At 40.0% G+C, this 72,089-nt stretch overlaps 1 protein-coding gene across 4 annotated transcripts; it reads left to right on the forward strand.

Annotated features, from left to right (window-relative positions):
• Window positions 1-11,331: 11,331 nt before the first annotated feature.
• Window positions 11,332-49,937, forward strand: LOC148016393 (uncharacterized). 4 transcript variants are annotated; one of them, XM_087664748.1, is made up of 9 exons: window positions 11,332-11,966; window positions 12,386-12,460; window positions 12,556-14,070; window positions 14,282-14,400; window positions 14,734-15,015; window positions 48,396-48,690; window positions 48,787-48,952; window positions 49,100-49,199; window positions 49,323-49,937. In XM_087664748.1, the coding sequence occupies exons 3-9, from the start codon at window positions 12,574-12,576 to the stop codon at window positions 49,438-49,440; spliced, it is 2,577 nt and encodes an 858-aa protein (XP_087520874.1). In that variant the 5' UTR covers window positions 11,332-11,966; window positions 12,386-12,460; window positions 12,556-12,573; the 3' UTR covers window positions 49,441-49,937. The 4 variants fall into 4 exon arrangements, with proteins under 4 accessions (XP_087520874.1, XP_087520873.1, XP_087520875.1 ...); XM_087664747.1 differs by having other exon boundaries at window positions 12,398-12,460; XM_087664749.1 differs by lacking the exon at window positions 12,386-12,460.
• The last annotated feature ends 22,152 nt before the right edge of the window (window positions 49,938-72,089 follow it).

The following is a 72,089-nucleotide window of genomic DNA, read 5'->3' on the forward strand; positions in this document are numbered from 1 at the left end:
ATTAATGTCACATGATTGTCTACTATTTTTTGGTTAACTTGTAGATAGTGCATGTTGTGTTGTTCCCAATGTATTAATCATGAGGCTGATGTTTCTATGCTCTTGCAAATGAGACCCAATTCCAAAGGTGTCAAGCTCATGAAATTTCTAAGTTCAAGCAATTCTTTGTAGGACTAGGATGTAATTTGCATTTGTTTCAATGCTCATTTGGCATGAGTTCCTAAGGGGCATGTAGCTTGTTTAGTACAAGTGCATGGTAGTGGCACATAGTCCCTATGCATGCATATGATTATAGTCTATTGATATAGCTTTTGATGTGGCTTCATCCACTATGTGTTACTGATCTTATATGCCTTCCTACTTGGGTCAGTTGACTCTACATGAACCAAAATTTGAAGCTGTCATGCATCTGTGCTTGCCCTATTATCATTAGGTACTCTAGGTTGGAGTAAGATTCTCTCTATTCAAGGCGACTTTGTAGCAAATGCTATTCAAGATAATGATAGGTCCAATACTTGTATAGTCTATGTGATTTGTTTAGTTTACATCAATTAGTTTCTACAAATATATTAATCATTTATCCTAGTTTAGGGTGCCATTGTTGACATTTTGCATAACTTTTAATGAGACCCCCTTTATTTGAGCTCTTGAATTGCCTCTTGGCTTGGCCTTTATGGCACTGCTAGGTATTACAATAGGAGGTAAATTGTTGGTTTAGTTACTTAATGTGGCCTCCTCCTCATTTTGGGCTGTATTTAAAAGAATGTGAGCATCTACTCTAAATAATAAATTTGAAAAGTTGATTGCTCACACTTGAGTAATATAGCTTGAGCAATTGATATATGTAGCATATAAAGATTCTAATTATTGATTATGGTAACTGGAAGGAACATAATCTGAGCTTCTATTGCTACATGCATTTCAGGGACCTTACTTATCTCGAGGGTGAACTTGCAAGAGGCTTTTGAAGACTCATCCTACATGTTTTTTGGGATCTTTACTTGATACAAACCTTAGTCAATTCACACTACTAGTTGGCCTAGCTAGCATGGTTTTCGCACAATTGGCATTGTTGCAAATCTTTCAAGGCTATACCTCACTCACTTCATGTTGGCTTCCCTTTGATCACAAAAAATAAAACAAAAAATATGCTTCATGTGCAACAAATGACATGCTTCACATGTAATGATGCATTTTTTAAAGTTAATTAAATGTATGAGATAAATTATTGGATACAAAACGTAGGTTTTATGTGAGTCAAACAATTTGTACTTCCATATCTTCCTTTTCATAAAACCTTCAAATGATGCATCCTTTAGTGTCCAAATCCTTAATTGTATTTACATCTTACATCTTAGAAACATTCCTTGATCCTAACCTATGATGTCTAATGTTACATACTATGATAAAATAGTTTGCATCTAGAACTCATCTAGAAGAACTTGTTGAGCTCTCTCTCTCTCTCTCTCTCTCTCTCTCTCCCCTAAAAATGCAAGTCTATTTGAATAAAATTTGTATGTCTCTCTCTCCCCTAAAAATGAAAGTCTATTTGAATAAAAATATGCCACATACAATACCCAATATCTAAAGACTCTAATCTACCAAGCATGTCTACTCTATGTGCATGTGTGTGACTACTCCACAAGAAGAGGAATAAGGGAATCATTGATCATCTCAACATATCTAAATCATACCTAGTTGTATATTATTGATGGCAATTGATTAATAGCAACATCATGAATGCCATACTTGACAACTGAGGTAGTAGCTACAATGTCTTTGCCATTAGATTTAAAAAAGGGGGTGTAACCTCAATGAGAAAGAAATCATCATTTATAAACCATAACAACCTTAAAATATAGTAGTCCTTTGCCCCTTAGATTGATCAATGAGACAAATCATGGGTAATGCAAATTCCTTCCCAATAAAGAAGGCATGGTCATGTCCTCACCAGCTACATGATATGTGGATGTGCCATCTAGATTCTAGAATTTTTAATTTGGGCTATGAGATATGTATGTTCTGTTTTTCCTGGTTTTATTGGTCTCGAAGAAAAGGAATCTTCATAGTTCATTTCATCTAGGTAAAAGTGGATAGAAACAAAAACTTCTACGACCAACTTTAAGGGTGCTTTCATGGCCCTTAGGTTGAAAGATAGGCTTCACTATCATCCCAACTAGGGTCAATTGTTGTCCAAGTCAATGCCCTTTAGCACAAAACAACAAAACACAACCTCTACCATATATTAAATGAACATTTTGGTGGGATGCCATCTAGCAATTGCTCACTTGCCCTGCCCCCCCAAAACCACCTCTTTTTTCTAGCTTTTTAATTTAAGACTTCTATTTAGATCTCTCTCTCTCTCTCTCTCTCTCTCTCTCTCTCTCTCTCTCTCTCTCTCTCTCTCTCTCTCTCTCTCTCTCTCTCTCTCTCTCTCTCTCTCTCTCTCTCTCTCTCTCTCTCTCTCTCTCTCTCTCTCTCAAATAAGCACAAGCACATAGAAGGTCACGAGCTTTCAATTTCAACATTGTAATTAGTTTATATGAGTTAAGCAAAGCTATGATTGGCCTACATTATCATTAGTTTCATAGCTATCGTACTATTACAAGTTCTGTTTGGACTAGGAGATGACATTGCATTGGATATCATTGATATAGGTGATGGTACCAGTACTCCTTTTATGCTTCACGATGTACATCATATCCCGACTTTGACTAAAAGACTTGTTTCAATTGGATAATTTGACAATGATAGGTACCATGTATCTTTTGGTGATTCTTCATGGAAGATCACCCATGGCAGTCTTCTTTTGCTAGAGGTGCCAAGGTTGGCATCCTCTATTCTTTGCTAGTCTCTAGGTCTATTGACCATGTTTTGGCCACCGTTACCAATCTTCCACATGTATCTCTCTGGCATCGTCATCTTGGGCACATGTCTTTGAAAGGAATGAAAGTATTAACCCATTTGTAGTATCTTTTGCCTCTTGATTATTCTTGTTTTGAGTCGTGTGATCATTGTTTGTATGGCAGGCATACTCGTAACTCACATAAGAAGTCTAGCTCTACACATATGGGTGAGCCTTTGGCTCTTGTGCATTCAAATGTTTGTGATCTCATGCCCTATTAATAATTGGGTGGTGCAAAGTACTTTGTTACATTCATACATAATTATTCGTATAAGGTTTGGGCTTATCCTATTAAGTAGAAATTAGATATTTTGCCTACATTTTAGTACTTTCTTTCCATGATTGAGAACCAATTTGGATACAGTCTAATATATATATATATATACGATCTAACTCTGTTGAGCCACTTACATACGAGGAGGCTAAGCTCAAAGGCGATTCTCATTCTTGGGAGAGGGTTGTGCAATTTGAGTTTAATTCGTTGCAGAATAATGATGCATGGAATTTAGTTTTCTTGCTTGATGTAAAGGGTGCATTGCCATGCAAGTGAATGTACAAGCTGAAGAGTACCCCTAGTTGCCCTAAGTCAACTTATGAGATCCGATTGGTTTTTCTAAGGGTTTTAAGTAAGAAAAGGGAATTGATTTTAATGAGACATGCTTTCCTATGGTCAAGATGACTACCTTATGCTCGATCTTGGCCTTGGTTGCTTAGTTGGTTTTGGATCCGTATTAGATGGATGTTAAGAAGGCCTTTTGACATGGGGACCTGCATGCGGATATTTATATGCAGTAGCCTAAGGGCTTTGTGAAAAAATATAGTTTTCAATGGTTAGTTTGATGTATACCATGATAACCACTTAACCTCATGTAGTATTTGTTATGGGAGTTGTAGCATATTATATGGCTACATCGGGCAAGCAACATTGGGACATTATGAAGGGTATCATGAGATACCTTAAAGATACTATAGATATGTGTATTTGCCATGGTAGCTAGGATACACGAGTCATGGATTACTCTAACTTGGATTATCTAGGACAAGCAGACAGTAGAAAGTCCACTTGTGGGTATATCTTTACCTTTGCTATAGGTATTATCTCTTGGATGTCCAAGGTGCAGAAATGCATGAACTTGTCTACTATAAAGAGACTAATTAGCTATTGAGGCTTACAAGGAAGCCCTATGGTTAGGCCACCTAGTTGCAGATCTTGGTATTAGTATGACTCCTACACTACATTTGAATTTGGCCCATAATTTAGTCTTTTGTGTGAAGACAAAGCACATTGAGGTGTACTATCACTTCATCAGAGAGGTGGTAGAGAACAAGTCCATTAAGCTTGTTAAGATCCTACAAACACAAATCCTATAGATTTGCTCAATAAAAGTATTCAAGTGAAACTTATGCCTTTCTTAAGAAGGTGATGGACATGGGAGGATGAGATGACATCTATTCCTCATCCTATTGTACTTTTATGTACACTTTGGACTTTGTTACTTTTTTCTTTTCTTCTCCACATTCAACTACATTCACCTCTAAGTGGGAGGTTTTTGGGGATTAAAGGCCATTTGTGCCTAGCTGCCTACATTTATTTGTACACTATACTCGCACACCTATACATTGCAAGTGGTGGGTACACATCATTATCACTTTATTCTTTATTCTTTTAAGTGGCAATAGAATAAGGGAAGATAGTGACACATTGTGATTGATGGAGTTTCCACGCACCAATCTCTCTCTTCCTACTTGAACCTCCGTAGCTTGTGGTCCCTTTTTGCTTCCACTCGTGCTTTCACTTCCACTCCACCTTTCTGTGGGGATATGTTAATCAAATGGATTACAACAACAATTGCCTCAACCCAAAATATACGAAGTAACCTTTGCATGACTGAGCATACTATGGACCCTTTCCTAATGAATAGTCCTATTCATGTGCTCAATAACACCATTCTAGGGTGGGTTATAAGGATTGGTTAAGTGATGCTTAATGCTTGATCATCATGGGACTGCCCAAAAGTACACAATTATTGGGGTTGGTTATAAGGAGGGGTTAAGTGATACTTAATGCCGATCATCACAGGGCTACTCGAAAACATACAATTACTCACTCCCATTATCTAATCTTAGGCATTCAGTCTATGCTTAGACTGGTTCTCAACCAAAGCAACAAAAGGTAACTAAAACATATTATTTTTGCTTTATGGGATAGGCCTAGACTTTATGTAAAAAAATCATCAATGCATGTGACAAAATACTTAGCACCACCCAAAGACTAACAATGCATGTGACCACAAAGATTAGAATGAACAAGAACCAATGACTCACCCATGTATATAGATCTAGAGTTCTTATGAGTATTATGAGTCTACCTACCATGCAAGCAATGATCACAATAATTAAAACAAGAATAGTCCAAGTGTGGGAGATACTACAAATGGGTCAAAACTTGTATTCCTTTAAGTGACATGTACCCAAGGTGACACTGTCATAGAGATACATAAGAAAGGTTAGTGATGACCAATACATGATTTGTAGATTCAGAAATAAGGAAGGGATAAAGACTACTGATTTTGGTGCCTCTAGCAGAAATGAGGTTGCCACAAGTAATCTCCCAAGAAGAATCACCAAAAAACACATGATAATGAGCAACATCCAACATAAATAAGCTTTTTGTCAAAGTTGGGACATGATGTACATCACGCAAAACAAAAGAAGTGCATGTTGAAAACTGCAAGTGAACATTATCGATGCTAATGATATCACATACATGATCATCTCCTGGTCGTATAGAACCTAAAATGGTGCGATAGGTGTAAAACCAATTCCAATGTGGGTTTACATGAAAGGAAGCTTTTGAATCAAGTAACCAGCACTGAGAGAATGAAGACTCACCATCAATCGACTATGTGGTACCAAGTGAAGAAGTAGCTAATATGTAGTCATCTTATCTATACTCTAATGCATTGATCTCTTCAATCTTGACAATGGATTTTGTGATGTGTTGATCATCCAATGATTTAGCATTATTTTGCATTTTTTCTTTGCCTTTATCATGCCTATCCTATCACATCTTATGGCATTGTAGTTGTATATGTCCTTATTCTCCACAATAATGGCAAGTGAAGACTTAGGACTATTGGATTTACTATGAGCATGCCCATGAGATCTAGACTTAGGCCTATTCTATCGTGATGGTTATAGCAACCTCTAGCATCAAAGCTCCCTCTACATTTGAGCATGTAAAACCACCCTCAAGACCATTAGTGCTAATGGTAATACGAAATCTATCCCATGACTCAAGGAGAGTAACAAGCAAGAACGTAGACTTAATATAGACTTAATATTGTCATCAAAGACAATATTTTGCGATAAGTTGGTTGCAAATGGAATGGAACTCATTCAAATGATTAGACATAAGAGTTCCTTCCTTCATGCGAAGGTCCACAAGCTTCTTGAGCTAGTACAACTACGAAGTCGCAGGCTCCTTTTATTATAAAGATCACATGACTTTTCCCATAATTGCCATGCACCACCATACTCTTAACGGCATTAAAATAGATTTGCTTAGACAAAGAAAAAATACTTGTGGATTTGCATAGCTCATGAAGTTTCTCCCAATTGTCAATGTCAAGGTCTTTTGGCTTTATGCCTTTGCATTTTAAAGGTTGAACTTGCTTATTTTGAACCAAGACAACGTATGTCTTCAAGGAGTTAAAGTTATTGCCATCCAACTTGACAATGCTAAAGATAACACTATTACTAGAAGCACCTACCATAATGATTGTAGAAAAAAATATATATGGGCTACTGTAATTTTACCAAACAGAAGCACTAAAGTGCTTGAAACAAGTGTCTACCCTCAATAAAATACCTTAAAGATGAAGTACAGTAGTGCTATCCACAATATTGCAATAAATGAAAACTCAAATTTAGGCAAATGTTCAAAACAAAAAGTTTCCATTGCTAAGAAAGTCTGGATAGCAACACGACTTTCAATGTAACTATAAATTGACCAATGAAGAGCATACAACTCTAAGTACCAAATACTATTAGAGAACCAAAAGTGTCAGATATAGAAGCATCTTAAACCAAAGCATAACAAAGTTCTATAATAAAAATTGAAAGTATTTTCATTAGAAGCAAACCGGAGTATCCAAAGATCAAAGCAAGCTTGATACATGTATGTCATAACATCGAGAAGCCCAAAGATATCAAACAATACATTCTTGAGCATGTAAATAATATAAGCACCCAAGCCCATAAATAAAAGATCACTAGGCCATGCAATATTTGCAAATATGGATGTAAGAAAGCTTGAAATCAAAGCTCAATGCTCAAAGGAGAGAATATCCATACATGACTAGAAATTTCAAGCATAGGTACGATTAAAGAGCATTCCTAGATGGCATATAAGCATAGATTACGTTGACATGCAAAGTATATGCTTGCTATTGATTGTTTATGATAGCAATGATCCTTCCAATGGCTAAGCACGATGAGTTATAATCAAGTCATAGAGCATCCTAAGCATCAATATATAATCCTAATATTAAAATCTTAGTGAAAAAGTATTAGTAAAGCATAAATATTCAAATGCTTTATTGTCCTAAATTGTGAAAATGACTAATGATCTCTTTCTTGAATCATGCCCAAGATGAAGCAAAGAGTTCTTGAAGAAGTGCCCAATAGGCTGAGCAAGGACTAGAGGAAGTGCTTGAGTAAATGGATGATGCAGATTGGGTAGGACAACTCCCTCAAAAATGTGCAAAAAATTATGGGTTTGTCTATTGCTGCTAACCCTCTAAGGTCACTCGGCATTGATAAAAGCTTGTCTTGAAGTTGAGGCATGAGTTGGGGAAGATGGGGAGCAAATATTTACCTTAAATGATTGAATATATGGTTGTCGTGGAAGTTGGGGTCAAAGCTCTCTTTCCTAGGTTGAAGTAGAGTGGCTGAAGCTTCTCAAATGCCCACTTTGATACTAGTTGAAAGGGTGAGCAAGAGTGAGACAGAGAATAGCACAAGCGAAAGCAAGAGTAAGAGCTATGGATGTTTGAACAAGAGAGGGTAAGATTAGTGTGTGGGAATTCCCAAAGATCATAATGTGTGACATGCCTTCCCTTTATTATTCTATCATAATGAGTGAGAAAGAGAAGAGCACAAGTAGAAGTAAGAGCAAGAGCTATGGAGGTTTGAAAACTTGAATGTTCATTATGACAACACGAGGTGGCCATTCAAGTTTGTTCAAACTTGTGCAACTTGAGAAGGATTCAATAAGCTTGTCATTTTAATGAGGTATTACTGAATGTGTAGTAATAAAGGTCGATGTGGATGTGTGCCCATGATGGTGACAAGTAGTGTAGTTATGAATAGAGATTTTCTTTACCCATACAAGACTTCAAAAGAAAACTATTATAGGGTGGTTGGGCAAATCAATGGAGAGGTAATGAACTTTTCATGTTTTCACATCCTTGCTTCACAAGTAGGTGCTACTCCTTTGATTTGGGTTGCTTAACTTAGTTGAATCAAAATGTTTGATGCAATGATTGCTTCATTTCACACAATGATGAATACTTAAAAAGGAAATATGGCTTCTACATTTTTTAGAATAAGGCTTTTCTCTTTTCCATGACCACAAGGATCTACAAACTCTTAAAATTACAATAGTGCTAGTCAAAATCACATTGGAAGTAGGGAGATATTGAAAAGTTGATGAGATGTAGAATCCTAGAAAGGCATAACACATAGTCACTTCTACCTATGTTTGTGGGGATGAATAAGTACAATATGCTTGTTCATGTTCAAGTGGTATAAACAATGCACCTCGCCACTTTCTTCCACTTGAAAAAAGGCATAACTTTGCTAGAAAATAATGGCACATGCTTACTTGTAGGTGAAAGAAAGGATTTTCCTAGGAGAGAGAACAAATGGAGCTTAGACTACACCATATCTCTAAGGCACACACATAAACATTTTATGACTTTGGTCATGCCTTCCAATGAGGGTTTAGGTGAGGAAGTGTGCTTGATAAACATTCTACATCAAGTCATATAGTGAGTGATGAAAAAACATATACTTAATAGGGGATTAAGTGACATTTTATGGCACACATAAGCAAGTGATGACTAGTATGGTACACATAAGTTTGAATTTATGATGCTTGGTTCTTTATGAAATGGAAAAGAAAAAGACAAGTTCTTAATTAGTTGTGTGTGTGGGGAGAGAGAGAGAGAGAGAGAGAGAGAGAGAGAGAGAGAGAGAGAGAGAGAGAGAGAGAGAGAGAGAGAGAGAGAGAGAGAGAGAGAGAGAGAGAGAGAGAGAGAGAGAGAGAGAGAGAGAGCATGTGCACGTGCATGCAAGCTCTCGATAGACTCACATGCACTTTTGCAACCTCTTGCTTAGGGTGCTAGATCATTTTATTATACAAGAAGCTAAAAGGGGCATCTAATGAACAAAAGCCAATGCAATTGGCATACGATCGTATGGAGCAAACATGGAGCAACAAATGTGATGCAAATTTGAAATCTCACTTTTTAGCTAACAACACGATTGTTTTGCTCACATGATTGTCGTGTTCAAGTTTAAAAGATCATTTGCGAATGAATTACATTTCTTCATGCATACAACTAACCTCATCGACCTTGTAAGCTCATCATTACAAGCTAAATTTCCATAGATTGTTGGCTAGAACGTTGTATACCTTGATTGCATTCCGCATAAAATAAAGTGGAATGACCATTTCCAAAAAAACACCTCATGGAGGCCTTCACACGTAGACACATTTGCAAAAAGCATGCAAACATTTATTCCTTTGTCATGAGAGATAGGGGGTGTAGTTTAGCTAAATGTTGTAAAGAAAACCAAAGTTGAATCTTGTAAGTTTAGTTTTGAGAAATTTTGGTAAGTTGTAAAGAACATTTTGGTGTGAAGCTTCCTTAAGTATGCACAAGGACAAGGCATAGGGAAGAAAAGGACAGTTTGCACTTTTGGAGGGAGGCTTGTCTAAGGAAAGAGGAGAGCTTGACAAGTAGCACAAGCCACCTGGAAAGGATAGGATCAATGGCCAAGTAAGATAACAAGAGGAGGAGAGCTTCATCCACTGGGCCCTTAGGATGGCCCCACGTGGAGGAATTTTGACCGTGGATGTTGGGCAATGTAGTGTGCTCCTAGCTTTTTTTCTTTTTATGCACGTCTACATCAAATTTATTGTTGTTCATCCACTACCTCTTTAAATATCCACAAGTTAATAATGGTGCTCAATTCTTTGTGAAGCATGGAGTTCATATTTGTCTTATTTTACATGAGTAAGGTTAGAGATTTCTTTTTTTGATAACATATCTACCTTTAGGAAATGAGTTTTTAGTCCTTTTTGATGCACTTAATAATCCAGTTCGAACATGCATAAACATCATATCAACAATTTCTGGTTTTACCACTTCCCTTGCTTACAATCACAACATGTAATATGCAATACAGACAACTAAATCTCCTACATAAAGTAATGTGCAACAAATAGGACTTTGCATAGGAAAATCATGAAAAATACCATCACACAATCCAAAATGCTGGATTGTTGTCCAATGGCAAAAGCCTTTAGTTGCATAATAGACAATTAGAGACATAGTTTGGAGAGTTGTCATACTATCAACTACTTCACTATGTCACAACATGTATGGTCCAAGAGTAAAACTTTGAAAGGGCCATGATAACCAATAATCTTTCCAATAGTAGAGAGAATGGGGACAATAGTTTTTATTTGCCACACCAAACTAGGGCAATTAAAGTTTGGTGTTCTACCAAATGCAAGGGTTTTATGGAAAATTTTGAGTGGAAATTACAAAGGTATAGTTCCCCTTGCCTTTAGATTTAAGTGCTAATGGTGGCAAATTTAGTTGATCTAGGCAAACAATCGGAATTTATTGCGAAAATGGTTGGACTAACCTTTGTCCAATATATGGTAAAAAATTAAAAGACTAAAAACCACTTGGCCTACCCTTATAAAGATGAGGAGACCATCTCAACTATTTCAATCCTTGGTTTATTGTGATTATTTGCAAATAGCTAAATAATATTTGTGATTTTGATTTTAATTATTGGAGCTCATTTATAACATTAAAAAACTTGATAAGTGAGAGTGTGAAAAAGGAGACGATCTCGACCATTGCAATAGTTAAATTTAATTCTCATCGTGTAAAAATAATGCAACAAGATTTTAATTTTTACACTTGCTGCTTATTATCGTTTTTACTTAAGAATTGTCTCCTTGATCCCAACTACTATAGCAATAGTTTAATCTAAATTTAAATTATTGGGAAATAGTCAATAATTTAGATGTTAATGACGTTTTGGTATTGATTTTAGTGCTTTGGAAAAATTAAAATAAGAAATACTCGATAAGTAAGAGTGAGAAAACAGACAGACGGAGGGAGAGAGAGAGAGAGAGGTTTGCGCTTCCTTTAGTCTTCTAAACGCTGCCTGGCCCTGCGAGCTCATTTCCGTTCCTCCAGAGAGCTTCCTCGCGATCGCCATGTAGCAAGATAAAATAATGGCTATGGCGAAACACATGGCAGCACAGTCGTGACACAATGCATCGAAGTCAACCGTAGCTTCGCCAGGGTCTGCAGTTTTTACCTCAAAGTAAATCCCTCCTCTGCCTTAATACTTCTTCTTCCTTAAAAGTGCAGAACAAAAGGAAGGAACGAACAAAAGAAGGAACGCACCTGCTGCATGATCATCCTTCTCCAAGCAGCCATTTTGGAGCACCTCTGGTTGACCTCCGGTTCAAACAATCCAGGAGTGAATGAAAGAAAGAAAGAAAGAGGAAAATCAGCAGCAGTGTATGATCAATAATAAGGACCAGGGACCAAACCCTTCCATATGCAGGCTTAACCACCAGCCACTGCACACACCGTACAGGTTCGTATCGTGGCGTGTGTCTTTGGCTCTCAACTGGCGTATGTCTTCAGACTTCGATGGCGTATGTCATCGGTTCTCAACGAGTATACTGGTCCATTGACTAGGAGCTAAGAACGGACCCTCAAGATCAAAAGCTCAAGCACAGGTATATGCAGATATCTATTAACAGAAGTTCTTTGAGGTCCACCCCTATTCTTAAAATTTTGCTTCCCTTAATGTGTGTCAACAATCCACCAATCTATTATTGGTGGGCGGACCTGATTTAAGCACATTCAGAGCAACCATTTTAGGTTGTCTTGACCATCCCTACTGTCAGCTTCTAATGAGAATATTGGATCTTGCTACCATTATCATCAGCCTCAGCTTTGTAAGAAACTGCTGAATATGCTATATGTTTTGCAACCATGTCCATCATATGTCGGTTGTAGTAGCAGAAAAAGGAAAAGAATCTCTGATTTTTTTTTCACCTGAATCTTTCTTATTATTCAGAGCAACTGGTACAGGCGATGTATAAATTGAAATGTTTTATTGCAATTCCTTTTTCTGTTATGAAAGTGTTTTTAGGGCTCTTTCCAGCTTGCTTTGGTTTTGCGTTGGACATCATTTTCATCTAGGCATTGCTGGCACCTAAAGAGTTGTGTAAGTTTCTGAGTAACAGATTTGTTTTGGCAAAATTGGATATTCCTTTTGAGCAAGTCATCATACCGAATCTTGCATGCATGTTTGAGCTGCAGTCTGCAAAGTAGAAGAAAATGCCGAGTCAGGAGCATGAAAATGAAGGTTCTGAAATTACAGAGGAACCCAACCAGGACATGGATGAACGCTTGGCAACCATACTACATTTACAACAGTTGCAGCAAAAGCAGGAAGTTACTCGGCTGATGGAATCCCACACAGTTACAAATGCTGATGCAGAGTTTAGACGTGGATTGGAGGAGCTGGTGCGGGATCATCTCAATACTTGTATGGTCCTTGCTTCTTGCAGTTCTGCTCATGATTCTGGAATTGGTAGCAGCAGTAGCATGCATGAGGATGTACATGATGAACATCAGTTACAGCATGAGGAGGACGAGAGTCATTTTTGCTGTCATGGTACTTCGCATTTGGATAATGACCAGTCCCAGGAACCAGATGCTCAAGTGCACCAAACTGGTGAGTCTGCACTTTACAGCACAGAACACAGATTGGATAGTCAAGAGATCACAGATGAAATTGAAAATAGGAGTCAGTTAATACAGGATCAAGTTAGAGATGATACAGCAACGGATCTGTCTCGTTTAGAGGAGCGACCGCGGTCAAGGGTCCTTAGCATGTGGGCTGCACAGCACGCTCAGGAAATGATCACTACAATGGAGAGACAAGCCCGTGAGGCTGAACTCTTAGCCCTGGCTGGTCTTCACACCGTGTCAACCTTAGATGCCTCATTTTTGAGAGAATCTACATCAAGTCCCCATCCCAACTTCGAGGAAGCTGAAAGACCACGTAGGAGAGCATCTTCTATTGTACAGATGTGGCGGGAACTTGAGGAAGAACAAAGAACTGCACAGGCCAGGAATGACCTTGAGAATATGGTGGCCTTTGGAGGGGAAACTGTGGGGAGTCCTGAGAATTCTGAGGAGATTGAGAGGGTGATTGCTGAAGGGCAAGAAGAGACACAGGATAATCAGGAGAGACCAGCAGATGAGGAAACACATGCAAATGGTTATACTGATGAGCAGCTACAATCAGAGAACATGGATTATAGGCCTTGGGAAGTTAATGAAACAATTGAAAGGATTAGCATACATGACACCAGGGAACCATCTCAAAGCCAAAGCCAGGAAGGTGAAAGAGAGCATGTTCGACAGATTGTACAACGGCTCATGACAGACAATGAGATGAGGAGCCTTTCTTCTGCTGATCATGCTCAGCATAGAGGTGCATGGCTGGATGAGAATGAGAGGGAAAGGGTGCGAGAACTTGCACGTGAGTGGGTTCGAGTAACAGAACAAAGGAACGGTGTGCGGGATGCCAGATGGAGATCTCCAGGAAGGCAAGCACAGGGACTAACAAGAGGGGATGAAGTTGGGCAAGAAGAGGTGGAAGATGCAGATGACAATTCTATGTTAAGAAGAAGTCAGCAAAGAGAGCGCAACCGACAAGCTATTCTTGATCTGTTATTGAGAGCAGAGCAGGAGAGGCAAAGGGAGCTCGATCTTCTCCTACAGCACCGTGCAGTGTCGGATTTTGCCCATCGACATCGCCTGCAGGTTTTATTTACGAGCATCATATGTTGGATTGAAGCATGATACATAGTGAATCAGTGGCCAATGTATTTTCCTTTATTCGAGATAAGAGGTTGCATGCTCTAGCAAATTGCATGTTTTAAAGACTCATACATCAAAGTGCTTGCATCGTTTTCAATAAAATTTACCTTTTTAGTGTTTAAATGACCAATGAAACCTTTACCAACTTTTGCAGTCCCTATTACGAGGAAGATTTTTGCGGACAGGAGTAATTAGGGAGGAGGAACGTCCTTTTTCTTCAGCAGCAGGAGAGCTAGGTCAACTCAGACAAAGAAGGGCTGTCAGTGGAATAAGGTAATAAGTGCTTCCTGCTTTACATAAGAAATGAGTAGTGCTTGTGAAAAACATTTCTCACAACCGGTGGAAAAAAGGAAGAGCAAGGATATGGGTCAGTTTTTGGCTGGTCCTAGAATTAACATGGCAAATTTTCAACTTTTTTTTCTCAAGAAAAAAGCAGGATTTTGAAATTCTAGCTGTGAAAATATACTAAAGTATAGTTTCCTGTGAACACTAGATGAAATCATGAGACATTTGTCTGTATAAAACTTCAGGAGTTATTTTGCAGGACATACTTCTGTCATCATGAGAATTGGTATATTCTATAATCATATGAGTTTCTAAATGCAGGGAAGGATTCCGCTTCCGACTTGAAACTGTTCTACAAGGTCAAGTCAATAATAACCAGGCAGACACTCAGCAGAGAAATGCTCATCCAATAGGTCATAGGAGACAGACAGCAAATCGACCTGTAACCCAGTTGCTAAATAACAATGTCCCAGGTAGTAGAGCCACTTCCACAGATGTCGTGGCAGCAACCAGAAACTTGGAAGGAGTGTCTACCAACAGAAGAATTCAAAATATGGAGGAGTCAACAGCCTACAACATGGAACTCCAAGAGCTTTTGGGGAGGTAAATATGCACAATTTGGCTTTGGATGCTATAGATGCCTAAATTATATGTCAAGATTGTCCAGACTTTGAATGGTTTTGTGTAAACATGAACTTGCATGCACATGTAATTGGAAACAATAGTAGAGGGCAGCTAATCTTCCTACAGGTTTTCCCTGCCATATTGTGTTGTTCCCAAAATCAGGTGGATGAGAATGTGACCTGCCATAGGGTACTGAATCTTTTCAAATGTGCCTTGGGCTGTATCCTATTCTTTCCCCAGCTGTAGTTCCATTGATGATCAGTCACCATATACTTAAAGACTCTTCTTTGTTGTGTTAACTGGAAATGCACGGCATTCCTAAAGGCCACATGCATGAAATAAGGTGAAACTTGAAAGTCTATTGTCAAGGAACACTGAACTACCATTTTATGGACTTTTGATGCGGCATGCCATTCTATTTCTGTAGCTAGTTATTGCTGGAACAAAAGTTGCACATTTTTTTGTTCAAGATAGCATGCATGCCACAAATTATAAATGCAATGCTGTGGCCATACACGTCTATCAAGAAATTCTAGGGCAAATAGAGGAAGCACAAAATATACGATTGCACAATAACAGTATCTTTCGAATGCTTAAGGAAGAAGGGTGTATGGAATGATAAGTATGGGGCCATTGGCTTCCCTGTCTTGATGAGGACTAGGGCTGCTGGTGAGCTGATGGAGTCATAGATGCTGGAAATAGCGCCAAGAGTGAGACTTTCCCAATCACAGCAGCAACAGTCCACCTTTGATCACACGGCATCTTGTGAAGGGAAGCAATGATGGCAGCAGTCCTATAGGATGCAAAATGCATGCTTTAGAGGCAGCCAACGAGCAGCACGTGGATGAGGAAGGCAACCACGATAGTGTAAAGAAACGCTTGTCTACAGAATACAAATACAATTGTACGACAAACACACAGACTGATAAAGAAAACACAAATTGATAAAGAAACATAGTTAGGGTTAGGGTTAATACAAAGACAATGAGCATTGAAGGTAATGAAATCTGAATAATGAATGAATAGATAGTGCTCAATGCAGCAAATGCACTATACAAGGTGAAAACTGACCCTCGAACTCCAATATCTCGAGGAATGGGTTAGAGAGTATGAGTAGAAGAGTGTGTCATACTCTGATAGCTCTCGAAACATTGTAGAAAACCTTCGAAGGTGTTAGGAAGCAGTAAATGCAGCTCAAAAGGCTGGATTGGTGTGATTGATGAGCAATAAAGAATGGAATTTTATTGGAGAACTGTAGATGATAGTTGCAACATCAAAAAGCAGCAGTAGATGATGATGTGGCAGCAGTACGGCAGGGCTGGACAGCAAAACACAGCATTAAATGAGGTGGCTAGTAGTATACGGCAGCTCTAGATGATCAAACACAAGTTGGAAGTATTATGTCCCTAGATATTTGGATGGGCGCTAGTAGCATTGATCACAATGGTTGTGAAGTGACTTAGTGCGAATGCACTAAGGGCACTTCGGGTTAGGGCACCGACTCCTATTTATAGGACTCAAGGTCCTATTGTGCTCATTTATTGTGCGATCACCTCTCTGTTAGGAGTCTAGTTAGCTCATGTGTGAGTTTGGCCTATGCTTGATATTACTGTGTAATTTAGGCATTTTATAGTGGCCATTTTAGTGATTATTTAGGCATTTATTGCTGGCTGACCAACATTAAAATCTGGCCGACCAGTTGCCATATTTGGCATATTTTGGGTCTATTTATGCAGTGGCTCCTCCTCTCATTCAATTATCATCATTCTTTACGTGGTCTTCTTGTTGGAGAGAGGAGCCGGTGCTAGTGCCCACATAGCCAGTGACTCACTGTTGTATGCGTCATTCTCGTGTTTGGTATACGGATTCCATTTCCCGAGCACATCTTTGAGTTCTCTTCCTTTGCAGTGTTCTTTTGTTACCTTTCTCTTCTGTCTTGTGTTCAATAGTTATTTCAGCACTTGTCTATGCTTCCATTGCTGCACCACTTATGACATGGTATTAGATTGCATGATCTCGGTTTTTGCTGCGATTTTTCTGTTGATTACAGGTTTTTCTTCCCCTTGCTGATTAGGCCTGCGTTTTTCAAACCAGCAACCTGTGTTTTCAGCTTGCAATCTGTTAGCCTGCTCTATTTCATTCTCAGTCTGTCATCTCCTAGTTGTGAGCTCCTGTCAGAGTTTGGCAGGAGACAGAGGAGCTCTGTCAGTTTATGTGTTGCTGATTTTTGTGTGCATTCTCTTCTCGGGTGGCAGTCAGCCTTTATTGGCTGCTTTTTGTGCCAATCGGCCAGATTAGGGTCAATCAGCCAGATTTTGGGCCAGCCGGCCAGCTTTTGGGCCAGTCCGCCAGTTTTAGGGCTGGGGGACTATTTATAGCAGCCCCCCCATCAGTCTTTCATTCTGTCCTTTAGATTCAGCGCACTCTCTCTCCTCTCCCACTCCGGCATCGGCTCTGCCCTTGTTCCTAGCCTGATCTGGTGCCCTCACTGATGCTCTGGCTGCGTGTAGGGACTGATCAGTCCATTTCAGAGTATTCAGCATCCATTTCAATCAGTGCAGATCTTCTTCCTTCATTGCTTTCTCTCAGTCTCTCCTCCGTGTTCGTGTTTCTTCTTCCGTTGCACACTCTCACATGGTATCATTGCCTAACTGAGAGCACGGAGGATCTCATCGATTGGAGAGACACTACACCACTCTTCTGCTGCTGCCGTCTCTTCCCCAACAGCCAAGGTGGCCCTTCCAAGAGGTCATCATCCTGGCGTTTGCTGCAGGCGCCCCCTCCAGAGGCTGCCACGTCATTACAAACCACTTCATGTTTGTGTTTTCAGTTAGGGCGGCCACTCCTCTAGCTGGGCGACACTCCTCCAACCTGCGCCTTGCTGTTCTGGCTGTCGTTCCATCTCCAGGCGGCTCTTTTCCTGCTGGTGACCTATTCCCAGGCTGCGTTTTTGGTGCTGGCGGCTTCTAGCTTCTGATATTCATCAGACAACCTTGCGTTTTGCAGCTCCAGGTGTCACTAGGCCTCCCCAGCCTGCATTTTGGTGATTGGTGACCATACTGCTGGTCATTCTTCAGCATCGGCAAAGTTTTCTTGGGTGTTTGGTGTTTTGCAAATTGGAAAATGTCTTACCAGTTTTCAGGCTTTGACGACTCAAAGGATGAGCTCCTCTCTCATCCTTCCTTTGAGCGGAGACGGGATTATCAGCCGTTTCGACGACGGGAGGAGACTCCTCGCACTTGTTCCTCTTCAGTCCATGCATCTCAGAGGGTTTCCTCTACCGTGAAGGTTCCATCCGTGAAGACTGCTTCAGATGTCCGGATGCCTTCCTTGATTCCCTCTATCCAGGTGCCTATTCTCCCTTCCTTTCTAAAGGAAGATAAGTTGGATGGTTCCAACTACTCCCTTTGGTTGTGCAAGGTGGAGTGCATCCTCGACACATTCGACCTATGGGAGCTTGTTTCTTCACCCATTGACCGTCCCCCCGTGGATTCGTCAGATGGAGCCTCTATGGACCGTGCTGCCTTGTGGGATAGGCTCAACTCTCCAGCCCGTTCCTTTCTGTTTATGAGTCTTCATGACTCGATTCTTGTACATGTTCACAGGTTAAAGACCGCGGCGGAAGTGTGGAAGAAGCTTATGTCTTTGTATCAGCATAAGACGTTTGCCCACAAGATTTCTTTGGAGAAGAAGTTGCGGATGCTCAGTCTTGATGATTCTTCTTCTATGAAGGAGCACATCACGAAGATTGAGGACATGCGAGGCGAGCTAGCCTCTCTTGGTCGTGTGACCCGCGAGAAACTCCTATGGGAGGAACTTTCCCCGCTTGTCTTGGAGCATGATGAGCGACTTAGAGAGGTGGGCGCCAGTGGCTCCACCAAGGCTTTTACTGCAGGTATCGATGGCGGCAAGAAGCAGCAGCAGCAGAAGGAGAAGGCCAAGGACAAGGAGGAGGAGGCCAAGAAGGATGCAAAGGAGAAGAAGCCCAAGTGCCCACACTGTGGGAAGGGCACTCATCCCGAGGAGAAGTGTTGGCAGAAGTATCCCCATTTGAAGCCCAAGGAGGACTCAAAGGCGGCCCCAACCATGACAGAGTCTGCGTTTGTGCATGTCTTTGTTTAGGAGGATATAGCCCTAGCTTCTACCACTCAGGAGAAGCCTTGGCTCGTGGACAGCGGAGCATCTTCTCATATGACCTTTAGACAGGATTGGCTTCAGGATCTTCGTTCCAGAGGGGGCACCGTCACCATTGGTGACAATTCTACAGTTCCTGTTCGAGGCGTGGGGATGCTACCTATGTTTTTTGTCAGGTCTTCTTCCGCCAAAGTTCTTTATGTACCTAATTTGGGCTTTAACCTATTGTCTGTGCATAGTCTTACTCAGCTAGGTACCCGAGTCATTTTTACAAAGGATGCAGTCACAGTGGAGGATGCTTCTACAGGTGATGCTCTTTGGACAAGTCCACAGGAGGGTGGGCTTTATAAGCTCACAGCCTTGGCTGCGAGGGCTTCCCACGAGCTTGGGCTGCTTTGGCATGCTCGTTATGGTCATTTGAACCTTGATTCTATTTGGCGGGCTTCTTGGAGGAAGATGGTGGAGGGACTTCCAGATTTCCCTCCTATTCACACTTTGTGCCTTAGCTACTTGAGGGGCAAGCAGCATCGGCAGCCTCACCCGCAGGTTGCTTTTAGATGGGCCGGTGCTTGCTTCAAGCCATACAAGGCTTTCTTCAACCTGCAAACAAACTCAGGATGAACAGCATGCACATAACCTGGTGGCTACTCCATATAGACCTCTTCTTGCAAATCACCATGCAAGAAGGCATTCTTTACATCCATCTGATGTAAAGACCATCCCTTTGATGCAGCCATAGCAATGACTGCTCTTACGGTTGCCATCCTTGCAACCGGACTGAATGTTTCTTCATAGTCAATGCCATATGTTTGTGCATACCCCTTGACTACTAATCTTGCCTTGTATCTATTCACAGAACCATCTGCATTGTGCACGGCGGACGATGCGGCTGATCTCTTCACGAAGCCTTTGCCTCAGGCTTCTTTGCTTCATCACATGCGGCTGTTAGGTCTTCAGACCCTCCCAGGATCTAAGAGGGGGTGTTAGCCTGCTCTATTTCATTCTTAGTCTGTCATCTCCTGGTTGTGAGCTCCTGTCAGAGTCTGGCAGGAGACAGAGGAGCTCTGTCAGTTTATGTGTTGCTGATTTTTGTGTGCATTCTCTTCTCGGGTGGCAGTCAGCCTTTATCGGTTGCTTTTTGTGCCAGTCGGCCAGATTTTGGGCCAGCCGGCCAGCTTTTGGGCCAGTCGGCCAGTTTTAGGGCTGGGGGACTATTTATAGCAGCCCCCCCCATCAGTCCTTCATTCTGTCCTTTAGATTTAGCGCACTCTCTCTCCTCTCCCACTCTAGCATCAGCTCTGCCCTTGTTCCCAGCCTGATCTGGTGCCCTCACTGATGCTCCGGGCTGCGTGCAGGGACTGATCAGTCCATTTCAGAGTATTCAGCATCCATTTCAGTCAGTGCAGATCTTCTTCCTTCATTCTCTGCTTTCTCTCTGTCTCTCCTCCGTGTTCGTGTTTCTTCTTCCGTTGTGCACCCTCACACAATCGTTAGTTTACTGCATTCAATGTTCCTCTTACTTGCGTTTTTGGTTTTCTGTCCTTAATTGTGTATGGGCAATTGTTTGTATAGGCGGTTTTTGTTGTTTTTGATTGGTTTTTCTTTGTTTTGTAGCAGCTAGCATTCGTTTTTGATTAGATTTTTGGTTACATTGTATGTGAACTCTCATTTTGTGAAATCTTTGCTGTTGGTTTGGTTGTATTCCCTCTTCCTATATCCTCTATCCTCTATCTTCTCATCTCCTCTCCAGATGGCTCCTCCGTGCAGTTCTACAAATAATAAGTTACATGGACCTGACTATCTTAATGGAGTGTTGTGATGAAAGCTTGATTTGTGGAGAAGTGGATTTGGTACATTGTATGCCGAGCTATTTCTCGGCCTTAGTGTCCTTTTCCTCGTTCCAATAATTTTGATGAGGAGAACCATGAGGAAGTTATCCTTATGTGGGATTTTGACAATGTACATGCGTATTTTGCACTACTTCGGTGTATTTCTAAAGTAGTTCTATCGGCGGTTAGCTCCTGTAGTGTTGGAGCTCAGCTGGGGTTGTGCAACAGCAGTTCGAGGAGAGTGTGAGAGTGACAACAAGAGTCAAAGAGAGAGAGAGAGAGCGAAAGTATGATTAGATTTGAGTATACCAACAAATGTGTTGGTACACAAAGAATAAAATGTATTTATACTTGGGGCATATTAAGGGTGCATTCACATGTACAACTGAATAGTATGTGTGTACTATACATGGAGGTCAAACGGGCCTTTATCCCAATAACCTCCCACTTAAAGGTTGGAAGTGAACCTCTAACCAACTTCCACTAGTCATATGCAATGCTCATGTTGAGCTTTGCTTAGACTTTTAGTGAGAACATCTGCAGGGTTGTCCTGTGTTTTTATCTTGGTCAATGTGATTTGACCATCTTTCAGAATTTGTCTGATAAAGTGATATTGCATATCTATATACTTTGTGCATGAATGATACATGGCATTTCAAATACATAGCACTCTGGCTATCACATCCCAAAACTGTAGTACCCATAGATATGCCGAGATCCTTTGCAAGTTTGCTCAACCATATAGCTTCCTTAGAAGCTTCAGTAGTTGATATGTATTAAGCTTCAGTAGTACGCAATGTGATGATGTTCTACAACCTAGAACACCAAGAAATGGCCCCACTTGCAACCGTAAAGACATACCCGTTGGTGGACCTACGAGTGTCCAAGTCACCTGCCATGTCTGCATCACAATAACCCTACAAACTAAGTGCACCCGACCCATAGCAAATACACTTTCTTTGTGTACCCTTTTGGTATCGAAGAGTACACTTGACAGCCTTCCAATGTGTTTTGCCAGGATTTGACATAAACCTGCTAACAACTCCCACTACATGAGCAATATCTAGACGAGTAGCAACCATAGCATACATAAGAGAGCCACAAGCTGACGCATAAGGGACTCCTTTCATAGCATTTAATTCTACCTTATCTTTTGGGCTATTGGCTTTACTAAGCTTAAGACAAGGAGGTAAGGGTACCCCAAAAGGCTTAGCTTCAGTCATGTTAAATCTGTCCAATACCTTTGCAATGTACTTTTCTTGGGATAAAAACAACAATTTCTGCATTCTATCTCTGCGAATCCTCATGCCCAAAATATGCTTTGCATTCCCCAAATCCTTCATGGAGAAAGCTGATGCTGATTTTTGAGGGCATCCAAGCTAGTCTTTCTTTTCCCAGCTAGCAACATATCATCCATATATAAAACAAGTATGATGGGTCTGCCATCTGTATTCTTTTTCATGTATGGGCAATGATTTGCATGGCTGCGTGTAAACTCATGAGATAGCGTAAAAGTGTCAGACTTTTTGTACCACTTGTTAAGAAGAGTGCTAGGGTTTGCAATGAGGACACACAGAGTGTACGACCATGACAGAAACACAAAGACACAGACACAGACACAGACATAGAGGGCAAAACTCAAACCCTAAATGCAAAGCTTAAAACTCAAACCCTAAACGCAAAACTCAAAACTCAAACACAAAAACTTAAACACAAACAGAAGAAGGGAGAGAGAGAAAACATAACTCTGAAGTGAGTGAATGCTGTAAATGAATGTAAGAGTGTACAGTGTGCTCAAGGGCAGAGCAATGTTGGAGTGTGACGTCCACCGAAGACAGATCCCAAGTTTGTGACCACGAGTCGGAGTGTAGGAGTGCTAAATAGTAAATGGCAGCAGGCTGGTCAACAAAATGCAGCAGTTTGGAGACTGCAAATTGGTAAACACAGCAGTGTACCACCGATCGGGGGCTGGAAACTGTGCATAGTATGCTGTAGAGACAGAAGGCTGAAACAATGTCTGAGAGTGTCAGGGCCTGCAATGTTGAAAATGCAAGCAGGTTGACCCTGGAGATGATGGACAGCAGGCTAAACAACAGTCTGGGACAGTTTGGAGGAGTCATTAGCTGTAGACAGCAGGCTGAAACAGTGTTTGAGAGTGTCAAGGCCTGCAATGTTGAAAATGCAGGCGGGTTGACCCTGGAGATGATGGACAGTAGGCTGAACAACAGTCTGGGACAGTTTGGAGCAGTCGTCAGCAGCTGAGAGCTGTCGCCTACAGCAATGGATAGGCTGAAGATGATGTGGCTGCAGTCGATGATGGCTGGACAGCAGATGGAGGCGGGCTGTAGGCTGGAAACTGGGCGCCAACAGCAGCCGAGGGTGTGTGGGCTGGTGTAACTTGCAAAACAAGGATGATTGTTGAATGGGGGCAGCTTGTCTATTTATAGATGTGGAAGGGCACCCCAAAAATTAGGGTTTCCACTAAACTTTCTCGAACCGCTCCCCGTTTTAGGGTTTTCACTGAACTCTCTTGAACCGCTCCCCGTTTTAGGGTTTTACTCTAAAAGAGCATTTTTAGTGTGTTTTGGGGTTGTTTAAGAGGCTAATCAGCAAGTAATGCATATTTTAGCTCAACACCCCCTCTCAGGTCCAAAACTGAGCCAAAAGGTTAGGCCAGAGCCAATGTGATGTTGATGTACCCCAAGGCGTCCCACCCCAAAGCAGCCAAGGCATTGGATAAAGGGTGCACGTCGGCTACCCAGTGGCCTACCAAGACTACAGAGGCGATGATTATCTTACCAAGGGAATCCAAACAGTCACCCCAGAGAGGATAGGGCATCGGACAAAGGGTGCACGTCGGATGCCTAGTGGCCTACCAAGCCCTACAAAGGCGGATGGAACTGCATGGAACTTTTGTGTGTGTTTTTTTTTGAACAAGTGTGGTAAATTTTATGGGATGCGGCCGATTGAGGAATAGTGACTTAGAAGACAGGAGTACGGAGGGTACACCCAACACATCACAAAACAGTACAAGCTAATACATCCACCGAGGGTGTTGATGATGAGGAAAAGTAGGTGATGAGGTATCCATGTGATGAAGAAAGATGGTGATGTGGTAACAACAGCGGCCGGTGGAAACAGGTTAGGTTCCGCTCAAGTGGTGCTTTGCACAATGAGATGGAAGGTATGCTACATGCTGAAGATGCTCATGCAGCAGGTGCCACTTGGACACTGTCCCTCATGGGAAAATTGTTCACTTGCCCAAGTGCCCTAGTACAAAGATGATGAAATCATGTAATGCAAAGGGTAAGGTACAACAGGGGGAAGAAGCTGATGTGGAAGACAAACTGCTGAAGCCTGTAGAATACCAAAAAGGGTAGGAACCCCCTCTCAACGTGGATGTAGATGCCAAAGAAAGAAGAGGAGCTTGATGTCGGTCTTCGTGTGGTGCCGAGAACCATAAGGAATGAAGAGGAGGAGGAAGCATCCCAGCTGGAAGAGCTAGGTAGAAGTCACCGCCATGATAGCATCAAGAGAGATGCTACACGATCCGCCTTGGGAGGGGAAGCCTCCATGCTGGTAGAAGAGCAAAACTCCAAGGATGATGAAACCATGAAGGAACAGTGCACATCCCAAGTCTCTAGCCCAGGTAGGACTGGGCAAACCTGCATGTTAGCCCTACACTGAAAACAAAATGTGCAAAGGAGATCAAAGTCTGCAATCACAAAGGTCAGTAGTGAGATGCTCCAAAAACAAAACAAAACTAAAATGAAAAGCTAATTGAAAGAACAAGTGTAAAGATGCAAATGTGTATGTGTGAGTGAGTAAATGCAGCGGAAGACTTAAAATGTAGAGATAAAAATCCTATGGGCCTGACTCTAAGAGTGCGAAAAATGATTGCTAGATTGACCTAGGGTATCCGAAAAGACCTAGAGACATGCTAGTCTAGGAAGGTGGCCACCATCGTGTACGTCCAGAAGCAAGGCTCTGCCAAGGGAACGCCTGACGAGGTGGGGAGAAAGGTGAGATAGATGCATGAAGTGCAACGGGATCGGAACCTGAAGACCAATCAACCAATCCTTCAGGAGTAGAGAAGGATGGCCGCTGAGGTTGTCCGGGTGCCATATGTCCAGCAGTCGCTGTGGGGGTTGGAGGAGCAGATGGCGCAGCAGCAGAAGGCGTAGCCCCACTGGACTGTGAAGTCGCAGCGGTTTGCTGAGGCTTTTTAGGTGGAAGACCTTGGGCCTTGGAGTGACACTCCTTGTCCACATGGCCTGCTCTCTGGCAGTGTGTGCAAAACTGGTTTTTCTTAGGGAGTTGCTGCTAGATAAGTCTTGATTCTTTGGTTCCATCGGAGGAAGAGGAGTCACCCTTTGATTGTCTTGCCTTCGCATCTAGCGAGTTCTTGCCATTGGTGGTTTTCCCTCCCAAAGAAGAAGCAACCAACCCCTTCTGCTCTGAATAAGGTTGTGATGAGGATTTCTTGTGGACTTGATCATGCAACCTTGCGTAACACAAGAACTGGCACTCAAACTCGTAGAAGGTTGGCAATCGAGGTTGGGAGATGATGTGTTGAATGAAATGGAAGTATTTTGCGGGCAACTTATTCAAGAAGAATGTAACCTGATCGTCATCTGACTTTGGAGAGCCAGTAGTGGTGAACTCGGCACGTAACCGCCTATAGTCAGCCAGCTTGACTTTCAGATCATCCCCTTCCTTAAGAGAGAACTCTTGAAGCTCAAAGTTGAGATTGATGGGCCGAGTACGATCACGAGCCGCATAGCGGTCGAGAAGGTGACTCCAACGCTTTGACGCGAGCGGGAAGTGCTGCAACTGAGAGTGAAATTCAGGAAGCAATCCCTGCATTAGCTCAACATTGGCTGTAGCATTGCGGACTCTCAATTGACGGATGTAGTTGGGGTGAGCTAGTCAAGGATCCGGCATAGGCTCTAGACCAATGACGAGGTGCCAAAGACCCTGAGACTCAAGCACTTGTTGCATGAAATTCGACCAAGTAGTGAAATTTGACCCGTTAAAACGTGTCTTATCCGTGAAGGCATTCTTGGCCATTGCAACAGGAGTGGTAGTGCTCGGAGATGGAGTGTGAAAAAGTGTAGTGGGGGTAGGATGGGGGAGTGGAGTACACTTGGGAATGGGCCCCAGAGTGCCCACCAGGCATGCGGGTAGTGTGCAAGGTGGATCCATAGGTAGGGATGGATTGACTAGGCATGGGTATGGTAGCCACATGAGGAACCCAAGGAAGTGGGATGGGAACACGGGGAGCAGAAGATGGGAATCCCTACGTAGGTGTAACACAAGGAGAGTGTGAGACGCAGCATAAGCTAAGGATGGAAACCCCTGCGTATGAGTGGTCATGGGAGATGTGAAGCTGAGGATAGTGAGGGGGATACCCATCACAGTTGACCTAGGAGTGATGGGTGTGCTCATTTGTTGAAAGGTGAGAGACACTGTGTTAAAGGGTGGCATTCCCCCTAACGAAGTACCATGGTGCAAAGAGGTAGAGAATGGGGTGGAGAAGGAAAAGGTGCTAGGAGCGGAGATGGTAAATCCAACCCTTAGGGTGTTTGATGCAGATGTGGAGTATAATCTAAGATTTTGGAAAGATGATGAGAGATGATCAAGGTGTGATATAGAAGAGGGTGGGATGAGAGGGAAGTGAGAAGTGTGTGTAATATGCTCAAATGAAACAGAAGCTGTAGATGTACCTGAATTTCGTCTGCTTCGTGAGCCCCCTCTATCGAAGTTCACATACGCAAAGCCATCCAGATCTTGTACCTCAAAAGAAGAAACAAACGAGGGTTTTTATTCATGCAACACAAAAGAATTGTACAAACCTGACATTGGATCTGGCGGAGATGATGAAGATGGATCGCCAGACGTTCCGAATGCCGTATGTCCTCCATGATCGAAGAGGTGGCCAGCCTCACCAACTGGTCCGAATGTGGTAGCAAAACTAGTAGGAGGGGTGTAAACACCACCGTACTTGTTGCGATAGTACTCAAAGTCCTCCTCTGTCATGTTAGTGAAATCTGGTGAAGGTGGAGTGTCGTTCACCTCACCGAGTCCATAATGCCGTCTCAGGGCCTCCAATGATGGAGAAGCCTGATAAGACATCATAGGAACTGGGGGAAGAAGGTGTCTGGGACATTGTGATTCGGTTACGAGTCGTATTGTGTGTCTCGCACAAAGACTAGCTCTCAACAATATCCGCAGGATACTCTTTACAAGAGCATTGGCTTTGATACCATGTTAAGAAGAGTGCTAGGGTTTGCACTGAGGACACACAAGAGTGTACGACCACGACAGAAACACAAAGACATAGACACAGACACAGAGGGCAAAAGTCAAACTGTAAACGCAAAACTCAAAACTCAAACACAAACAGAAGAAGGGAGAGAGAGCACAACTCTGAAGTGAATGAATGCTGTAAATGAATGTAAGAGTGTACAGTGTGCTCAAGGGCAGAGCAATGTTGGAGTGTGACGCCTGCCGAAGACAGATCCCAAGTTTGTGACCATGAGTCGGATTGTAGGAGTGCTGAATAGTGAATGGCAGATGGCTGGTCACCAAAACGCAGCAGTTTGGAGGCTGCAAACTGGTAAACACAGCAGTGTATCACCGATCGGGGGTTGGAAACTGTGCACAGTTTGCTGTAAACAGCAGGCTGAAACAGTGTCTGAGAGTGTCAGGGCCTGCAATGCTGAAAACGCAGGCTGGCTGACCCTGGAGATGATGGACAGCAGGCTGAACAGCAGTCTGGGACAATTTGGAGCAGTCGCCAGCAGCTGAGAGCTGTCGCCTACAGCAATGGACAGGTTGAAGATGATGTGGTTGCAGTTGATGATGGCTGGACAGCAAATCGAGGCGGGCTGCAAGCTGGAAACTGGGCGCCAACAGTAGCACAGGGTGTGTGGGCTGGTGTAACCTACAAAACAAGGATGATTGTTGAATTGGGGCAGTTTGTCTATTTATAGATGTTGAAGGGCACCCCAAAAATTAGGGTTTCCACTAAACTTTCTCGAACCGCTCCCCGTTTTAGGGTTTTCAGTGAACTCTCTCGAACCGCTTCCCGTTTTAGGGTTTTACTCTAAAAGAGCATTTTTAGTGTGTTTTGGGGTTGTTTAAGAGGCTAATCAGCAAGTAATGCATATTTTAGCTTAACACCACTGGCGTGGTGCTTGCTTCAGCCCATACAGGCTGCGTTTTAGTTTACACACCATCTACTCTTTTTCAGGACCTACAAAGCCCTCCAGCTGTTTCATGTAAATTTCCTCATCAATGTCACTATGCAAGAAAGCTGTTTTTACATCCATTTGGTACAACTCTAAGTCCAATACAACAGTGAGAGCAAAAAGCACACGTAGAGTGGTCATCTTCACAATAGGTGAGAAGACCTCTTGGAAGTTAATCCCCTCCTTTTGTGCATACCCTTTAGCAACCAGTCTTGCTTTGTACTTGGGTTTCCCATCAATTGTCTTTACTTTGTAAACCCATTTGTTTGGAAGAGGCTTCCTTCCTTTGGGCAACGACACAAGATCCCAAGTATCATTTGCATATAGAGATTTAATCTCTTCCTGCATAGCTAGCTCCCACTTATTGTTGAATTCGCATGACTTGGCCTCTCTGTATGTAAGAGGCTCACCCTCATTTGTAAGCATCACATAATGCAAGGAGGGGTCAAACCTATGTGGTTGCCTTCTTACGCGTGTAGACCTGCGTATCCAATGAACAACATTTTTAGGAATTGGGTCTACATCTGGAGGTATGTTATTTTCAGCATTTATTGGTTGCTGTAAGCCATTTTCAGCATGCTGTTCATGTTGTACAACACCTTCATTTTCACTACCAGCACCTGGATTTTCATAATCAGTAAGTCTATCTTGCTGTCCATGACCTCCTTGTGCTCCTATTTGCTGTCCATCATCATCTGGCTTAAAAATAACGGGCTGATCATTAGTTTCAGCCTATGGTACAGCACCATGAGGTTCATTTTCTGAAGTAATAGGTGGCTGCAAACTCCGAAATTTGACCTTTTTCATATCTTCATTAGAGGCTAAAGTACCTTTTGTTGAGAAACCCTTCACCCTTCACCCGTAGTTTGCGTTTTGCGTTTTGCGTTTGCAGCCCCAAAAAGGGGCGCCACCCTGGATTGAATGTGCCTATTTATAGGCCACACACTCTCTCTCTCTCATTCTTTACGGCTGATTCATTGAGTTTGTCACCTCTTCTCTCCAGCCTCTTCACTGCTCTTACACCCCCCAGGAGGACATTGCGGTTCGTGGTTCGTGGCTGTCTTCATCATCTTCCTTGTGCTACGACATCCTGGTTCCCTTGTATCACATTCACTTCATGATTTAGAACATCATCCCATTTATTAGAGTTTCTTCTCTCTTATCTTCTCTTCTCCATGTTTGCCAAGTTCACTTTGTGTTCCTCCCCGCAAACCCTACTGACTCACTGGTACGTCATCTTTTAACATGGTATCAAAGCTAGATCTGCTCAAACAATGGCAAAGATCCTCCACTTGAGTGAAGGCAAAGACCGGGGGTGGGTTTGGTATCCACTTCTCTTTTTCTTTTGCTGCATCAAAATCTCGTTTTTGGAGGTTTCAAGTGTTTTCAGCTTGCTGCCCACATCCCTTTCGCGGAGGACACTCGTTTTCAGGTATTTCAGCTTGCTGCCCACACCCCTTTCGTGGAGCCCACTCCCAAGATCGAGTATGGACATATCCTTATGGTTCTCGGCACCACACAAAGTTTGACATATCCTTATGGTTCTCGGCACAATCTCGTTTTTCCAGATTTCAAGTATTTCAGCTTGTTGCCCACACCTTGGACGCGGAGGACATCTCGGTTCAAGTTGGCCATTGTTGTCTACAACAGTCTGGCGCCTGTTTTCAGCCTATCACACACTGTTCGGAGTTGATTTTAGCATGTTAACTGCTACTGTTGGTTTTTTCTACGTTTTTAGTATTTCTCTCTCCTCACCTGCGTTTTTAGTCTTTCTCTCTCCTGCATTGTCGTCTACATCAGATCTAGCCTTGGTTGTGTTTTTCCACAAAGATTCTCCTCATCAGAGAAGACAAAGACCGGTGGCAGGTTTGGTATCAACATTTGATTTCTCTATCATTTTACTATGCATTGGGAGATATCCTTTTTCTCCCTTCTCCCCTCCCTTTTTCAATTTGCCACATTGGTACCATGGTGTCTCCATTGACAGATTCCTAGTCTATTGGGTGTTCCTACTGCGGCAAGAACAGTCCTTTCACTAATGATTGTCGACATTGACCTTTTCTCCCCACCCCCCCAAAGTATATGTGTCTTTCACCAAGCACTTCTTATTCCACCTCTCCTTTTTGGGCCATAGAGATCGTTTTGGATCAGTTATTGAAGTAATATGCTCAAGGCAATAAGCTGCACCCGACGTGCACTAAGTCCTTTTGAGCACATGGAGGCTCTAAGACCTTACGAGGCGATAAGCCCTCCAGGAGACCACCCCATAGCACATAGGTTTCCCCCATCCACTTCCGGGTACAATGGCTTCCACGGCCCAAATTTTCTCCACAGTCCACTCTCCTGAGAGCGTGCAATTGTTCCCCATCTTGAGTCTCCTTCTTCCCTACCCTCTTTCACTTGGGTTCGAGAGGCTACTTCTGGGTGCTTTCCAGCTTCTTCTTTCGAGCTCCAAATACCTTCTTCGGCACGACCGTCAACACTTCCTTCGTCATCAGATGCTTCGCAGTCCGTGAGTCATGAGTGGTTGGATTCCCTTCTCTCTTAGACTGGGATTTCAGAGGGGAATTTTCTTACTTCGCCCTCAAAGGGGGCTTCCAGTTCTTCGGCTTTAGAGGAGGTTCCTACTTCTACTCCTTCCGATTCAGAGAGGGACCCTATATGCCATGAAGTTCTTCACACACCACCACCTTTCACTTTCAAGGAATGGCTCTCCATGAGTAGTCATTTCCTCTACTCTTACTCAGGATCTAGAGGATCTACTTAGATTGGGGCCCTTGGATCTTTAGCAGCGGCTTGGTGACTAGGCCTTCGTATTCCTTCCAGCATGGAGTCACGGAGCTAGTGACTTCTCTCGCGAGGTTGAGTTTTGGGTTTTGTAGCTCATCTAGTCTCTTGACTATCTTCAAAGGTCTCCTTTCAGGTGGTATTCTTAGATTACAGGGTGGATCTTCTTCGTCTCTTGGTTAGCACGGAGCCCACTCCTGAGATCGAGTACGGACATATCCTTATGGTTCTCGACACCACACAAAGTTTGACATTCCTCCTATGCATTGTATGTTTTCCTCATCTTTGTACTAGGGCGCTTGGGCAAGTGAACAATTTTCCCATAAGGAACACTGTCCAAGTGGCACCTGCTGCATGAGCATTCTTTAGCATGTAGCATTCCATTTCCACCTCACTCTTCTCTTCTTCCCCTTTTTGGGCCTGAGAGGGGGTTTTGAGAAACCCTTCACCCTTCACCCTTCACCCTTCACCCTCATTCTTTAGCAGTGAACGTTTTCGGGTTTTTGCGTTTTGCGTTTAGGGTTTGCAGCCCCAAAAAGGGGCGCCACCCTAGACTGATTGTGCCTATTTATATGCACTCTCTCTCTCTCATTCTTTACAGTTGATTCATTCAGTTCGTCACTTCTTCTCTCAAACCTCTCCATTGCCCTCACACCCCTCAAGAGGACATTGCGGTTCGTGGTTCGTGGCTGTCTTCATCTTCTTCCTTGTGCTGCAACACCCTTGTTCCCTTGTATCACATTCACTCCATGATTCAGAACTTCATCATTCCATTCATCAGAGTTTCTTCTCTCTCTTCTCTTCTCTTCCCCATGTTTGCCGAGTTCACTTTGTATTCCTTCCCGCAAACCCTATTGTCTCGTTGGTACGTCATCTTTTGACACCTTTCAGCAAATTTTCCTCATTAAACACAACATTACGATTGCGAATAATTTTCTTGGATTGAGGTAACCACACTTTGTAGCCAAATTCACTCTCATCACCATAGCCCATGAAAAAGCCTTTGGTGGATTTTGGGTTAAGTTTGTTCCTCACCTCATCTCTAACATGCATAAAAGAAATATACGTAAATGGTCATATGAGGCCGATTTGCTAGACCAAACCTCCTCAGGGATGCCATTATTTAAGGACCTGTTTGGAGAGCAGTTGCAAATGTGAACCCTGGTTTTGAGTGCCTCTCCCCAAAATTCATGAGGGAGATTAGCAGTGGACAACATGCATCACACTCTTTCACATAAAGTCCTATTGCATCTTTCAGCCATCCCATTTGAAGCAGGGCTGTAAGGAGTTGTAAGCTTCCTCTTAATTCCATGCAAGTCACAAAACGACTTGAATTCAGTAGATGTGAACTCACTCCCATTATCAGTTCTCAAGCATTTCAGCTTTCTACTTGTCTGAGTGGTCACAAATGCATGAAAAGTTTTAAAAACAGCAAACACTTCACCTTTCTTTTTCAACAAGTATACCCAAATCTTTTTGGAATAATCATCAATAAAGGAGACAAAATATGCAGCACCACCCAACGATGTCACGGGCATACTACATACTTTAGAATGCACTAAGTCCAAGACATTGGACTTACGAGAGACATCAGAATAAAAGGAAATTTTTATTTGCTTTTCAAACTGTCACTCATTACAAAAGTCAAGTTTAGAGCCTTTTCCATCAACCCTCTTGAGAGAGGTAAGGATATCAAGTCCTTTCTGGCTCATATGGCCTAATCTCTTATGCCATAACTCCAAGTGATTGCCAATTTCAGCAACTGCAAGAAACTTGCCATTCAAAGCTTTACAGTGCAAACAATACAAAGTGCCCTTCTTGGTTCTTTTTGCAATCAGCATGGAACGCTTTTTCACTTTCCACAAACCACCACCAAACAATGTAGTGTAACCATGCAAGTCAAGCTAACCAACATATAGTAAACTCTTTTTAATGCTTGCCAGCCACATATCTGACATCTTTCAAAACAAGCTCTTCCCCATTGTCTAAAGACACGTGTACATTGCGAATCCCATCAATGTTGCAAGCATGGTTATTTCCAAGATACACCTTTCCATAACTGCCTACATCGAACATAACAAAACACTCCAAGCAAGGAGTTACATGGAAAGAGGCACTAGAGTCTACAATCCAAGTTTGAGTGACACCATCATTAACTGACAAAAGTGCATCAATCACATCAGCCTCGGTAATCTGTGTATCCTACATTTGACATACGAGGGCATCATAATCAACTGCACATAATACATCAGCCTCTGTATCCGAAAGCTTCTCTATGACTACACTAGAGGCACACATTGGCCTTTTTATTGCCTTTGGCTGCCTCAAATGCGTCTATCTTATCCTCCTTTTTATCTCCTGCATGCTTCTTACTCTCTTGTTCCTTCTTGTAATACTTGCAATTAGGTTTATTGTGGCCCTTCCGACCATAATGATAGCAAGGCATGTCACTCTTTTCCTTTCCTTTGCTCTTGCTCCTGTTTCTCTGTCCTACATTTGCATTTTTCTATTCAGCCCTACCTCTTACATTATAAGCTGAGTTGCTGTCTTCTCCACTAGACATACGTCTAATTTCTTCATTCAAGATTTTACCCCTCACCCCATCATATGAGAGATTAGGGTTATTGCTAAGAGAAACTACCAAGGTCTCCCAAGCATCAGGCAATGCCATGATTAAAACGACCGGCCTCAACTTATCATCAAAGTCCAAATTTGCATCCTTGAGCTGATTAAAAATGCCTATAAATGCACTCAAGTGCTCAGTTGTAGACTTTGACTCATCCAATCGCATATTCATCAACTTGCGTATTAAATGCTGTCAGAAGTGGAGCAGCGGTGAAAGCATAAACATGTGCTGAAATAAACTGCTGAAACACAAGACAAAAAGAGAAAAGAAAGAACACGATACAGATGAGAACTCAGATGTATGCACGGGAAATGGAATCCATATATCTGAACACGAGACAGTCGCATACAACAGTGAGTCACTGGCTGCGTGGGCACTGGCACTGGCTCCTCTCTCCACAGAGTCTGCAGATGGTGAAGATGAAGTGATTGACTGAGGAGGAGCCACTGAGTATAAATAGGCTGAAAAAGTGGGGAGCAATAATGCTGGTCGGACAGCATTAATGCTGGCCGACTGGTGCATAAAATGTCCCAATGACATAAAATGCCATACCAGAAAAATACCTAAAATACCTAATAAAAATGCCCAGCCCAGATCAAGCTCAGCTCATGTGTGACGCATCAATTGAAGTTTGGTAGGCTCAAATCTTAGAGTTGGGATTGACATCCAGGTTCATGATGGGCTGTTTATTTGATAGAGAGTGGGCTTGGCTCCTAGTCTTGAGCTCATACGAGGGGACACTTTGGCTGTCTTGGCCAAAGGCGGGGAATTCATGGTCACATATGTTTAGAGGCATTTTTGACAAGATAGTCTTGTATGCTAATGCGAGACATTGTTGATGACAGACATGGTGATCTATTATGACTTTTCTCTATTTTTGGAGTTGGTACAATCGACATTGACCTCAGGTTCTCTCTGAGGCACCTTGGTGGTGACTTGATCACCCACTACTTGGGTATCCATGGTTCTACTCTGGTGGTTCTTTGTTGTATATGATTAGCAATGTATCATTGTATTGTATCAGAACACCTATGATCTGAGGGAAATGTTAGCAATCTAGTTAGTTCATGTGTGAGTTTGGGCTATGCTTGATATTATTAGGTAATTTAGGCATTTTATAGTTGTTATTTTAGTGATTATTTGGGCATTTATTGCTAGCCAACCAGCTACCATATTTGTCATATTTTGGGTCTATTTATTCAGTGGCTGCTCCTCCTCTCATTCAATCATTATCATTCTTTAGGTGGTCTTCTATTGGAGAGAGGTGCTGGTGCCAGTGCCCATATTGCCAATGACTCACAATTGTACGCTTCATTCTTGTGTTTGATATATGGATTCCATTTCCTGAGCACATCTTTGAGTTCTCTTTCTTTGCGATGTTCTTTTGTTCTTTTGTTTCCTTTATCTTCTATCTTGTGTTCAATAGTTTATTTCAGCACTTGTCCATGCTTCCATTGCTACATCACTTTTGACACACTTTTGGACTCTTGGCTTGTTGGTCAATGCATATGTACTTCCATTGCTACATTACTTCTGACACACTTTTGGACTCTTGGCTTGTTGGTCAATGCATATGTACTTCGGGATGGTGTGGGATGGTATAGGACGCTAGTCCTTGGGATGTGGTTGTGACCCAGAGTGCTGCTAACTCCCAGGGTTAGGGGTAAGCCCATTTGGCTCTATGGTTGGGAGGTGAGTTTGATGTCCAATCCCTTTTATTGTGAGTTTGACTTGCATCGTGTCTTGTGTACAGGTTGGACCCTAGGGGGGACATTTCATTGGTATTAGAGCATCAACTTGCCATTGGATGCAAGATGTGATGACGTGCACAAAACCACTTTTGCTCAGGGAATCGTGTTGATTCATGCCTAACAGGTATGCCTTGATCTTGTTAAGGGTGGTATGAAACACTGCTGGCAAGAGGGACGTGTGCTTCTTCAACAAAAGATTGCTAAGGTGGTCCTTACTCTTTGATGCCCTTGATGTAACTTTCCAACATATTCCTGGCGTACAAAATACTGTAGCAGACCTACCAAACACCTTAGCCAACTGCCCGCTTCTTCAACAACTTTAATAAATTGCTGTAAATGTTCAATGTGGTCTTTAATAGTGTTTGAAAACACTAAGATGTCATCAATGTAAACAACACAAAAAGGAAACCTTTAGAAAATTGCATTTATCCAAGCTTGAAAATAAGTGGGTGCTGTTTTGATGCCAAATGGTAGCACCATCCATTGATAATGTCCTTGAGGGACACAAAACCTAGTTTTATAGTGGTCTTCTGGCTTGAGAGAAAGTTGCCAAAACCCTGATTTCAAATCAAACGTGCTGAAAATATTAGCTTTTTAAAGTTTTTAAATCAAAATATCCTTTAAAGGAACAAGGTATCCATGCTCGATGAGATAAGCATTCAAAGGTTTGTAGTTGATTACCATCCTTTTTCTATCTCTTTTTTGTTCGGAGTGTTTATTGACATAGAAAGCCTGATAAGCCCATGAAGATATGGTTGGTTCTATTAAACCTTTATCCAACAATGTCCGGATTTCTTGCTTGCAAAGGATTAAATCCTCTTCTTTCATTCCAGAATGAATTGCCTTGGTAGGAACGACATTGGGCTTTAGAGGTAGAGAAATGGCAAAATTGATTCTTTTCTCCTTATACATGAGTGGATCCTCATGCATAAAAGATTGCAAATGTTCTATGATCTGCTTGCTTTCAGTAATGTACTTTTGCTTTTCTGTCTCTATCCAGTTAGTCTTTGTAGTTGTCTTTTATGGAGAGGGAATTTCAGTAAGAGTATAAATACTTTGGCCAATTTTAGGAAGTAAAGGGATATCGGCCTTTTTCCCCAAGTAGAATGCAGTAAAATGTTTGGCCCAAAAAGTTTAGGGACGAGATGTAAAATATCTATGCCAGTTAGTAAATCATATCTCATTTGCTTCATTAGTTGTATCTCGATGGGCACCTTTATCTAGCCAAGATGTAAATAGGGTTGGGTCACATGTATCAATGTCACTTTTTTGTTGTTCGATAATTCTACAATGATAGGACTTGTTACTTTGATATAGTTGGGAGGAAACAATTCATAGGGAGCAATTGTGAGACTCAAACCTGTCTCCAGTAGTGCATCCACATATAAAGAAAGCTGCGGCATATTCTTTAGTTGCACATAAATCATAAGAATTGGGCCACCTCTAGTCAAAGCATTGGCTCTGTGTACTTGTTTAGGGTGTGTCATCCGGATCTGATTGACTGGCTTGGCTGGGATGTCTGCAGCTGCTACTTGGCTGTGTAATTCAGTTAATATTTCTGTTGTTCCTTGAGCAAGTTGTTTTTGACTGCAGAGGATTCTCTTGAAGGCTTTCTATTTGCATTTATGTGAAGGCATGAAGCATTTCTGTTCCTTCTTTTTGTGTAGAGTAAGATGTAGAAGATAGAGAGTGTAGTACTTGGGTAGCAGTTCTGGGATTATGCATTTGTTCCAAATTATGCGGAACAAACATATTTGCCTTTGATTTTGTCTTAGAACTAAGGGTACTTGTTTTAGGCAAGTCATAAGGATTATTAAAGAATTCTTGTCTAATTTTGTCTTTGGCCTTTTTGTCTGACAATGCTGTTTCAGATTTATCACTGTCATCTTCAGACTCATATTACTTTTGTTTGCCTTTGTATCTTCGGGAGGAAGATCCACTAGTAGTAGAAGAAGTTGCACCAAGAAAGGCTCTATCTTTTCTACCTGGAAAATGTACAGGATGTGCATTAACAAGCACAAAAGAGGCAGAATGTATAGAACTATTAGAGGTAGTCGTTTCAGAGGGTGTCATCTCCAAGCTGGATTCAGTATGGAGGGCTTCATCTTTAAATTCAGAAGAAAGAGACGTCTCTTCAGATTCCATGACTTTAGATTCAATCTCAGAAAGAGTTGTCGCGGTATACTACGAGCTTTCACTATCAGTTTCTTCACTGGAAAGATCAGAGTCATAAGCACTTAGTTATCATAGTCATCAGAAGAATAGTCATTGGAACTATCTTCACTTATAGAGTGCATGTTGACCTTTGCCGAATTGGTGGATTGCTTCTTTTTAGTGGGATAAGTGTTTGCTAGATGTGATGAACTCCCGCATAAGTAACATTTAAGCTCTTTTTTCTTCTCTTGCTTAACATTCTTTTGTTGGGGCCGAGAAGAAGATTTCCTGGAATGTGTACCATGTCTGCCATGCCGACTATGCGACAGGAATGTCTGCGGTTGCTATTAGACTGGTACTCTTGTGCATCTTGTCTGTTAAAATAATTATGACCTCTTCCCCTATGATAGCGGATAGAGTTCTCAGATTTGAATCGGAGGAAGGCTCCACAATTTGCTGTGGGCCGAATTGTCTCTAGAGAAAGTGGGCTCAAGTGCTTTTGGCTGTGTACGCCAAGGAAAGTTCAACTCTGAGTGGGAAGGGGGGGACTCATGAAGTCAGTCCTCGAGGAAGACAATATGTGCTTGAGGATAACTGAATTCCACAACATATGATGAGTAGACATTTTTGAAAACTCCTCAGGTGAAGATGGAGCAGAAGATGTGAGGAGTGGATCTACCTTGCTATCTCAGCTATGGAGGGGAGGGGAGGGAGTGCACTCATCAGATTTGCTCGAGATGTGAGTCTTGGGTGGACTGCCCTTAACCTTTAAACGATACTTGTCGTCAAAATGACCAGCCTTTTGACAATGTTGACAATACCGATTTTTCTTTGGTACATTTTGCTGCTCGGGCTTTGTTGAGCTAAAACATGCTTTATAGCTGATTTAGCATTTTTAAACAGCCCCATGCTCAATTAATGAAAATGCAAAAGTGGTACATGGTTTGAGAGAGTTTTAGTAGTTCCTCAAAAGCCTAATTTTTGGGATGCATGTTCTCACTCCTCTATTGTGTTTGGTCCATTTGCCATTTCCAACTCACAGACTATCTCCTCTTGCCTGCGTTTGACACTCCATCAGCTAGGCAACAAGTGTGGGAGCCCTTCCTTTGCATTAGGTAACAGTTTGCAACCTGCATCTGGCCCTTTTTCCCACTTGGTGGTAGTTGGCGGCCACCACTAATCATCCAAATTGAGTTTATGAATTTTCATCTTCTTTATTGGAAGATTGTCTACATGATGGTTTTCTCTTTCCATCTTTTCATCTTGCCAATGTGCAACCATCTTATTTGAAGTTTAACCATGTGCCAATTGCTTTGCATACTCAACCTCATATCGCAATTTTAGCAAATGCTTATAAAACTTAATCTTTTCCTCATCATTATTAAACAATGCATCATCCATTGTAATTGATTGGTGGTCACAATACTTGGGATCCGCCTTCAGTGGATGTCTCTCTCCTCCGTACTTCATTGCTCTGCCCTTGGGTATTTTGTACGTTCTTACATTCATTTATATCATTCATTTACTTCAGAGTTTCTTCTCTTTGTGTTTGAGTTTTGAGTTTTGCGTTTGCGTTTTGTGTTTAGGGTTTGAGTTTTACTTGTTATTGTTTGAGTCCATGTTTTAGTCTTGGTTATACATGTTGTGTTTCCTTAGTGCAAACCCTAGCATATCTTCACATAGTATCAAAGCCGGTGCTCTTCTAAAGAGTATCTTGGGGTGATTGTGGAGGCTAGTCTTTGTGTGAAACTCACATGTGTCTCGATTTTAACTCGTAATGTCTCGCACAGGGGCTATGCCTTCCGTTGCTGCACCATTAGCTTCATTTGTCCATGTGGCCATTGAACATATGGCACACGGATAACCTTAGTAGTCTATATTTTTTACTACTCTTGAAGGATTAGCTGATTGGTTTGCTGGTAGCTCACCTGTTGCACTTTGTGCATCCATTTCTAGGGCATCCATTGCACCTTCTTGGATCACTTTTCCACCTTGCCGTACATATTGGTGGCTACATACTTGGCTTTTGCTTTTTTAGACTTTCACTACTCACCTCTGTGCTTGTAGATTTTGGTATCTTTTGCAAGGTTTTGTACTTCAGTGTAGGGCTAATATGCAGGTTTGCACTTGTTCTTTCTGAGCTGGAGACAAGAGTTGCTCGCCGTTCCTTCATGGTTTCATCTACTTGGAGTTTTGCTCTTCTATTAACATGGAGGTTTCCTTTTTTGTGGCGGATTGTGCAACATCTCTTGATACTATCATGGCGGTGACTTCTATCCTTGCTCTTCCAATAGGGATGTTTCATCATCTTCATCCACATGGTTCTTGGCACCTCATGAAGATTGACATTATCAAGTTTCTCTTCCTTGTTTGGTATCGACATCCAAGTTAAGAGGGGGTTCCTATCCTTCGTGGTATTCTATAGGTTTCGGCACTTGTCTTCGACATTGGTCTTTTGTCCCCTTGTTGTACCTTCCCTTGTGCATTGCTTGATTTTATCATCTTTATACTACATGCTTGGACAAGTAAATAATTTTTCCACAAGGGACATTGTCCCAATGGAACCTACTGCATGAGTATTCTTTAACATGTTGCATACTATGTATCCCATTGTGTAGAGCACCAGTGGATGGATCCTAAGTTGTTTTCATCAGCGGATTACAGTTATTCTTTTTCACATGATACTTCATCATCTTTCCGTTGTCATTGTAATCCTCGAGTGGATGGGTAAGTTTGTATTGTTTTGTGATGTGTTGGGTGCACCATCCCCTACTTCCATCTTCTGGATCACTGTCACTGAATTGGCCGCTACCCCTCAAATTAACTTTCCAACCCTCCCTTTAAAAAAAGGTTCAATGTGGTTCCATCCACCTTTGTAGGTCTTGGTAGACCATTGGGCAACTGACGAGTATCCTTTGTCTGATGCCATGTCCTCTCTAGGGTGACTACTTAGACTCCCTTGGTAAGATAAACATCGTCTCTATAGTCTTGAAAGGCCATTGGGCAACTGATGTGCACCCTTTGTCTGATGCCTTGGTTGCTTTGGGATGGGATGCCTTGGGATAAATAATGTAAGCCTTCTCTTTTCGGCTTTGTTTTGGGCCTAAGAGAGGGGGTGTTGACCTAAAACAAGTTGTATAGCTGATTAGCAATTTTAGATAGTATCAAAACATTTCTAATTAAATGAAAAAGGCAAAAGTGGTGTACGGTTCGAGAGAGTTTTAGTGGTTCCATAAAAACCTACTTTTTGGGGTATCTTTCAATGTCATAAGGATATGTATTTTTGAGACTTCACTTAACATGTTGATTAATTTTTAACCACATGGTTAAGTAAATGTTGCATATGTGAGGTGTAACTGGGGTTAGAGTAAATTTACGAGCTTGGGACCCGAGGAGATCACATGATATCAAAGGCAAAAGTTGCTATAAGTTATGTTGCATAGATACTTGGTAGTATTTGGTGCTAGTTGTTGGCCTAGGTCATTCATTTGGCCATAAGTGTTAGTTGGTGACACTAGAGAAGCAGGTGACAGTATCTACAGGCTGTTGAGACATGGCAGTAGCAGTAAATGATTGATTTTCTTCAGTTCTTTGCATCTACAAGCTATTGAGACAAGGCAATAGCTGTAAATGACAGATTTTCTTTAGTTCTTTGCGAAGAAAGTCTGAATTTTCATTCTCCTCAGCTCTCTCTCTCATCTCTCAACCTTTCTATTGTTGTAAACCTTAATTTTGTAGCAGAAATTAGGGTTTAGCAGTATCCACGAGAAGCGTGCCAAAAAATGGAAGCTCCAAGACTTGGATTCAACAAGGTTGAAGCTATGTGTAGTCAAATTCAATAGGAGGGACCAGAAAATCAACGAATCTGGGGCATTTTCCATCCCCATTAGAGCGGGTGAAGACCAATTGACTACTTGAATTAAGAGGCAAATTAGATTGAAGACTTGCTGGTCATTTTGGACAGCAAGGGGGATTGGAATACCAAAAGGAATTGGGAGAATCCCATTGTACATAAACTTTTTCTTCAATTAAGTTAAATAAATACCGAAAGGGGCGCCGGTTTTGGGGCCAACAGGATGTCCAATGTCCAAGATTATATGGTAAAGTGTGCATTCAGTTTTGTGAATTTGTTAATTGCTGTAAATAGTGCTTAATTTGGTTATTTACCACCCTATCTGAGGAGGAAGACTGGTTTCGTGGTTCCATTGTTGGGATACCACTCAATCCCTTGATTTGGTGGGCTCGAGGCACTTGATTGTAAGCCAAAGCTTTGTGCTAGTGCTGATTTTTACTCTCAGCTGAGAAATTATAGCAATATGCCTTCATACAATGAGATGGACTCAAGTAGTGATGATGCTTCTCAGTATGAACATTCACATGGGAATGAAGGAAATGCAATGCGTGACTTTGGACAAGGCTCAGATCGTGGTTAACAAGCAGAAAATGTTGCTGTTGGGCAAGATGCACGGCCTTCAAGGCATTAGAAGGCTGATGACCAGCAAAGTGAAGAGGAATTTGATGACCAGTTCAAGAATCGGATGAGGACAGCAGCAGATCTCTTTGCTGAATTCAGCAAAGGATCCCCAATTTACCCAATTTTTGAATGCTTCAAAAAAGAACAACAAAGGCAAGAAGAAGAAGATGTCTTTTACACCTTCGGGATAGCAAGATGCACTGGAGATAATGCCAAACCTTTCATTTGAAGCTCCCAAAGATGCTAATGAAGTAAAGCAATTGGTATCTATAGGGCAAGGAATGCAAATGCAAGGCCATTACGGAAGTGCCAATCCAATGGATTTTGGAGAGTCAGGCATGCATGCTATGATGGGACAACAAGGTTATTTTGGTGGAAGCACAATTTTTCATGCTATGGTTGTACAAGGACCACATACGGGAATGTATGGCACAAATTTCTATGGTATGCAGCAACCAATGCATGGTGTGCAAGGCCCAATGTATTCGGATATGATTGGACATGTGCAAAACCCTAAGAATGGCAGCATTGGCTTGATGCTTGGGGCACAAAGTAGCATGTTTGGTATTGCATCTGCACCCTTGAATGTTTATGGGGCTCAATGAATGAATGTTGGTCATGCAAATACTCCGTTTGGCATTGGTTTTGATGTAAATTCAGCAAATGCATCCTTTTTGCAACCGTGTATGACAACTTGACACCCAAAGGGGCAGTAAAAGACTACGATGAGGGTGGAAAAGCAATGAAGTTTGAGTCCTTCAATTATGTATAAGATAGGCTGAAAGCTTTGACCTCATTCAACCGTTTGATGTAGCCTATTCAGGGGGAACTTCACGGAGTCCTCAAAGATTCAAAAGGTAACCAATTTCTTGAAAGGGAATCCATTACAATGGTTGTCCACTCAAGGTAGAGCACCGTCAATGTGGTTACAATTCAATCAAATGTTTGTATCGAATTGATTGACAAGTACATTTGAGGTGGATGTCATGACAGCTTGGAATAAGCTAGATGCTAAGGAATGTAAGAATTTGGAGCAATATAATAAGAAGTTTTGGGATGCATTGCTACCAATTACTTCTTATTGCTCCGTATCCCTTCATGAGCATGCGGGAAAATATGTTTGTGGGCTGCCCAAAGAAAGATGACTTCAGATCCTGGGCTTGTGTTGCCCGTTCTAAGGAAGCCATTCATAGTTCAATATGATGCATGTGGTAATAACATTGGGGTTGCTCTTATATAGGTTGCCAACTTGTGGCTTATGAGAGCCGAATTCTTCACGGTGTAGAAAAGAATTTGCAAGTCTATGAGAAAGAGCTCTTGGTTGTAATTCATGCATTGTCTACGTGAAAACATTATTTGTTGGGGGTTGATTTTATAGAGCAAACAGACCATCAAACTTTGAGGTACTTTCTGACGCAGACTAAGTTGTTGGAGAAGCATATGAGATAGACAAATTTTCTCTCTATGTTTCATTTTCATATTATACATATCGATGGTAAAAAGAATGTTGTGGTTGATGCATTGTCACGTAAGCCACAAATTTCAGCCGTCAGCATGGTTTATCACACTGAGTTGGATGCCATGAAAGAGCAATATGTTACTGATTCGGACTTTGCTAATGTTTATGATCAGCTTTGCAATGGCCAAAGGCATGAATACTTTGTGCTTAGAGATGGATTTTTGATGATGCATGGATAATTGTGTGTCACAAAGCAGTTAAGGCCTAGAGTTATGATTGAAAGTCATGCTTCTTTGTATGCAGGACATAGAGGTATTGATGCGACAGTCAAAGCAGTGGAGCATTTCTTTTATTGGCTAGCTTTGAGGCATGATGTAGAACAATTTGTTAAGACATGTGTCGTATGCCAGAAGGCAAAGCATAATAGGCAAAAGATACTGGGTTTGTTGCAGCTCTTACCAATTCCAGATAGGCCTTGGCAGAGCCTTATTTTTGAGCTTCCTAAGACAACTATAGGGAATGATGGAATATGGACTATCATTTGCAGGTTTAGCAAACAAGCCCATTTCATTCTGGCAAGGAAGAAAATCGAGGCTGATCATGTGATACAATTGTTTTTGTAGCATATCTTCAAGTAGAGTCGATCATTAGTGATCGAGACCCTTGGATGACCAATTTATTTTGGAAGGGGTTGCTTGAGAATATGGGTACCACGTTGCAATTCTCATCATCCTTCCATCCATAGATAGATGGTCAATCCAAGGAAGCAAATTCCATAGTGTTAGATCTTTTGAGGTGCTATGTTTTAAACCACGAGAGACACTGGGAGCAATATTAGCCCTTGGTTGAGTTTGCTTACAATAACACAATGCATAGTTCTACGGGCAAAGCTCCATTTGAGGTGGTTGAGGATTGTAGGAAGGTACCACCTATTCTACAAACTAAGGATAAGATCTTTGAGGCTGATCATTATGTGGAAAACTTGGATGTAGCCTATGCAAAGATAAAATATGCACTTCAGAGATTGCAAGAAAAGCAAAAGAGGACAGCTAATCGCCACAGACATGCTTTGCAGTTTGTAGAGGGTGATTATGTATTGCTGCATTTGAAAAGGCTAGGTTGAAAAAGATAAAAGGAAGAGAAAGACTGTATGCGAAGTTGAATATGAGATAGTGTGGGCCCTTCTAGGTGTAGAGAAGATCAACGATGTGGCATATCGTCTGAAATTATCTCCATATTGGTGAATACACAATGCCTTTCATGTTAGTTTGTTGAGGCCTTTTGATGGTGATGTGTTAGAGGATGTCTGCTGAAATTCAGTCTGAGATTAAGGTGTTGGATGAGATTTCGGTACTCCAGTAGATTTTGGCACATAAGGAAAGAAATGTCAAAGGTAAAGTTTCTAGGAGATACTTGGTGAAATTTCAGAATTATTCACCAATGGATGCCAAATGGATGGAAGAGGATGACTTGACAAACCATCCTCAATTGTTGCAGCTTTACCTCGATGTCTTTCAATAAGAGCCGACTTTAGTTTGGGCTCCATTAGGTTTAGTAGAGCAAGGGTCGGGATTACTACCTGATGCTCAAGGGGGAGGTAGCACTTTCACTCCTCCAGTTATCAACAGCTCTCGTATGTAGTGGATCTCGGATGTATTCAATATGCATCCAAGGTACTGCACTGACAGTAGGTTTGCCGTGAGGTCACTACTTAGTGTACTAGTCTCTGTGAGATGTATGCTATGAGTATGAGTTTCACCCGGGTACTGGAACTATACTTTTGCATCAGCTTATGATCAAATTGGCATGAAATTTACCTTAATTTTGAGACAAAAATTCTGATAAGTTTCAGTTCAGTTTTTGATAAGCTTGAGAACCATTTATGGTCACTTTTGGGATTAGTTTTGCATTAGTTTTTACATTGATTGTTGGTCAAATTTTGTAATGAGTGTGTGATCAATTTGGGGTCACATTTACAATAGTTTGTGATTAGTTTTCAGATCAGCAAGTGATCAGTTTATGATCAGATTATACTCAGTTTTCAATGTTTTACATCTGGTTCCATGGACAATAGTATATGTTATGATACCATTGATGTTTTAGCCATGGTTTGTGCTTGGTTATGCTATGCTATGGTTTGGTTTTTCTAGATGAGTTGAGCTCATGAGAAATAGACATGTCACATGTTAATCTGGCAATGTTTTTAAGATTCTTAGTGAGTCTTATGTTATGTTATGATTGGCTGGTAATTTTCAGCATTTTTAGCAGCAACCTCAAGAAGTGTGCAAAAAATTGGAAGCTCCAAGACTTGGATTCAAGAGGGCTGAAGCTGTTTTTAATCAAATTCAAGTGGAGGGATAAAAAAATCAATGAATTTGGGGCATTTTCCATCTCCATTAAAGCGGGGAAATGCCAATTGATTGCCTGAATCAAGGGGCAAATTAGATTGAAGACTTGTTGGTCATTTTGGACAGCAAGGGGAGTTGGAATACGAAAAGGGATTGGGAGAATCTCACATCAACTTCTTCTTCGATTAAGTTAAATAAATACCGAAAGAGGCGCCAGTTTTGGGGCCAACAGGATGTCCAATGTCCAACATTACATGGTAAAGCGTGCATTTTAGTTTTGTGAATTTGTTAATTGCTGTAAATAGTGCTTAATTAGGTTATTTACCACCCTATCCAAGGAGGAAGTTTGGTTTCATTCAACATCTATAAATAGACAAGCTGCCCACCATTCAATCTAATTTCTTTTGTGTAGATTTTCACTCCTCTACTGCGTTTGGTCCCTTCACCATCGCCAGCTCATAGTCTGTCTCCTCTTGCTTGTGTTCGGCACTCCATCATCTAGGTGACAAGTGGCAGCCCTTGCTTTGCGTCAGGTGATAGTGTGCAGCTTGCATTTGGCCCTTTTCTCCACGTGGCAGCAGCTAGTGACCATCTCCATTCTGTGTACGGCTGCATCTTTGCTGTGTTTGTAGATTTTTGTTGCCGTCCACTACCTCAGACATCATCCTTGTTGTCGCCTCAGTCTTCTAACCCTCTGGTGATTAGTGTTTGATGTTTCCCTTGTCTTTTGTACTCTGACTAGTGGTCATAGCACTTGGGATGCGTCTTCTGTGGAAGTCACTCTCTGACACTCCATTGTTTTGCTCTTAGGCATTCTATACACCCTTATATTCATTTACATCATTCATTCACTTCAGAGTTTCTTCTCTTTGTCTTTGAGTTTTGAGTTTTGCATTTAGGATTTAAGTTTTTCTCGTCACTATTTGAGTCTTTGTGTTTCAGTCTTGGTTATACATGTTGTGTTTCCTTAGTGCGAACCCTAGCATATCTTCACAGGTTTGAGTTTTGATTGGGAAGTTCCTTGTGACTCACTAGCTTGGGTTTGATTGGGATTTTGATTGGATGTTTGGGGTTTCTTACCCTTCCCTTGCTACCCCTTCTATTTTAGTTCAGGACTAACATGGCAAGGATCTCCTGGTTGTGGACATGGATCTTTGGCCTTGTTTGGTTGTTGAGTCATGCTTTCTTGATAAACATGGAGACGAAGATAGTGTTTTCTACCTTAGGCCAAGTTTCAAGTGCCCTTTGATACTAGCATGGTGGTGGTTTCTCATCAAAGCTCTTTCAGCTGAGGTGCTTCTTCTCCTTTTGCATTAGGTTTTCTACACCCATGTTGACTTTAGTTTTACCTCCTTCCTAGCATTGACTCTACGGTCTCAGAGGGGATTGCTTTCCATTGTTGGTACATTGAGGTTTTGTGTTGTCTTCTATGGTCTTTGATATTGACATCCTTTCCCATGTGCCATTTTTGAGAAAAGGGTGCTTGGGCAAGTAAACAATTCCGTTGTGAAGACATTGCTCAAGTGTATGAGTTGCCTGAGCGGTTTCCCCATCTTGAATTAACCCTTGCATTTGCATTGTGTTTATGTGATTTGGAAGCTTGAAAGGGTAAAAACCTATTTGGTTAGCCTTCCAAGTGAAAATACATGCATTGTGTAGCATGCTTCCCCTTTCACCTAATCAAATGGAAATCTGTGGTCACATTGCTCCCAATGGATCTTGGACAAGCTAGTGGCCATCATGTAACATATCTTCTTCCCCAACATCTTAGTGGAGTCTTGATCTTTGCCCTCCCAAGAAACCCTTACCTTTGCCCTTGCCATCAACTTTTCAAAACAAGTAGATGGGGACTAGGGGAATTTGGCAGAAGTTCAAAAGTAGCTGTAAGTGTACTAGCGTACTCATATGTGGTAGGTTAATCAAGAGCGAGATAGGAATTCCAAGGCCAGGTACCTCCCTCTTCACTCTTTCTAACTTTGGCTCAAAAGATAAATCATTTTTTCCAAGATATAGACACGACGATTTTCACAGGCTGTACAAGATTGCAAGTGTTGGAGTCCTTTTGAACCAGACAAACAACTTGTTCATTTTGAAGAGCATTACTCAAAGTAAAATGGTCCGATTGAATCTAAGGTCTATATTACTGTTTGAAATTTCTTGGGCTTATGCTTATCCCGGAGAGTATATCAGAGTGCCTCCTCAGTTTCTTGGGCTTACTCTCGTTTGGGTTATATCAGAATGTCTGCTCAGTTTGCTGCTACACTTTGTGCTCTTTAATGAGGAAACGGGCAGGTTTTCCTAGATCAATGTTAATGATTTCAAATCTTTAGATGAAGGTCTAGAATGTAGCTCCAATTTGCAAAGGACTATGTTGGATGTGCAGAGGTTCCCAGAGTCGTCATGGTGTTATATTTAATGTCACACCTTTATCTTGGTTGTTAGTATGTCTTATAGTGGATGGATCATGAAGTTCTTACGTAAGGGGCATTCTTTTAGGCCTTGCATTTAGTGTATGTTATTGATGCTATATTCTGAATCAAACAGGAGAAGTGTTACGAATGTTTTGGCGAGTGAGTTTCGAGATAGATTGGATCGGTTGATTAGATCATTCCTCCAAACTCAAGGCCGGACACCTGTTGCATGGGATTGGACAAGAGGTGGGAGGATAGGTCCCTCCCCACAGCAGCAGCAGCAGCGACAGCAACAGCAACAAAGACAGCAAAACCTGCCAGCTGGAATGCCACCGCCTCCCCCTCCACCACCTCCGGTACCAATTTGGCAGCCAGAATTGCAACAGGGGACATGGGCACGCCCACCTCTGCATCGTCCTTCTTACCTGGTGGTTTTCTGTTTGATAACATAATTTCCTTTATGATTATTATTCATTATAAAGGGAGGTGTTTGGTCTAACATTGGGAGGTTTCCCTGGTGACAGGAGTTGGAGAGCATGAATGAACTGAAGAGTGATATGTCAAAACTTCAACACGGGATGTCTGATCTTCAGCGCATGATGGAAACTTGTATGGAGATGCAACTGGAGTTGCAGCGTTCAGTAAGGCAAGAGCTTTCTGGTGCTCTTCAACGTCTGTATGATGGAAAGGGTGGGTCACTTTTTTTTGGCACAATTGGTCTAGTTTAGAAGCTCAAGTTCATGTTCTTGAGGAGAAAATCTCTTATTAAAAGCTCTGTTATAAATTGTGTGTAGTCTTTTGCATCTTGAGAGGAGTACTGAGATATTGTGTAAACAGATGTGCCAGAAGAAGCAATTGACGGTAGGAGGTGGGTTTCTGTCAGGAGGGGCATATGCTGTGTTTGTTGTGACAGAAATATTGACTCTCTTTTATACAGGTGAACCTTTACTTGCTTCACACTACTCTTTATGTCTTTGTGGTACTTTCTTATGATAGATTGTAGTTTTGACTGCTGACATAGGCACCTCTCTCTCTTTACTAATGCGATGTTTGGCTGCAGATGTGGACACATGTGCACATGTCTTAAGTGCGCCTCCGAGTTAATAAGAAACAGTGGAAAGTGTCCAATGTGTCGTGCTCCAATTGTGGAGGTGGTACGAGCTTTTACTGTTGCATAGCCACGGCTTGTGTCCCTGGTGCTTTTCCCTGTGTTGAAACTTGTCTATAATTAAATCCCCTTGTAACAAGTGGGATTCTACACAGGAGTTACCAAAAATGGTTCACTTTACATGCACCCTGATAATATACGATTTTTTCTGTGAATATGTACATTTGCCAGACATGACATCATTTGATCATACTTTGGGAGTGCATATGCTAGCCCTATTAGTTGGCACAACTCATACCATTCTTTTTGTAAAAAGCTGCCAGAGGAAGATTACAGACTACTTGCTTTCAAGCGCTTGTATAGAGGCACTTGTATAGAGTCCAGTAAGATTTCAGGTGTGAGATAATGAGAAGCTGGATGACCGAGAGTGTGTGTGTGCCTGTGTGTCTGGTGGCTTCCTATTTGGGAGACAAGGCAGTTCAAAGTCTGAAGATGATCTTTGTACATCTTGTCTCCAACATAATAAAGGCACTTTTGCTACAGATCTGCTGCCTCTTTAGACTTTACTTGGCAGCTGTCTCTTATCAAAATTTGCCATCAAATACTTCTTGCAATTGGTTTTTCATTGATGAATGCTTCAATTTTACTTGTTTAACAAGTGACAGTTATATTCAATGGGCTGTGAATTGTTAAGTAGCAGCTCTGACTGTGATAATATAATGCGGCCCTGTCTTAAAGTTAGAAAGGGAATATTGGCATCAAAAGGAGGCTGGTCAATGTGTGCCTGCTTTTTGCAAGTTGGGGCTAGAGCCATGACGGCTAAGGAGGTTTGTCTGATAGAACATGTATGTTGATTGAGCAGGTCACATGATACAAAAGGATACTGACAATATCATGTGGTAGTAACATTGATTTTCTGAAATTCTGATTGCATAACTCACATCATATATGGTTTCATGGCAATTACCATGCAACAATTCTGAAGTGTTAATACCTTGTTTTGAACTGATTTGTACTCATAAGAGCAAAGGAGAATTTGTCCTTGGGAAAATTAACCAAATGACCCTATAGTATTAGTTTGAAATTCCCAAAACAACCCTTGTATTTACCAAAGTCCCTAATTGAACCTTTTATGTTCATAATTTCTCAATTAAATCAAATTACAAGTCCTGATTTCTATTTAAGTCACGATGACAATTTCACAGGGCCAGTTTGGGAGTTTTGAAACTGAGGGTCATTATGAGGATTTTACAACCCTTAAGGGTCATTCTGGTAATTTTCCCTTTGTCCTATAACGGTCGGGCTTTTCAGTGAAAAGTGTACTCAGCTAGTAATAAAAGGGATAGCTGGTCCACTGACATGATATAACAAGCAATCAGAACAAGGATTCCCATTGCTTTCCAGGACGGCCAGCTACTGCTTCAATAGCTGCAAACACAGTGGTCCACATAGGCAATATCCAAAGAATTTTACTATCCATACTTCACCCCCAAGGTGACAAGTCAAGAGTAGCAAAGTAGATTGCTTGCAATAGATGCTCATCTGCACAGCCAATCTGGCTGTAATACATAGGAAACTGGTAATGCATCTTTGCAAACATAGCTTGATCCAAAATTGTGATTGAAACCCAACATGAATGGCTATAATTAGAAAGTAAAACTTTGCAATGTTTGAAAAGGAAGAACTCCTGATATTTGAAGAGAAAAACTTCTTGCTAGTGGATGGTTTCGATAGCGCTTTCAAAACTTGAAAACCATTGTGTGGTTCATAGTTTCTTTATGGTTAGATGAATGTACATTCTTAATGTTTTTGTATTTTTTGTAGATACTTTTGCCTTTTGAATTAAGGTTGCCTTGATGACACACTAGTGTTTGTTGTTTATAGCACTTTTGGCATCTCTCTATGGCTTGTCTAACATGAGAGCTAAGTGTAGGGATCTTTTACAAAATGCAACTGTCTTTTGTTTGCAAACTCGGCAACAAAATGGGAGACTCTTTATGAAAGTGCATTGATATTATTCTAAGCAATAGATCATTCTTTGGTTCAAATGACATCATTAATTTATATGGCTTGGTAAATTTGGAAATCTATTGTAGTACTCTCTTGTGGTTTCTTAGGGAATATGCAAAGAATATAACAATTTTGAGACTTATCATGATGAAATGTCTCTTTCGATTTTTAGTGAATGCAATACTTCCTCTAGCATCATGTACTCTTGGTCTTTCATAGTTTGCATATGTAATCTCATACAAAACCTTGGGGACAATGTTGCACATCAACCTGGCACTCTTTGGTGGAGTTTCCTTCCATGACATTTACCTACCTCCTTGTAGGTTTTAAACTTCAAAGCAGGGCGGGGTCAACAATTTGATAAAATTGATGTGGGGTGGTAGATGTTTAAAGAGTCTTCATGCTTCTTTGGCTTATTAAGCTTTTGTATTTTTTTGCATATCATAAAAGCCTCCAAATATTCTTACCAATGTGACGATACTCATTAATTTAAAACCCTATGTTGATGTTTTACATTAGGGCATTATTATTTTGCTTGTATTTTGAGAGTGAGTTGAAGTTGAACCTTTAAGGTCAATGTTTTATATCAAATTGTCATTTTTGAAGCTGCAGTCCATGTATGTGGTGTTAAAATCTTGCTTGTTATTTTGATAGCTTAAGTTCCTCTTTGTGGTGCTTAAGCTTTTGAGTTGCCATCTTCCTAGTATCAATTGACTCTATATGGTCAACCTTGTTGTTGCCATTGCCATAACTTTAGCTCCTTAGTGTTTTAATGTGAGTAAAATAATCATCATGCATATTTTTTAGTGAAAAAACTTCAACTAATTCTAATAGATTTACATGCAGACATTCGACTATTTGATAATGTATGCGTACACACATGGCCACACACGCACGAGTATGCATACAAACATGAAAGTACTTATTTGGGTGCTACATGTATGTGCGGGTATGCAGTGATGTACATTGGCATCATTGTAGCATTTGTGATGGACTGAATATGGATGGATCCACACATTGGCATTGTCATTAGTGTATCTTTCAAACTATAGTTGTAATGCAACAAATCTATATATAGCCTTTCTCGGCTTATCAACATGCAAACTACCTGTCATGCACTAATAAATATAGCTCTATGAACTGGCTTCCTATGTGTAGCAATCTTATGCATCATGGTGATTATTTGATCTAATGTACAACTCTAGAGATGGGCATGGCATGGCACTTGTTTAAAATGGAAGTGGTACCTAGCCCCACCATTGATTTTACTAGTGTATAGGACATTGTATCACAAATGGTGATTGAGGAAAATCCTCGCACACAACCCAATACACATAAGAAAAGGAGCACCGGTACATGTTTGTGACTTTGTCTAGATGCTAAACTCAATTGGAAACTCAAAACAACACATACCAAACACTAGGAGACTCATTCCACCAAACAAGTACGTAGCCTCTTGTAACTCATGTAGCATCAAAAGCATCCAAGTCAAGTAATCTCTCTTTTCCAAAACCATGCAAATTGCTATGGTAGAGGATCATCATCACCTTAAACATGATGGACCTCTTATTTTGAGGAAATATGCACGGAACAGCTTAAATAGGGGCCCCTAAAATACATAAATCAACCTTGTTTGTATGAGTGTTGCACCTCCAAGGACGTAAGGTGGCCATGCAGAGAAATGCCTTTCATCTTTGCAGCAGCCAGAACATCATAGTAGCGCTATTGCAGGCCTTGTGAAGCAATCCCTCTTAGGTATGCGATCCTCCTCCTCCATTTCCATCATGGCTTCAAATTGGCATAGCTCTTGAGCATCGTGACGATGTTGATTGTTGCAGTCGACGTGAAGACAATGATAATTACAAATTTAGTCAACGATGATGATGATCGTAATCTATGCTGTGAGATAGATCATAAGAGTTGGTAGTAGACCCAGGGCAAGTGGCACTGATGCCGTTGCTCTCAGCTCAACCCTTCATGTGATGCAACCCCGGATCATGGCTTCTTCCCTCCTCCCAAAATTGCTACGGCAATCATCCTCTCAGAAGCTCCATGATTCTTCATGAGGGTTGCTCAAGCACGTCCTCCTCCACACCCCCCCCCCCCCCCCCTCCATAATCATGACAACCACCCTCCATATATGAATAGACTTGCTTGCGTTTTTCATTTTTTGTTCAAGTATTTTCTTAAAGCTAAAGCTCAATAGCCTTAGCTTTTTGAAAAGCTAAGCTAAAACATCATAAACTTCTTAATTGTGATTAATTTTTTTCAGAATAGAATGACATGACTCTGAGCATGCACTCGTGCTCAACTTCCTTTGAGATGTCAGTATATATCTCTATCAGATCCATCCCTTCAAGATTCATTTGTTGTCCAACATTCTATGCTTTCCAAATTGTGACCACCATATTCCAAAATTCTTCTCATTCTCGATAGGACTCTTAAGCTATGCCAAAGCACATAGACATCATTCACTAGAAGAATTTTTTTGACTTATTTAAGGCAGATCAAACTCTCATGAAAATGTGTGACAATGTATGTTGAAGAATGGTGAGGTCTCTAGCTGGGGGGTGGGAATGAAGCTGATTGCAATCGCTACTACCTTGTAATGTTATCATCCTTTTTATCTTGGATGCTCCATTTGTTTGCCTATTCATGAACATGGATAGCTTAGGGGTTGCTATGTTGCAAGCCTTCCTAAGACCAATATATAATGTCAAACAACCGCTAACCACCTTCAATGCTTCGACTACCAATATTTAAGCTATGCATTATGGTGTGATCTTGGTTGCTATCCAAGGTCATTGTAGTTGGACACTCACCTAAAATGGGCTATATCTCTCCATAGGGATGTCCAACATGTAGAAGTCTTGTCATTCATACCTTAGATGTCCCTTGCATTCATGAGGATTGGGACCTCACTGTCTGCAATGCAACATGCCATCACAGGGCCCGCTATTTCTCCAAGACCCTAAATTCACCTACAGTCCTTCAGTGCTCATGCTAATTGTGGCTATACTATACACATTGGCATAAGCCTTACTACCATTCTTAATAATGCATGGTCATTGCACTTGATCAACCACCCAAGTTGACCTATATGTTACTACCGGTCCATCTAGAATCGTCTCATGGTTCATATATTTCTCAAATCCTTGAAGCAACACTTAGCATGCACTCTGCATTTACATGTAGTATTGGTTCAGTGGTTGGGTTTACAAATCATATCATCCAATCAACATGAACAAGGTATATGGCTAGATATGGTGAAAGGAATGGCAAGTAGGTTGTGCTTATGACACCTACAACACATGTTTGTTTGCATTAGTCCTTACTAATAATCTATTTGGTGCAGGTATATTGGTAACGCAATGCAACCTCCTCATTCTTGTTATTTACTGAGTTTTTTTGATGGATTTGGTTGATTGCTCTTAGTATCTCATGGGTCCATTTCCATGGTCATCTGGTATTCTCAATGTATTTCTTTGCTATATGCAATTGAATTCTAAAAGCAAGAATCCTTTGTAAACTTGTTGCTTCTTGTAATTTAGGGATACACTTCTTCTTTGGCTTCATTGTAACACACGCGCGCGCGCGCACGCACGCACATGCACGCCCGCACGCACGCATGCTCTAATGCATATTCATGTGCTAGATACACAAGATGAGTTACAAATGGTTATGCTTAAGATAGGGTGAAAATGTGGTATGACGTACATACTATTGGTAACTAGTGAGACACGTTTAGGGAGGTTTAATTAATATCATATTGTATATACTCCAAGTGCTTGTTCTTAAATATGGCACTAGAGTTTAGTTTATATTCCATTGCTTGAAAATAATTGATCTACATAAATTTATAGTTTCAAAGGTGCTAATAGTCTAAAAAGAACTTACAATCAAATTCATTTAATTGAAGTACAATCGAAGTGTGAATTAAATCAAGTACAATTGATTGCTATATTAGACTAAGTTTCTTCTCTTCGAATAGCAATATTTTTTAACATCTCATTGGGTGTCCATGTAGGCTTTTATAGCCTATAGTATTAACATTTTCTTAAAGAATCATTTTAGTGCTCTAAGCTTTTAGCCTTATGTATGCTATTTCTATTACCTCTATCTTCAAAATTGTTGTTGAATGGTTGATAGGTTTGAATGTATTTAACTTGTGTATGTTGCTTGAAGGTAGCACCAAATGATGCAGTTGTACTTGAGATGGTGGTAGTATTTATATTGGCTGAGATTAATACTGTGGTGCCTACACGAATTTGATATCTTGGGGATTTGCTTCTCTTTGCATTGTTGTGAAGGAAATTAATGTCATTTTTATTGATTTTATTGAAAGTTGATTTTATTGTTTTGTTGTGGTACCCTTGAAAGAAGTATAAAAGGCTTTTCTCTTATACACCCTACTATACTTGGTGCATGTTTTGTTGTGGTACACTGTCCTATTTGTGTTTGTGAGTCACAATGTTGGGTGCATTGGCATTAGAACAAGGCTACGGATTTGAAAGCCTAATTGTTTGCATATTTATTTATTTTGGTTATTGGGGAGACCATCAAGAATACAAGTCTTGGGAGTGAATACATTACCTATGTGTGGAAGAGCTTTTTGGGTGATTATATCTCATTGTGTCTTTTGATTGATGATTGCATATGCAAGTATAAGTGGGAATGTGGACTTGTGGAACCATTTTCTATTTAGTTCCTCACATTGTTGTTTGCTTCATCATAGTATTAGTTGTTGGTTGGTGAATTAACTAATAATATGGCTTCTAGACATGGTTTCGTCCTTTGCTCTTTTGATGTGATCAATTTTAAATGTTCGGTTGTTTGCCACATGTACGCTAAGGTCAATGTTTTCCATTATCATTGCAATTTTTTTGATTGCTATCTCCTCTATTGTGGAAATTTCTATCTTGTAGCAACTTCTATAATGTGGGCTCCTCGTGTGTCTTTATTTGAGCTTTGACTATGTAGATTACTTCTTTTGTGTAGCATCTAGTGTGGAAACTTCTTGTTGTAGTAGTGTACATCTTCTTTATGTGTGCATGTTATTGTTGTTTTTGGTTTATGAGATTTGGGATGTCCTTGTCATTGATGATACATTTGTCCTAGCATTCATGTATCTCTTCCTTTATTGGATATCATTGCTTGCATGATTACATGCACAAATTGTAGAAATGATTGATCATTTGTGGATCACATTGAATTATACAAAGCGTAGTGTCGTCCATGTGTCCAATATGCTAACCATATGATATGATATTGTTGGCACATCTCACTTTGATGGATGCAAATTAGTAGCATAGTATGCGAGTTCAACAAATAATATCATGAGCTTATCATTGAATTGGTGGAGTAATGAGCATTGACTATTTGGTAGACTTTTATACCAAATTTTTCGATGTCAACATGGACATCTCATTGATGATGATTTGTCTACCTCTTGTATTGATGAATTGATTGTTCATCTCTTGTAATGATAATGTAGATTGTTATGTATGTACTAGTATCTTGAACTAGTAATGAATCATGGTGGAATGGCTAAATAGGCTAGTTGTAGTTTCTCTTATGCTTCCTATTAGTAACATGCTCTAATTGTTGGCAATGAGCTTGTAAATATAGTAGTGCATGAGGAAGCCTTTTCCACTATATGATGTGTGATATTGACCATGTGCAAGCGGAATGTTACATTGATGAGTTGGTTGTAGATTGCTAATCCTTATGTTGTGAGAGCATTGTGAGGTATTATTTTGAACTCTTTTTTGAGTTGCATTGTCTTGGTTTATTGATGCCATGCTATTGGAGTGATTTGTAGGTGTTGGGGGTGCTATGTATATTGGTGGGTTGTCTTTGATGAATGAAAATTTTTGGATGATCATATTTATCAATCAGTGGGTCCAGTTTGAGGCCAAAAAATATCTTTATGTGCTTGGTGATGTACATTTCAAGGTCTTCCTTGTAACTGTGAGTCTACAAAGTTAGCACTCAATGCAGTATGATTGCATTGTGTTCTCATTACTTATATGTACCTACTTCATGATGATCTAACTACCTTTGCTAATGACAATAGAAGTCCATCTTCCATTGTTTTGAAATAAATTAAATACTTATATGGATGTGAGTTGAGAGCTTGGGCATCTTGTTGAATGTCAAATTTATGTATCCATGGTTAAGAGAGAGGGAGAAAAAGGAATAAACCAAAGAAGAAGGGAAAAAGACAAGAAGTTTAAAGCACCAAGGTTTTTAATAATTTGAATTTAGATTCAATCTTGATTATCATGCAATCATAATTATGTTATTAAAAGATCACAAGGCATTGGTGGCATTTTTTTGAGCACTTTAATATATGTTTTTGCATTAGTATAAACATAATTTCATTAAAATTGTAAGTCTCTTAATTTTAAATTTTATCTATGTAAAAGATTGTAACTTAGAAAATATGCCTTTAAGTTTATCAAATCCTATCATGCAACCATCATTGAAAACCTTCTAAATGATTAAATCTATTAAGCTATTGAGCTCCAAATTTAAAGCCATCATGTAAGAGTTATGGTAGAGAGAAAGTTTTGACTAGTCCTAACCTTGTGGAAAATTTCCAAATTTACAAATATTTCATCTATATAAAATTTCGTAAAATTTAGGATACTTTAAAAGTAATAGAAGTTCAAATAATGAGAGAGGCCTTTAATTATTTCACTTGAATCTTGGCATTTCCATGGGCTCACTTTAGAGAAATAAGAAAATAATATTGGTTATCAATGCAATTTATAACAATCAAGATCCACTTAGAATTGAAAATAAAGTCGTATGAGAATAATTTGCTAGAAAGAAGTATTCTAAGAAAGTGAAATAGAAGGGTTAAACTAGTCAGCATTCATGGTATGGAATTAGAAGAAGCTCTATAGTTTCAAAGTCAATTGAACTAGTATCTAAGCCCACTTATGTCAAGCTCATTTATCCTCATCAAATCAAAGATCAAGGGATACTTCAACTTTTTATCATATGAGTAGAGAAAACTCATGTATCATACACCTAAAAAAGGAAGTAACATAGGAAATATCTAAATTCAAAACCCAACAAGAAGAATAAAGTCATTCATTTCTCTCCTTTTTCCTTGATACACACTTCGAGTCAAAAGCTACACAATCCTCCCTCCTACCAACGTCATTAGGAACAAATCAATTCACTTGAGAGCCTTCTAGATTTAGACTTGCAAGTAGATTAGGAAGCTCATTTTCTAGCGATTCTAGCTTTGCTTCTTTTTCTTCTACTTTTGTTTTCTTAAGCTGCATTTCTCAACTTATTCCTCTATAGCATTTTCTTCTTTTTCTATTGCTATCGTATCGCTTTCATGTATTATATCCTCAATTCTAGGACCATATAGCTTTGGCTTTCTGTATAGTGGCAAATTAAGAATATTATATGTTTTTTATATGTTAGATTGATTGGCTTAGGGATAATAGAAAACATGTATCTCGCTCTCCTTAAAATGATTATATCCTTAAGAGTTAATTTGTATGCATGAGTAGCACAAATGTATGCATTTTGAAAAAAACTCAATAAAAAGCTCCTTTGTGTGAGTTGTCCTTGTCTAGCACATACAATTGAGATTATGATCATTACAGATCTCCCTGCAAAGTCTTTGAAATGGGAGATTTGGAATTGTAAGGTTGAGAGCTTTCATTGCCTTCCTTATTTTCCCATAACATTTTAAAACCAAAGAAAACATTCTCCTTGGTTTTCTTGTTCTAGGACATTTGGTTGGCTTTGAGGTTTGATGAATCTTCTGAGGTAGCTATTTTTCGAGATCATACTCGTGCTTTCTAGTAGTTGAATTTGTCCTTGCCATGCTGAAAATGACTAGAGATAATTGAAGTTCTCCCAAATTTTTTGTTGAGTTGAATATTATCTTATGAAACATAAAAATATAATTATGTTGAGCAATCCTAGATGCTCAAATTGCATATCTATTGGCAAATGATGAAGATAGATCACAAAGTCTTTGAAAATATTCTTTTTGCTAATTGATCGGTTGTTTTTCCACCATCAAACTCATAAATTTGTAAAAATTTCCACCCATCAAACTCATAAACTTGCAAATTTATATTGGTTTTATAGTAGCATACCCATTTTTAAAGGAAAAAAAACAAGTTTTGTAGGGGATTGAAAGCCTCAACATCAATCTATTAAGGAATAGTTAACATCAAAGGTCCATTAAAACTTGAAAGATGAAATTAAACACAAAGATTTCTACCTATCTCAATGGTTGATATCTTCCAAGAGATATGCACTTCTTGCAAATCCACAATATGTGCTTGTAAAAGACTAGTCTAAAATACAATGATCTGTGTCCTTTTGAAAGTTTAGTTTAAAATAGATAATTTTTAAATATGGAATTTCCAAATAGATGTCTCAATAGCTCTAGATTCTAAATAGCAATGGCCACTTTTTCAAAATGCGGAATCACCCGCTATGGAATCACCCATGTACACACTAAATTAATGAAACGCCCGAAAAGGACAGGCGTCCCAGAAAAATGACTCATTTTTAAATCATATTCTAGGATACCTTATAATTTCTCCTTTTTCTTCCTTAACCAGGGACTCAAATTTCATAATTGTGTGCAAACACTCAAGGCCTTCAATCTCTAGGTAAGACTTTTTTCTCAACTCCTCTCAAATGTGCTTACTTGCTCCTTTTAAATGACATGATTAAAATTTTATTTATTTCCTAGATATTTTGGGATAAATAATTGCATTTGACATTAAGGAAAAAAAAAAACTCTCTTTTGGACCTTTTATCCCCCTCTCTCCTTAAAATAGGGAAAAGTGGAGAGAAGAACCGTAAAATAATCCTCTTTTGTCTCCACTTTTCAAAGCGTGTTTTGCCCTTTTAATATTAGCCACAAAGAATTTTATTATATTTCTTCTCTCTTCTCATTCAATGGTCATTTTCATCCAAATTTTATATTTTAGTAGAGAGTACTTATGAGAGAGTGGTACTTAGTTTTTAATGCAAAATGATTAGTATTCATTTTTAAGTAAAAAACAAGAAAATTAAAAATCTAGGTCCTTTTAGGTTTTTTGAGGATTTTTAATATTCTAGAATTTGGTCAAGAAACAAAACCATTGGTCAAGTTTTGTGTTTTTGGTCCATTTTGAGATAAAATTGAATTTTAAAAAAAATCTAAAAACTCTTGGATATCCCTTCTCCATGAACTATTATGCTCTATTCCACTACTCTCATAGCTCTACTATGACCCATTCTCTCTAAGCTATCATTCTCTTATCTCATAACTTTATTGTGACCTTTTCTCTATATCTAGCCACCCTCCCTTTGACATAGTGAAGTACCCATTTCCTTTGACCTCTCTTGCTTACAATCAATCAACTCTATTTGTGTCTATACATTTTGCCTTCACACAACTATTCCATTTCCATTGGCATCTTTGTGTGTGTATCCAATCTACATCCACACATTGAACTACCCAATTTTCTTTGACATCTCATAGTCACTTATAATAAGAAGGTTGTCTATATATATATGATAATCATTACAAACTTTTCACCATCCCTGTAGATATACAAGTTAGCATTGAAAGCATGCCTCTTAAAGTTTAAGCTTAAAAACAACTTATCTATTCATTAATACCATGCTCTAAGAGGGCTTGTTTTTGCTTGTATAATACATTTTAAAGCTTATAGACTTTGTTATTAGAATGGGGGGACCTCAAATTTTGGTGATTAAGCCACATACACCTCCTCCTTGAGGTCACCATTCAAGAGCACTGATTCAACATCCATTTGGTAAACTAGCTACTTCTTGTAAATGGTCATTGCAAGTACAACATGAATAGTGGTCATTTAGGTAGTTGGAACAAATGATTTGTGTGCAACTAGTTTGAATTTATAGTTTTCTAAGCTACTGTTAGCGTTGTACTTTACCTTTCAACCCACTTGGTGCCAATAATCTTCCTCTTTTTTTATTAATCCTTTAGATGCCAAGTATTATTCCTTATTATAATGTCATACTAAGCTTGCATAGTTGCTCTCTATGCTAGATTGACAAGCACTTCTTCCATCTTGCTAGCTCCTTTACTTCTCTTTTAATCTTAGCCATCAAGACCATATTGACTATGTGAGTAGAAGGCTTTCTTTGCCTATCTATTCTTTGAGACATCCTTGCTCCATCTATCTTTTGGTCACTAGTAGTTATAGGTGTAGGATTATTGCGATCATAGAGTTGCTTTACCTATCACAGCAATGGTGTTTTTGGGTGGTATGATTATCGGTTAGTGAAATTTCTCCTCATTATCTAAAGATAATGCTTCCTCCTTGAGGATAGGGATAGCTCTTAGGATAGGTTCGTATTATGGACTACTTCTTTGCTTGATGACAAAGTAGAAGTACTTACATTTTCCTCCTCCAATGTATATGGCTACTCCTTGGACACTACATCACCGCTTGCTTTTATATTTTTTACCTCTTGATTATATAATTTGTAAGCCTTTTACTCCTTGGACACTACATCATAGTTCGCTATGATATTTTTTGCCTCTTGATTATAAAATTTGTAAGTCTTTTACTCATCACTATAACCCAAGAAGATACATTTTGTGCTTTTTGGTTTAACTTGTTCCTCTTATCCTTTGGAACATGTGCATACTATTCAATCCAAAAGTTCTAAAGTATGAGGTAGATGGTTTCTTATGACTATAGGCCTTGTGAGGAGCTTTTTCCTTGAGAGGCTTTGTTTAACTCCAATTGAGAATGTAGACTCCAATATTAATAGCTTCATCCCAAAATTGGTTAGGTAATCCCTTGCTCTTAAGTATGCACCTTGCCTTTCCACAATGGTGCAATTTTGGCATTTAACAATGCCATTTTGCTAAGGTGTATGAGGCGTTGTCAATGGACACTCAATCCCTTCGCTCTTGTAAAAGTATCCAAATCATTTGAGTTGAACTCATCACCACAATTTGTTTCAAATTTCTTCATAGTACCTTTCTCTATTTCATTCTCAATAAGCTTTAAAGAAGATTCCCCCAAGATGTGTAAGCATTTTATTGCACAAGTTAGCATGCACCAACTCTAGAGGAGCCTTCACTTTATTATTGGTTTCTTGTGGAAATGCCTTTCTCTGTTGCTTCCCATCATATAAACTTCACATGGTTCTTTCATTTTTTAGTTAGTGCAGGTAGGTGCTCCAACCATACCAAGCTTATGCATCTCCTTTGGTATTGCAAATCCCATGTGATCAAATGTTTCATGCCAAAGTTTAGTTGTGCCCACACTAGGGGTGTCTCTAAGTGCACTTAGTTATAAGGTTGTTCCTTATTTCTACTTTGTTGATAACTTGGCATTATCAAGAATTTTAGCATCTATCTTGGTGAACCTCTCTTCACGGGGCCAAGATTAGTTATGGAAGCAATTGATAATATAATTCTCTTAATCTCTAGAATATACAATAATTTTGAAAGCTTTTTGACTTCACTTTTGAAACAAAACTTTGCTAAGGTCTCACTTGAGTGTTAAGAGCACTCGCTAGTCCATAAAACTTTGGTGGACAAATCTGAAGACACATCCAAGCTAGGTCCTCACTAGTCTTTTGTATCTTAGTGCTAGCCATCTATTCATGCAACATTGCTTCTTTTTATCATTAAAGCCCTTGCCTCTTGCATACTCTTCACTCCTTAGAGCTTCCTAGGATCTAATACCATGTAAAAATTACATGATAGAGTGACTTGAATGTGAGCAAGGAGCAGAGAATGCACAAAAAATATGAGAAGAATATTTAAAAAAAAAAATTCTAAAGAAATTGATTTTTTCCATCCATGCTCTTCCATTGTGAGGCTAGGTGGCAATCCAAAAAGATGATAGGTGAGCTTAAGGCTAGTTGGAAGAACTTTGACTAGGTGAAAGATAGTTTGATAATGACTTTGTAGAAGTCTTCCTTTTATAACATGTAAAGATAATTCGGTTGGCTTGCTTGACCATATTATGAACCTTTAATAGTCAGAAAGGGAATATTCCATTTACTAGTTGGCTAGGGATGCTGCACCCACACCTTTGTCAAGGGGATTGTCGGCCTCCCTAAGACCCCCCAAACTAGGGGCCATAGAATGATCCCAAAATAGGGGTCCTTGATAACTTCCATAACCTGCAACTTGATGCAATGTGCCTCAAGTTTCTACCAATTTAATAACTCTATCTAACCCAAAGGCTAGAACCAAAAAGATCACCTTTTTGCCATTTGATCACATAGACCTCATTTGAGATACAAGTCAACATCTAACCAATGTCTAGGCTTGCACATGGCTTCTTCTCATAATAGGGGCCTTACATCTCTTAGCATCTTGGATCATTTGAGATACAAGTCAACATCTAACCAATGTCTAGGCTTGCACATGGCTTCTTCTCATAATAGGGGCCTTACATCTCTTAGCATCATGGATCATTAATGGCACCTTGTGATGAGGGTGGGGCATTAGAAATATCTAGCAATAGGGCAAGTAGAGAAACTGCCTCACTATTGATGAATTATTGGTATCATGTACGAGGAGACAAAGTTGCAGTTGGATGTTTTAAAGAAGATTAGTAGTAAGTCAATATAAGAGTGCAAACAAAAGAGAAAGCCAATTAATGAGTTGATTCGAAAAATAGTCAATAGAAGTAATATATCAAGGACTATAAGGTTGCCTAGAATGAAAATTTGGGTGACGATGAGCTTAGATCATCAATTCATAGATTGCTAAATGCAAGAATATTGGAAGACACTTTGAGCAACCAAAATTTCAAGTTTGTGAAGGAGAAGGTCATATCAAACAATATCTTAAATGAGTTTGCTCCTGTGGATGCACAATCTATTAATGATAGGGCTGGTATTAGCACAATGAGAATATTCAAGGTTATTAAGGTTGGGTTTGGTCGTGTGCTAAAGAGAAGTAGAATTAAACCTCTTTATAAGCCTTCAAAGTTCATAGAGGCCTCAAAGCTACTCAATACAAAGGCTTTGGAGCTAATAGAATATCTCATGTGTGTTATTGCCATGAAGTGTCAAAGATGGGGATAAGAGATATCTATGATGTTAGATTCATAGGGCTCAATAATTACTACCTAGATCTATACAAGGTGCAATCATCAACGGTGTGGTGATGTATTACAATAATATGATTGTAGAAGAATGTGGTCTTTGGTAAATTGCAATTTCTCATATAATTGAATGAAAGTGAGGTCATCAAAGGAGTAAAGCTCAAAAGAGTTAGTGCCACTTTGATGAATAAAGCCTTGTAATTTGATTTAAACAATCCAAGGAAATTTAATGTTCAATCGAAGTACCATTGGTGCCTTACTACATTTGAAGTTTTCAAGGAAACATTTGAGGTACTACAACTCTGCTTCACATTGTGCACAAGTATTCCAATTATCATTAATCACCAAGAACATGGTGAGATACTCTCAGTCAAAGGGTACAATGAATACCTAGCTGAATAGTACCTTTCGAGAGACTTGAATACTTTAAAATGCATGTGTGGGATCTCCAATGGTGCAAATGCAAGATGCCCATTCCAATACTACTTGACAAAAAGGGTGGAAGGAAGGGATGAAAAGAATAACTAGTAAAGTGTGAGAAGTGCTACATTGACACATGATAAAGAAGATCCTATATAGAAGCCTATCTTAAACATTCCATTGGATCATGTTTATATTTGTTTGTTGCATTCTTTTGTTAAGATTATGGAGAAACTTATATATGAATATATTTTCGTTGCTTATAAAATGCAAGAAAGAAGCTATTGCAATGTATAAGAATATGAAGTAAGTGCTATTATAGATTTAGCTACACAAGCATCAGAATTATTCGAAAGGACAAGAAGAGTTCAAGAAAATCTAGTAACTTGCCAAAGAGAACTTGCTTTGAAGGAGCCGAGGCTAGGAAGTTTCTTTTAGCACCTATCAATGAGGAAAGGAATGTTGCAGTTTGTATGTTCCAAAACTATGATGATGATAAAATACACTATCTCACTTGTATTCTTGTTGCTGCTAGATGCATTTAAACCCAACTTAATTTCTTTTGTAAGTAGCAAAGCAATCAATTCTTCAAAGTCTGGTGTAGAGCCTCCTCTAACTGAAATAGAGGTATTCAAAGATTTATATGCTGGTCCAAGTCCATTAAGTGTGACTGAAACCAAGTCATCATCATCCACTGGTGCATTTACACATGCAATATCTTTTGCAACTTGTTTGATTTCTACAACATAGTCACTGATAGTGCAGTTTCCTCTCCATGCTCCATGCAATCTTTGGTTAAGTTGTATTTTCCTTGCCTCTGTATATGTCCCATACATTTTCTAAATGATCTCCCATGCCTCTTTACAAGTGTTTGCCTTCTTGATATGAGGAATCAAAGTTTCTGATATGCATATAGAGATCCAATGCAAAACTTTCATGTTCTTTCCAGTCCAATCCTTGTATGCCTTCTTTTGCTCTTCCATGGGCTCTTCAAGAAGCTCTGGACATGCATCATCACCAGTAATGAGGTCCCAAAGACCTCTCCCCATCGAAAAGTTCTCCATTCTGTATGACCAGACACACTATAGTTGTACTTGGCCAATTTATCTCCAACAATCTGGGTAATTTAAGCTCTGTCTGACATTTTGATGGCTGCAATTTCAGAAAAACCAAAAATATGTGTTGTCCCAATCAAAGATTCAACAACATGAACCAATCCACAGGCTCAAATGGTCAACCCAAGAAAAAAAATGCACCAAAATAGCCCAAAAAATTCATGCAAATTCCCTTCCAAGAGAATGGCCACTATACATAAGCTCAAATGTTGTCATATACATCCATACATGATGTTTATACATCATACATTTGCTATCCAACAAGAAACATCCAAAACAGAGCTCAAACGGTGATCATATGACCCCAAAAGCATCAAATACAGACCAATTTCATTGCTGTTTTTCTACAGGTTTTTGTACCATGAATGAAGCATTAGTCAAGATGAAGCTATACAAATTTTTTTGGAAAATTTCTACAATTTTTTGACCTCCAAAATGATACATGTAAGTTACAAAGAAACCCTCGTTTTTTACCTTCAAACATCCAGTTCAACTCTGCAGCAGTGTGAAACCTCTAACTGTGAACCGATTTAGAGAATCACTAGGTCATGGAAACTCCGGTATGAATGCAACTCCTAAAGATAACCGATTTTAATTGTCCAATGTGAACCCAAGATAATTATTAATTTTAAGCCTTAGTGTTGAAGGCTTAATAAGGCTTATAAAAAAAAAAAACAGCGTGAGCTGCCGACGGCCATTCATGGCACCGATTTCCTACAACGCCGTCAGCCTAGTTGATATTTGTTGTCGCCACGTTGAGTCCATGCTGATCTGAATTCTTCATTAGTGCCATGAAAAACAGGATGATCTGAATCCTGACATTAGTTGAGCTTATTGACATTGTTCGAGCTTGCTGCAGGGAATTCTCATCATCTCTCAGCCTCTCACCTATTCGTAGTGCTTCTGTCAAAGCTTGATGGTAGCCATGATGCTGTTGGATTCTCTTCTTCTTGAAAGTGGCAGCATGAGCAACGAGGGCCTTCCAGCCTTTGAACCACTGAACGATCAGGCAAACTGCGCATGATTTTTTGTATTTCTCTCAGTGAGAAGGTTAGGCTTTTGGTCTCTATGTAGCTCTCGGATTAGCCTTTTCACTTCAGACACGTACTTCTCATACACTCGTTGCTGCCTCGCTAAGATCTTTGCTTTGTGGTCGTCAACATCATCATCATCATCCTTCAACTCTTGAGCCTGAATCTTCTCTTTTAATCTCTCTCTCTCTCTCTCTCTCTCTCTCTCTTTGTTACATGCAATAAGGTCCCTTTCTTAAGCTGCGGCTGAGCTTAAGCAGCCCCCCAGCTTCTGAACAGCCATTCATGAACCAATTTGTATTCAAACACACCCAATGTCTTGCTTTCATACATAATTTCCAGCCTCATTTGGCTTACCACATGCATCCAATGTGGGCTTCACTTGCCCCAAATCCGAGCTTTAGCAGCTCATCCAATCCATAGACTTGTTGCAGGTGATTTAGATAGGGATTTGTACCTAAATTTAATGGTGGACAACAACCATTCAAACCGATGTAGACCTCAATTTGGCACGCTCCTCACTCCAATCTTTTTCTCCCGCACTTTAGCTCTGATACCAACTGAGAATAGATGAGAGATTTGATGGAAATGCACAACGGAAGGTGATTGAGACACGAATATGGAGGCTCAAGCTTTCTTCATTCTCTCCTTCTTCATTCTTATCTTCCATCTTCTCTACAATCAACTTTTCCAAGTTTCTCATAAAAAGATAGACACTTTGGCCTTTAGGACACTTTACATAGCCTCTCACACACTTACTTAATACAACCATAGGATAAGGCTTAGGCTATGCCTTATTTCTCAACAATTGTGATTGTTGGAGTTCCCATATATATATATATATATATATATATCTCTCTCTCTCTCTCTCGCTCGCTCCTTCCACCATAGCTCTTGCTTTCACTCAAGTGCTTTCACTCCAGGATTACTCTCTTCAACTGGTATTAGAGCCATCTCCCTTGAGAGCTCGAGCTGACCTAGCATTACTTCAGCTTCCATTTTAATACTTACAGTAGTTCACAGTCATGTGCAACCATAACTTCAACGGTCAAGCTATGCATTGAGCTCCACCTTCTCTTGGCTTCTTCCCACACTTGACGCTTGTTCCAAGGCTTCCCTAGGATCTACTAGAGCTCTCCTTGCGTCACATTCAACTCAGCAATGGTAGCACAAATGACCAACGACTCAGCATGAATTGCGCCAGTCTATTGGCCTCCATCTCTGATTAGCCTAGGCATTATCTTCAGCTCTTGAGCTCCTAATCACTCTTGGGCATTAACTTGGCATTGTACTCAGCATTTTGAGAGTAAGTGTAGGCATCATTTGAAGCTCCTGAGATCGGCCATTGTCTCATAGTTTATGAAAGTTTGTTGTAATACAGTTTAGGATACCACTTATCTCATTGTCTGGAGGTAACTTATGCTTCTCGAAATGTCTATGTGATGCTAGATCACTTTGGGATGCTATGCCAATGTTTTAAGATACTACTGGACTAATTTGAGCACACTTTTGGCTTAGTTTTCTTAGAGGTTTCATTGTTGTAATTACATGGCTAAATGCCATTTATGTGGAAAATGCATATGCCCCTTGTCATTTGATGTTTCGGGGGCTTGGTATTGATATCCAAATGTTAGCTTGACACTTGGGGATGCTTGACACATGTCCGAGAATACTTTTGGGCTTCAATAAAGTTTGCATTGGTTCAATTTTTTGTAGAATTTCACTATTGAAATACAGTTGAAAATAAGCTTTTCTCAAGGAACACTTACGCCTATTGCTACTACTTGATGCTATCCGGGATATCTATTGGATACATTGATGTATGTCATTGATGCCACATACTTGGTTATGCTCTTGACATGCTCTTAAGCTTAGATTAGATCTTGAATGCCTTGACATTGGTTGTCATTCTTGAATTTGAATGCTCCTTGGATGTTACAGCAAGAGTTTTGCAGACTACCTAGGTTCGATGCTTTCAGCTTATGCTACATGTATCTTCAATGTCTAGATGCTATTCACTTGATGTATTGAGCTTGAATGCCTTGACATTGGTTGTCATTCTTGACTTTGAATGCTCCTTGGATGTTACAGTAAGATTTTTGCAAACTACCTAGGTTCAATGCTTTCGACTTATGCTACGTGTATCTTGGATGTCTAGATGCTATTCACTTGATGTATTGAGCCTGTTGCTCATTTGGCATTCAACTTTTGCTTCAATGGGAGCTATTCAACTTTGTGTATTGAGCCACATTGGCACTTTTTTATGAAGTCGAGCTTATTATAGTGAGATAATGAGACTCATTGTGCCATCTACATGTTCTCTTGATATTTATTGGATGCAGTTTCCCTATTGTGGGATGGCTGATTTGATCTCTTGGCTTGGACCTACTACTTATGTCTATCAAGGTGTTGTCATTGGTATTTATATGCTTTTGGTTTATGTATTGAGCTTTGCTTAGTGGGTTATTCATTTCATAGTTCTCTTCATTTACCCTTGAGGCCTACCTTGCCTATTGCATGTATGGTCATTGACACATTGCAATTGTAATAGTATTCATTGCCAGTTGTTCATGGCTTCTTCCTTCTTGGTTATTCACTATTGGTTGTTGGCATATTGCTGTAGTTTTTTATAGCAGCTTGTCATTTTAGTTTTACACATTCTATATGAGAGCAATCACCTAGACTTGACATTCATTTGCTTATAATTTGTGGATAGCTCATTAGTTTAGTAGCATCACTGAGAGTTGAGTTTTAGAGTTTTATTTTGAAGTGAAAAAGAGCCCTGGAGATCGTAAAAGACTAATTTTTCATGCAAAATGAAACCGTTGTGGATCAATGAGTTGGAGTTCGATGCCAAGAACCTAACACAAGTCTCGGTTTGTTGATGGAGTTCGTTTGACCCTCCATTTAATCCCCACAAGGTTTGGTGTTATCAAGCAGCTATGTGATTCAAGAGCCGAAAAGTGCATGACGGTTGCCAGGTTTATAGATTTTGACGGTACAAAGTCAACCATCTAGACAGATCTCGAATCCGAGCTCGTTCGCGTCGCTAAACCAGAAAAAACCACTTTGCCAAAGTGTGAACATGCAAAAGCTTGAACTAGTTTTTATGTTCAAAAGCTTAAGCTTGGTTTAAGCTTAAGAATTGAAAGAACATGATTTCATGAAACGTGGGGGTTTGCCAAATTTTTATGATTTTTCTGTTGTTGATGTGATTAGAGGCAAGATCCTCCGAGCAGCAAGATTCTCAATTTCCTCACCATCCATCGCGACAGAAATGAGTAGAATTGACGCATTCGATGGAAAGATCTAATTTTAGTCTTTCACTCTCCTCTCTCCTCTTATTGTATGTTCTCATGGATTAGTGTATAAGAGAAGGGCGTATGGAAGATTCCAATTGTGTGATGATGCAGGAGTGCAAAAGGGATGTAAAATGAGGTTGAACGGATAATTAGTAGATGTGTTGAAGAGCGTTATCGGGCCTCCAATTTCGAAATACGTACATCATAAGGTGCAATTTCATTTGAGTAAGTCATCGATTTCATCATTTTATAATCAATTTTGATTGGAAATGGTTGGAAATGATTGTATTTGATTATCAATGTTCTGATTTACTAGCCATGTTGAAGAAATCACAAAAATTAGTTGTATAATAATTTTATGCTAAATACACAAAACTTGAGACTATGCAATTTAAGGAAAATTATGCGTTTTTTGGGTTTTTGTCATGCATATGTTGTTTCTATGGGTTGAAATATGCTAGGAAAATCATTTACACTAAGATTAATCAATCTACATCAATAAATTGGTAAAAATCAATAATTTTCTATAAATAAATAGAAAAAAATAAAGAAGAATGTAATAAAATAGGTTTTTTACATTTGAAAAATAAGGAAAAATAAGATTTATGTTTGTGAATGTATGGTAGAGCTGAAGCATGAGGTTTACTCTCAGTTCAATTCTATCTCTATGTTAGAGTGGGTTTTTATTGCTTTTGAAAAAGAAAAATACATTAAGAATATACCTTAAATCTACCAATGAATGCATAACTCTAAACGGTAGGGAGAAGGGGATTGATGATTGTTTAAAGTACGCTATTATGATGTTTTATGATGCATGTCATGTAGGATTCGTTGTTTTCTATAATTTTTGGGATCTAGTAGCACGAGAATTCTCGATACTAGCCCTAAGCAATGAAGCAATCGAGTATTAGAAGAAAAGCATGGAAATAACTAACTTTGCACTCTCACGATGTTGATTGTTAATGAATAAACTTGTTTGAGCACGATAGTCATACACAATTGCATTGCACGCACCATATGTGATGCCAGGAGGCATACTCCATGGTGGATTCCGTGAGGTTTTACGGTGGATTCCGTAAAATTATATTTATTGCCGGGGCTTATACACAAGGTGGATTCCTTGTGCGAAAATTTAATGGGGATACCTGTCCTTTTCGGGCATCTTGTTAATTTAATGTGTAAGTGAGTGATTCCATAGCGGGTGATTCTACAAAATACATATTTAAATTAATGGACGTTTATGAGTTTAGAGTATGCACTTGTAATAAATTAAGGTTAGGATTGAGTTCTAACCAATTTATTTATTTTGTAGCTGAAGACTGCTAGGTATTCACTTTTATCGGTTTAATTTTATTATTTTCTAACAGTTGTGAATGCTTCAGTTGATGTGTAGAGTAGGCAGTGGTGGAGTTGGAAAGCATTGGGCGATAGCGTGTATTCAAGTTATTTAGAAGAAATTATCATTTTGATGGGTGCATATCTTAGGCATGGCACCAATATTTATTTTGATGTGCTTGTTTATTGAAGCGCCTGACATTTATTTATTATTTTGTATGTGCATGGACACACGATTTAAATATTTGTTATTGAACATTGTATTTGGGCACAACCCAACCCTTTGGGCACCTAATCACTTCAATTCTTTAGTGGGACAAAAGCAAACACAAAAGCTAAAGCGTGCTAATTGTAAATTGGGCTATTTTTTGAGCTTGGAGATAAATAATATATCAAATACATGCTTTGT

This window comes from Lygodium microphyllum, chromosome 23 (assembly GCF_053477565.2).
Source record: "Lygodium microphyllum isolate KBCC chromosome 23, Lygodium_microphyllum_v1.1.10, whole genome shotgun sequence".
Taxonomy (NCBI): Eukaryota; Viridiplantae; Streptophyta; class Polypodiopsida; order Schizaeales; family Lygodiaceae; genus Lygodium; species Lygodium microphyllum.

What these genes read in the sequence shown, in the direction of transcription:
- LOC148016393 (XM_087664748.1), top strand. Translation starts at nt 12,574, where the DNA reads ATGCCGAGTCAGGAGCATGAAAATGAAGGTTCTGAAATTACAGAGGAA. An exon ending in CTCCAAGAGCTTTTGGGGAG is followed by an intron (nt 15,016 to 48,395) that starts GTAAATATGCAC and finishes TGAATCAAACAG; the next exon opens with GAGAAGTGTTACGAATGTTT. An exon ending in ATTGACTCTCTTTTATACAG is followed by an intron (nt 49,200 to 49,322) that starts GTGAACCTTTAC and finishes GTTTGGCTGCAG; the next exon opens with ATGTGGACACATGTGCACAT.